Below are 72,089 nucleotides of genomic sequence, written 5' to 3' on the forward strand. Positions count from 1 at the left end.
CTTTTTGCGGATAGAGACTAACACAGCTGCTACTCTGAAACCTATCACTAGAATGTACTGGTACTCGGTCATCTTCTGCAGTGGTCTGACCAGATCCATAACAATTCTTTCAAAGGAGGTCCCGACCATCGGGAGGGGAAGAAGCATTTCGTCTTGAGGTGACATGTACTTCACATTTACTTCAGACCATTTCTCTATTTTGTCCAGATAATTTTGAATTTTAATCCTGTACTTCAAAGCATTTGCAACCCCTCCCATCTTGGTATCATCCACAAACTTCATAAGTGTACTCTCAATGCCATTATCTAAATCATTGATGAAGATACTGAACAGAACTGGATCCAGAACTGATCCCTGTGGAACCCAACTCATTATGTCCTTCCAGCATGACTGTGAACCACTGATAACTACTCTCTAGGAACTGTTTTCCAACCAGTTTTGCACCCATCTATCTAGGTTGCATTTCCCTAGTTTGTTTATGAGAAGGTCACGTGAGACAGTATCAAAAGCTTTACTGAAGTCAAGATATAGCACTTCTACCACTTCCCCCCATCCAAAAGGCTTGTTACCCTGTCAAAGAAAGCTATCAGGTTAGTTTGACACAATTTGTTCTTGACAAATCCATGCTGTTACTTATCACCTTATTATTTTCTAGATGTTTGCAAACTGATTGCTTAATTATTTGCTCCATTATCTTTCCGGGTACAGAAGTTAAGCTGACTGGTCTGTAATTCCCCATGTTGTCCCTATTTCCCTTTTTATAGATGGGCACTATCTTTGCCCTTTTCCAGTCTTCTGGAATCTCTCCTATCTTCCATGACTTTTCAAAGATAATCGCTAATGGCTCTGATATCTCCTCAGTCAGGTCCTTGAGTATTCTAGGATGCATTTCATCAGGCCCTGGTGTCTTGAAGACATCTCATTTTTTAAGTAATTTTTAACTTGTTCTTTTCCTATTTTAGCCTCTTCTGATCCTACCTCATTTTCACTGGCATTCACAATGTTGGACATCCAATCACCACCAACCTTCTTGATGAAAACTGAGACAAAGAAGTCATTAAGCACCTCTGCCATTTCCACATTTTCTATTATTGTTTCCACCCTCACTGAGTAACGGGCCTACCCTGTCCTTGGTCTTCCTTTTGCTTTTAATGTATTTGTAGGATATTTTCTTGTTACCCTTTATGTCTCTATCTAGTTTGATCTCGTTTTGTGCCTTGGCCTTTCTAATTTTGTCCCTACATATTTGTGTTATTTGTTTATATGCATCCTTTGTAATTTGACCTAGTTTCCATTTTTGGTAGGACTCCTTTTTGAGTTTTAGATCATTGAAAGATCTCCTGGTTAAGCCAGGGTGGTCTCTGGCCAGACTTCCTGTCTTTCCTACGCAGTGGGATAGTTTGCTCTTGTGCCCTTAATAATGTCTGTTTGAAAAACTGCCAGCTGTCTTCAATTGTTTTTCCCCTTAGATTTGCTTCCCATGGGACCTTATCTACCAACTCCCTGAGTTTGCTAAAGTCTGCCTTCTTGAAATCCATTATCTTTATTTTGCTGTTCTCCCTTCTACCATTCCTTCGAATCAGGAACTCTGTCATTTCATGATCACTTTCAACGAAGCTGCCTTCCACTTTCAAATTCTCAGCCAGTTCCTCCCTACTTGTCAAAATCAAATCTAGAACAGCCTCTCCTCTAGTAGCTTTCACCATGTTCTGAAATAAAAAAATTGTCTCCACTACATTCCAAGAACTTGTTGGATAATCTGTGCCCTGCAGTGTTATTTTCCGAACAGATGTCTGAGTAGTTGAAGTCCCCCATCACCACCAAGTCCTGATTTTGTTAGTTGTTTAAAAAAAGCCTCATCCACCTCTTCTTCCCGTTTAGGTGGTCTGTAGTAGACCCCTACCATGACATCACCCTTGTTTTTTACCCCTTTTATCCTTACTCAGAGACTTTCAACAAGTCTGTCTCCTATTTCCATCTCAGCCTCAGTCCAAGTGCGTACATTTAAAATATATAAGACAACACCTCCTCCCTTTCCCCTCTGTGTGTCCTTCCTGAGCAAGCTGTACCCTTCTATACCAATATTCCAGTCATGTGTATTATCCCACCAGGGCTCTGTGATGCCAACTATGTCATAGTTGTGTTATTTACTAACATTTCAAGTTCTTCCTGCTTATTCCCCATATTTCTTGAATTAGTATACAGACATCGAAGATACTGATTTGATTTCCTGTCCCCACCCCCCAGCTCCGTCTTATCTCTCCTTTATCCCTGCTATAACAGCCTGTGCTCCCCCCAAATTCCGAACCTTCTTCCAGGTCTCCATGTTGTTGACATACCTGTGGGCTTTGGTCACCTGCCCCCTTCAAACCTAGATTAAAGTCCTCCTCACTAGGTTAGCCAGTTTGTATCTAAATATGCTCTTCTCTTTTCTCAATAGATGGACCCCATCTCTGCTTAGCAGTCCTTCTTCCTGGAACAGCATCCCATGGTGAAGGAAGCCGAAGCCCTCCTGGTGACACCATCTTCGCAGCCAGGAATTCATCTCCACGATGCATCTGTCTCTGCCTGGGCCCCTATCCTTGACCAGAAGGATCAAAGAGAACACCACCTGTGCTCCCAACTCCTTCACCCTTACTCCCAGAGCCCTGTAGTCACTTCTGATCTGCTGAGGGTCATACCTCACAGTATCATTAATGCCCACATGGATGAGTAGCATGGGGTAGTAGTCAGAGGGCCAGATGATCCTTGAAGATCGCTCCGTAATGTCTCAGATACGGGCCTCTGGCAGGCAGCATATCTCCTGGGATGCCATGTCAGGGTGACAGATGGGTGCCTCCGTTCCCCTCATAAGAGAGTCACGAACCACCACTACCCTATGTTTCCCCCTGGGAGTGGTGGCTGTGATCCTCCCAGATTTGGGGGTACATGGCTTCTCCTCCTTCGCCTTTGTGGGTGATTCCTCATCGCTCGTTGCCAGGGCAGCATATCGGTTTTCCATGATCACGGTGGGTGGATTGGGAGTAGGGTTGGAGCACTGCCTGTTGCCAGAAGTAACCAGAGGCCAGTGTCCTTCCTGTGACAGAGCCATATCCTCCTTCCTGGGTAGTGTGACAACAATCCTCTGAGGCTGGATAACGTCCTCAGCCTTGGAAGTCTCCATATGAATGCTGTCAATGAATTCCTCATGGGCACGGATGCTCCTCAGCCTAGCCACCTGCGCCTGTAGCTTTCCCACCTGCTTCCTGAGAGATTCCACCAGCAGGCGCCTTTCACACTGGATGGTCTCCCAAGCCTGGCTTTCTGTGAGTGGGTCTAGGGCCCTGTGATTGTGATGTGGTTCTTGTGATGCTGTTTGCAGTCAGGAAGTTTTCCACCAGCCTAATTGTGCTGGCCAAGGTCCCTGGTCAGTGTTATTCCCAGCTGCCGGTGGGGAGAATTTGTGTAAATTGCTCCAGCACTATCTGTTTGGCGACCGGTTCCCCTGTCTGCTTTTAGGGTTGAAGCCACCTCCAGCAGTGTTCCTTAAGATATTGGGCCACCACTCACGGCCGGGCACCCTGAGGAAATCTTTCCTGGCAGAAGTGTTGCTGGTGGGTCTCAGTGGTGATATCAAAAACATCTAGGATGGTAGCCTTGACCCTATGTAGTTTTGGGCCTCTGCCACATCAAGGCTGTGGTAGGTGACTTGGGCTGACTCTGTAAGATATGGAGCTAGCAGGATAGCCCAGTGTTCTGGAGGCTATTGAAAATGACCAGGAATGCTTCCAGGTCATCCTCAGGGCCCATCTTCATGAGCTTCACCAGGGGGCTGGCGGTTGCCATGGGATTCAGGGTCCCTGCCCCTTGGTTCATGGTGGTTCCTTGGGGTGGCACCCTGCTGGACCAGGCACTGTTGCTGCTCTTGGTGTTGGGCTGCCACTTCCTGCATGAGCTATTGTTGCTGCTGTTTTTCTTGCGTCATTTGTTGGTGGTGGTGGGTGGTCATCTGCTGGAACAGCTGGGTCTGCTGCAGCTGCCGCTGGTTGTCTGCCAGCCATGTCAACAGTTTGATCTCCATTTTTCTTTTTCCTCTCTCTCTTTTGCTCTCTCCTTTGGCCACACCCAGACCTTGGTCATGATGCCCACGTTCTCCACCAGCTGGGAATGGGTCCCAGGTCTGCTGCCTAGTGGCTGCAGCATCTGGGGGTAGCTCTGCCTGGCAGTCACAGTCTCTGGAGTCTGGGATCACTTCCTATCTCCCCATTTCCTGCAGCCTGCTGCCGTTTGTCCCAGAAAGCACTACCTTGTGGATTGCATACCCATCTCTGCCCCATAAGAGCTGCTGCCCGCTGATGCTCCTCCTTCCAGTATGGGTCTGGCTGTGTCCCCTTGCTGAGCTCCCAGAATCAGTCCTTTTCCCTGCCCTGTCCTCACCCAACTGAGCTGACCTGCTCCCTTTTAAGCCCCACCTCTAAGTGGAGCACGCCCATTGGGATGGAGGGGCAGGGCCTCCTGAGCCCAGAGCTGCTCTTCAACCCTTTGCTGTCCAGTGATGGGTTTATACACCCTGTCACACTGCATAAGAGGGTTCTGTCCAGCCATATGTACAAGGCTGTATTTCTTCTAGGACTGATTGTTCAGTGCTGGATGGAACACCCACAATGCTGATGAATTCAACTGACTGAAAATCAGACTGTACAGATGTAACCAAACTCATGGCCCAGCCCTGCTCCCATTGAAATCAGGAGGACTTTTGCTGTTGACTTCAAGTGGGCCATGATCTGCCCCTCCATGGGCACATGTTAAAGCAATTTGTTTTCTTTGCTTTGCAGTGAAGTACAGTAACTATCTTTTAAGTATTACAGCCAGGGCCTCCCAAGCAAATACCTTTGAATTAACCTGGTAGAAAAAAAACAGTGTTCTGTCCATTACAGGTATAAAACAGACACTTAACGGGAAACTACCAAGTAACAGGAAATACACTCAAATCACTGGGCCTAGTTCTCTTCAAGAGCAACTCAGCAGACATGTCAGAGTTGAGCTGGTGGAAGTGAAAGGAAAATCAGGCCAATTTTCCCTAATTACAAAGAAAGGTAAGGCCAAGATTTTATAAGGTGACGAGTGATTTTTGGGTGCCTTCATTTTTGGGTGTCCAGTTTGAGTTGCCTTAATGGAGCCTGATTTTTAGAAAATGCTGAGCACCTATCCCTTCAAGTGTCCCAGAAATGAAGACCCCTGAAATGCACACAGGAATGGCATCTACCACTTCCAATCAGAGGATGTGGCATGCACTCCCTTCACTGTTCAGCTCTTAATGGTTAGTAGAGAGCAGAAGTTGGGGTCATAGTCCTGTCCTTGCCCTTTCAGTCTTGGGATTTTTAGCACTACTGTCCTCCCAGTCCTTTGCAGATGGCCCGCCAAGGCCAATGCACCATGAAAGTGCCACTTACACACTGGCCCTCTGCACGGAAGTAAATTTCAGCCTGTGAGCATAAGCCCCAAATTGTGTCTGGCTTCAGTCCTTGGTGAAAGGAAAGGACACTATCCCCAAATCCTATGCAGAGCTAAGCACAGTCAAGCCTACCATTTTCTCCTTTACTGTCATGTCAAATCTGTTGTGTTCTGGCCAGAACATAAAGCATTTATACATAACATAAAGCATAAATGATGACACTTGAGATGAAATAATTGCATGGTTAAATGCTGTAATATTTAGGTTAAAATGTATGTATCCAAAACTTCAAACTTCATGAAAAGCACCTAAAATAAACATCATATAGTATTTGCACATCAGTTTATATGCTCATAGCGATCACTCATCTTTATTTGCAGAGTTACACAAGTTTTTATTGGTAATGATTCTCATTAATAGCTTACTTCAGTTTTATTGTATATCTTATTTGTCATAAAATCGATTGAGAGGTTGCAATTATGTTTTTGGGTAAATGATGCTGTTTATATTGCGGTGATCTTTATATCTGGGACCTGGAAATCTAAGTGGGATCTCAGTGCACAGCACAAACCAGATGATATCAAAGGACAACTGTAAGTAGTTTACAGCCATCAGCAGAATAAGTGGTGCTGGCTCAGAATGTTAAAGAAGATCTGGAGGGCAAGCCCTCCCCATCCCCAGGTATACTGTGGAACTCCAGAGATGGGATCTTCCATCCTATTGCAGTCTATGACCTGTGACCCCATGTGGAAGGGAGTTTGACTGGACTATATAGTTGGGAATCCAACTGCCCTTTTCCTTCCCTGAGGACACTTGAATCCTCCTACACGGTACTATGGTTAGAACCCATGTAGATCACAGTTCCATGGGAAGCAGAAGATATGGAATGCTCTATGTGCTGGCTTTCTAACTTGTCTCCACTTTCCTCCTGAGCATATGGGTGGCACTGGTCCTGTTGCTCTTGGGGCCCCACATGCTCACAAAGAGATGGACAGAAGCCCATGGGATAAGGATGTTGGCCTCACTCTGCCTATGGGGTAGAGCCTGCCTTACTGCAAAGTTATTCTAGCATTCTCAAATGCGTTTTTGAGCCCTCATACGGGCACACTTTGTGCATTGTTAGGCAACATGCCTCATGAATCACATTGCAGAGGGTGAAAAAATGTGTCAACATACGGATCAGAGTGTGGGGAAAAATCTGAAAACAAACCTCAGAACTTGAGCTGTTGCTGCCTCTGGCAGCATTTAGCATGCGCCATTGACTCTTTTAATTTGGTCCTCTCAGCTCACTGGGATGATACCTGACCATTCAGTGTTTCGTGCACTAGCTCTCCTAAATTCGCTGATCCCCTTCATTTAAAGGTATTTTGGAGGGTGAGTGGGAGATCTAGCTGACCTGAAGAAGATGTGGTTGGCTGCTTCCCCCTTTTGCCAAGAAGAGCCCCCTTCCCCTTACTGCATGACAAGTATCCCCACCACTCATGATCCATGTTACTTCTAAACCTCATGCATTGTGCAGCCTGATAGACACTGCATGTAGCTCACTTTGTGCTGCCCAGCAGAGGATCGTACAACTGAGCCTTCAGGCAGCTGCTCAGAAGTGGCCCTGGAGAGAGTGTTCGTGCTCAGGACTATATTAGTTAAAGCCCTGGACTAAGACTCCGGAGATCTGGCTCTGTCACAGACTTCCTGTGTGATGCTGGGCAAGTCACTTAATCTCTGTGCCTCAATTCCCTACCTGTAAAATGGAGATAAGAGCACTTCCTGTGTCCTGCCTCTTGTCTGTTTGGATTGTAAATTCTTTTATGATGTGTCTGTACATTGCCCATACAATCTCCGGCAGGGCATCTAGGCGCGACTGCAATAGAACTAGCAAATGGGTTACATTTTAAATAAAGATTATTTGAAAGAAAGCCCCATGTATGAGAAAATAGAGAGAAATGTAAAAATACCCCAACCATTACAAGAGAATAAATTTACCTGAAAGCAGGAGCTCAGCAAGAGTCCAGTTTGTTAGAAATAAAATCTTATGGTTACAAATATTAATGATACCGACCAGTCTGGAATATCTGGAAATTGCTGTCCTGGCATGCTACTTGGTCAGCATTCCACCTCAGCATTGGAGTACCTCTTGCTCTCTCCTCTCCCGCCCTGTGGTTTTGTGACACTGTCCTGTGTTAACCAAAGGTATTGACCTCCCTGATCAGCTGGTTTTCATGTCTGATCTCAGATTAACTTTTGTGTGGGGCATCACACGCCTCTCCACCCAACCAGTCTGGGTGGCTCAGATTCATCTCTTTAAATACCCTCTAACCTCAGGGATGAAGTGTCCTGGAAGCTGACATATTTAGCCATGAGTTTAATGACTTACCACCCTCAGAATGTTCTTTATCTTCTCTCCTCCAGGGGAAGTTATTTATACAGGGCCAGCTACGCACCTCTCAGGATTTGGACATGAAAATACAGAACCATCACACTCAGTGAAATTGGTTATCGTTGATTTGTCAGGTGTGATTCTGGGCTCACTGTGACTGTCAGAGGGCCAAAGGAGTGTATGAGGGGGAAGAACACTCCAGTGATTGCTCTAAGTCCAAATGTTTGATGGGACAATAGCACTCCCTGTAGCTGCATATTTCCTCAGCAGCGAAGCACCCCTTTGAAAGTGTCTCTTCTCTGCTGGGGCTGCTGAGCTGTTCTAGGAATTGGAGGTGCCTCCCTAAAGTCCGCCAGCTGCTGCTGTTTTGGAGCCCCCTTGTGGAATATTCACTTTACAACCTGAGAGCTGCTGCCCATCATGGATCTTGCATCATCTGGATAAGTGACTGACAGCTGGGAATAGTTCATGGAATTGGGGCGTGGTGCGGTTGTTTTATTCTGATTATATTTTCTCATATTTCAGAATGGGGCATGTCCCACCTGCCCCAGTGGCTGAACCATCACCTGACACCATCTTTCCAGGCCCACCCTTGTGGAGGCTATAAACCATCCTGGACTTCTTTCTGCAAAGTTGATGGGTGTGTTATCCTAAACTGTGAAATGAACCTCTGCTCTCTGAAATGTGCACAGCACACATTGCTTGCTTCATCTACATATCTGAGGGCAACATTTGGTCTATGGATTTTTAAATTGACTGAGTTGAACATATGACTCAGGGTATACAAGGTTGATTTGGTTGGATATTGCTATATACCTGACTACTATTAATCACTAGGAACTCATCCTGCAAGGTGCTGAGCACTCCGGCCAATATTCAACAAAGCACTTAAGCACATGCTTAACTTGAAGACACTGGAATTAATCATGTACTTAAAGTTAAGCAAATGCTTAATAGCTCTGTTGGCTCAGGGCTATGGAGTACATAACATTTTCCAAGATTGAGCTCCAGCAAGTTGCTGAAAGATTAACATGAGACAGCTGAGATAATACTTGGCTAAATTCTACCCTGGCTAATGTAACCCTATTTTGATCTCCCATAGACCTGCACATTTCACTGTGGATGCATGAGCAGAATATGGCTAATCATGTTCTGTCCTTAGTGTAAGTTCTTGACTAAAAATGTGTGTACGCAGATCACTGCCCTCTTTAATACTGATAAAGCTGCACATTCTGCTGTATGAATTTACCTGTGCATAAAATGTACAGACAGTTATTGCACGAACAGATACTGAATTTGCAAATGCAAATGTGAGGTTAACGTACTTAATGTGTGTGTGCATTTCATGAAGTCACAGCTTAAGTGCTATCCTTTTAAAATGTGTCCCTTTATGTTCTAGTCATGTTCCCATGCTCTTCACCTCGCTTTCATTTACTTTCTTGTACAAGTGGGCAACATGAAAAATGGACTACTTACTGTTCCTTAGGAATTGTGCTACGGTGAACTCTTCTGAACCAAGCCTCGGAAGAAAACTGTCAACCAACAAGTTCAGCCACAAATTATTGGTCTTGATGCAGGAATTACTGGGTAAAATTCTATGGCCTGTGTTATGCAGGAGGTCAGATCTCAATGGGCCCCGCAGCCCTTAAAATCTTTGTGTCTACAAAAATACCAGGAGGGATAGTGCTGAGTTTTTAACGACACCCACTGTATATGTCACTTTGCACTTACTCTTAATCTCAAACCCAGGTTGTAAATGCAAACAGAACATACTAGCAAAGAACGGTCTGAGTTGCAAAGCAAGTGGTTTTAAACTCAGCAGAGGATTGCCTCTTGTTTTCAGAAACAGGGGAACCCGTCACTTACCTCTGAAATGAGTCTTACTGCAGACAGGACTGCAATTACATGAGAAGGCTGTGCTTTAATATGTAACTGGAGGTCCCTCACTTAGGGAGAAGGAAAAAGGAGGAAGTACAATTCTCTGAGCGCTCTTAAAACAGTGAAATGGGCAAAAGCATCATTTAATTCTTCTTTTCCTGAGCCAATAGGCTTGTGTCACATGTTTAAATGTAAAAACTCTTCCCACCTAAAGATATCACTCCAAATCATCACTAGGTCCAAATTCAGGGAAAAGCTGGGTTCCTGACAAATTTCAAGCTTGTAGGATTTTTATAATTGATGCCAGAACAGCTGTTTTGTCAGGTGCCAAAACCAAAAAAGTGTTTTAAAATCATATTACCCTGCTCCAAAGGGGCAGGATGACTAACGTATGCTAGCTTTGCTTTTATTTTTTCCACAATAATTTACATAGGGAATAGATATATAGCAAATTGTTCTTTCCAGTATAATGGAAAAATATCAGTCATGCCTGCAGCCAAAGTGCTTTGAACTTTAATTTGAAACCGAGAGAAAACCCCATTCTCCATGGCAGGAGAAACTAGTAATAAGCATTTCCGCTCTGCTTAGTCCTTGTTTCAACAAGTAATATTCTTGGTTCTCCTAACTCTACTTTTTTAATATATAATGTGTCATGTAATGATAATTCACCCCTGTTGGCACAAATCCACCCCTTGTGTGACTTCAGTGAAAACAGTGGATTAAACTCTGGCTTGCTTATTTCTTACAATTTTTCTTTTGGACATTACAGTTTCTCCTAACATACCCTACTAATTCCCCAGGTTCTCCTGCCATTGGATCCTTCTGCGGCACCCCTTTGATGTTTCTCCTCCTTTGGCTAAAGCAGTGGCTCTCACCCTTTCCAGACTACTGTACCCCTTATAGGAGTCTGATTTGTCTTGCGTACCCCCAAGTTTCACCTCACTTAAAAACTACTTGCTTACAGAATCAGACATAAAAATACAAAAGTGTCAGAGCCCATTATTACGGAACAGTTTCTTACTTTCTCATTTTGACCATAGAATAATAAAATAGATCAATTGGAATATAAATATTGTACCTACATTTTAGTGTATAGTACATAGCACAGTATAAACAAGTCATTGTCTGTATGAAATTATAGTTTGTACTGACTTCACTAGTGCTTTTTATGTAGCCTCTTGTAAAACCAGGGAAATATCTAGATGAGTTGATGTACCCCCTGGAAGACCTCTGCGTACTCCCAGGGGTATACATAACCTTGGGTCAGAACCACTGGTCTAAAGCACTTGGGCACAAGGGCTGGAATCACGGGCATAAATCCTGCCCCGTTGGGGGGCATGGAGGAAGGTTCATGCAATAGAGGCAGAGAGTTTAAGTGACTTGTCCATGGTCACTTGCAGAGCTGAGAATAGAATCCAGGTCTCCTGACTCACAGTCCATTTTCTTACACAATGGATCACATTGTATCTTACTAGCTATGGCTGCTGGAGTTAGAAAGTAGTCTTGTAGTCTTTTGTCTAAGAGAAAGCATGTAGCTTACTCCAGTTTCAATCTCCCTATTCTCTTCTTGGCTTTGGGCTAAAAGGATGAAGCATTCAAGAAGAGTGGGTTTCTAGAATATGAGGTTCCCATTCAGCAGTTTTGAGCCATGGTGCATTTTCTGGGGCTTGATCATAAATGTATTATTCTAATTCCTGATGTTCTAATAGCAGGTTGAGCTATATTTTAGATGCTGCTGCAGGGCTCATTAATGGAGGTAGAATAGAAAACTACCTCTGCTGGTTGCTTTAAAGACATCCTATCTGATACTGGTGGAGGTTTTGATTCCATTGTGATGAAAGTAGGTTTGGACCAGTAAATTGTTAATACATGCTGTTTTTGCATTGTTTTGATTAGATTATTTAGCCTATGGACAGTCCATATATGTATGGTTCATTGACTTGCCATACAGTGGTGTTTACTCATTACACAGCGAGTGATAAAGAGGTAGATTCATCGCCTTTAATGTGTTTTGGATCTTGCTATTGTAAGCAGAGTCAGGATGAGCTCCACCCTGACATCTGGTGGTGAGGTGTGGCAAGTTGTGGAAAAGAACTTCAGGGGCCAATCTCATTTGCATAGGCCCACCCACCCCACTTAGAATGAGGCCATAGCTGCCCAAATGGTCACTTTGGCTGCTGTGGGATCCCCAGTGTCTCTGTTATTGGGGCAGGAAGAATAAATTGTTATTACCCTGATTATGGGAATCAAGGACAGTGGAACTGTACTTGGCCTTTTGTTATGATGGAGGGACTCGCTAGGCAAGGGACATGGGTTCCAAAACTCTGTGAATTGAGAGAAGCTGGGGACAGGTATTAATACTTGGTGGCCCCCTGGTGAGGATCTTATGTGCTAATTGCACTTCCTCTTCTCTCCCCTGTGTACTATCAGAGCTAATTTTGATTCTATTAGGAGTCTAGTTACAGGCTGCTTAGCTGAATTCACTTTAGGCTAATGGTGCACCAGTACTGAGGCTCTCCTACTACAAGCTGAAGTCACAAAAGAGCTAAAAATCATTGAGTGTTGTGTTAAGTAGCGGGGGAGCCTGAAGATATATGGTGTAGCAGTTTGTGGGGCGGCAAGCTTGTGGAGCAGAGCATTGCAGTTTGTGGAGCAAAGCAGTTTGTCAGATGCCTAGAGGAGCTCATGGGGTGGCTGGCAGAGCGGAGCCCCATGGAGAGGTGGGGCCATCAGCTTTGGACCACGTAAGGTGCCCCTTAACCTCCCTCCCCCCCCCGAATCTTCACCCAGGTTGGGAGGTAAAACTCTGCGGATAAACTTTTGAACTCTGGGGCTGCCCTGACCAGGAACAGAGACTTTTGGGTCGTGGGACTTTGGGTGATTTTGGGTTGCTGGACTCAAGAACCAAAGGGAAAGGACACGCCCCAATTTGCTTTGGGTAGGGGTTTTTTGCTCATGGTTTGTGTTATGAATCCTGTTGGTGGTGTTCCCCCAACATAATGCCACATTGTTTTTCTCTGTTATTAAAAGGTTTTTTGCTACACTCAGACTATATGTGCTTGCGAGAGGAGAAGTATTGCCTCTTGGAGGCGCCGAGCGGGGATGGTATATATTTGTCCCAGGTCACTAGGTGTGGGCTCGAGCCGGTTTTGCATTGTGTTATTGGAATGGAACCCTTAGATACTGAACCCGGCCCTTGTTGCTGTCAACTCTGACAGGGTTACACTATGGGTTACACTATGTTTAGCATCTTATATTCTGTTTGGCAAACTTGTATCATGACATGAATAATTCTAGCTATCCACAGTTTAGATACATGTGAATTGAAATGTTTCAGACTTCCTGGAGATGAAGCAGAGCAGAATAAATCCCCCCCCCCCCAGTAAACAAAATTAACAAACAATTACCCTGGAGACTATGAGCTCACTCTGTTGCTAATGATGTGGTTTTGGGGCACTCTAACCAGGTTAATAATAATAAATAAGTTCAATTTTTCTCTGGGAGTATTAGAGAAGTGAGTAAGAATGTAATAGCCTTTCCATTATAAAGAGGAATTTTGCTACCCATGTAGACATCACAATGGAAATACATTTGTGGACTACTAACTGGCATGCAAGGTGGGATCAAAAGGGTTATTTGGTTCCAAGTTGGAGTGAATTGACCACTATTGCTTTAATTGGGAGGTCTGAGTGTATCTGCATTTTCCTTGATTGGAAAATTATTACTGTTTTTTTTTGTCCTGTCAAAACTCTACAAATTGGCATTTTTCATGATATTCAAGCAACTACAATTTCATCCCTCTCCTCTTTTGATTATATTTCGAGCTCCCAGAAATACATCTAAATAAAATAGCTAGTGCTGCAGTTATGGAAGTAACCAAGAGGAGTACAACAATAGTTACACACTATATTTTTGTGACAGTTTTTATTACTGAAGAATCCCTCTGCTTGAAATCCTTCCCCATGTTAATAAATAGATCAAGGGTTGAATTTTCCTAAACTCTCAAGGGAATTAGGCACGCTTGAAAATTCTATCCCTGGAATATTAGGTTTGATCAAATATCTTAAAACTGTTTATTTATAGATTTCAGTTCAAGAGTAACACTCCCATCTTGCTGAATTAGTGATGAGATGTTATTACTGGCTTGTTCCACTATCAAGCATATATTCAATTTGATTGGATAGATATTCAGTGTATTTATATTGGCATTGGCACAGAGTGCATAACAGAGTGTTATTCTCTAGGTATTCTTTATGTTCATTCTCTATTTGTTTGGTTAAGGAATCTAATAATCCCAGACTCTTTCCTTCCCCCCAGCCCCCGAGAAGAATATTTTATACACTTGTCCTTACTGTAACCTTAAATATTTCATAAAATATACTGTCTGAATTTACAGAATTAATGTTTTCGTTCCTGAAATTGGCCATTGAAGTCTCTATTGATAAGTAGAATTTCTGCTCTATCAAAAGAGAGACAGTTAGAATCTACCATTTAAGATTAGAAATACTGGAATGTGGTCCACACATGCAGGAATCACCAGTGAAGAGATGAGTGAGGAAACACATCCTGCAACAAGAACTATGAACTGTAGAAAAGTATGAACAATTATGTTCCTTATTAAAGATGTTTGTCTACTACTGTGTTCTACTCACCACCCAGCATTATTGAAATATTCTTTCTAGAAGACATATGACTGCAATATCCTGGAAGAATTCTGAATTTGCACTGTTAAGATTGTATATGCTTTCTAAAATTAACTTTTTGGAGTTAAAACAACATCTGTCTTCCCTCAGGAACTTTCCTAGGACCTCATCCTGCAAAGATTTACTTGTGCTTAGCTTTACATATTTTAAATAGTCTCACTGAAGTAAACCAATTGAAGGCAATGGAACTACTCACAGGGTGAAATCCTGGCTCCTTTGAAGCCAACAGAAAACTCCTATTGACTTCAATGGAGCTAGCACACAAATTATAAAGTTAAGCATAGGAATAAGTCTTTTCAGGATGAGGACCCTTGTTTGGATACAACAGAATACAGCACTTCTATGAACTAGGATGTAAGTGCCTCTTCCTTTGGAGGTCAAAGAGGAGTGATATGATATTTTGAGCCTACCTACATCTCTTTAATTCTAGCTGTAAGCGGGGTCTGAATGAGGTCTCCCTGGACATCTAGTGATGAGCTGGGGGAAAGACTTTAGGAGCAGATCGTGTCTGCATAGACATGCCTGCTCTGCCTAGGTGCACAGCAGATGGAGTTGCTTTGCTAAAATGATCAATTTTGTCTGGTTTTGGGTTACAAATCATTCTGGTAGTCAAATGCAGGGGTAATGAAATGTTGTTATCCTTGTTGTATGAGTAAAGGGCAGCAGAACTGTGCCTAGCATGCCCTGATGGAGGGGGCCACCCAAACTGAACTTCACCTGCTAAGCTGGAGGCAGGGATGCCAAATCCCAGAGACGATGAGAAGGGGTGGGATTAGGTGTCCCTACCTGGTGGTTTCAGAGCAGCAGCTGTGTTAGTTTGTATCTGCAAAAAGAAAAGGAGGACTTGTGGCACCTTCGAGACTAACAAATTTATTACAGCATAAGCTTTCGTGAGCTACAGCTCACTTGGTGGTGTGGATGCTGTCCATAGAGTCCTAGATACCAGTGGACCTGCCTGTCTCCAGTGTTTAATAGCAGAACTGATTAGACTCACTTGACAGTCCTTGTTTCTGGTTGGTGATTCTTAGAACTGACATAACTGCTGAACAGATCTGGACGCTATACCTTAGATATTGTGTGGAGACAGTGACAGACAATTCAGAGACTGCACTGGCTGTGAGGTTCCCCACTACCTGCTGAGATCACTGAGAGCTGGGACAAGTGGTGGAACCTCAGATTGTGATGTCCCAGGAGCAGCAAGCAGTGCTGGCTAGGGGCAGCAGCCGAGATCAGTGGCAGAAAAGCGGCGTCAGCCGTGGCCGGCAGCCGAGAAGCAACAGCAACAGAGAGAGGCTGTAATGACAGAGAAACAGCAGCAGCTGTGAGCCAGTTGCAGTGGCGGCAGCAGAGACATTGCTGGACTCCTCCCCCAGGGGTCGGAGATGAATCTCCATGTACGCACCTTTGAACTCCAGGTCTTCGTTAACCATGGACAGCCAACTGTGAGTTGGATGTAGGGGAGTGATGTGTTAAACGGACATTCATTTGTCAGACTCACACCACAAAGTGAGAATCTGAGGCAAAAGACACTACCCAACACATTGTTGGGTGGGTGTTTGCCTGTAATCATGTGCTTTTGTATTGTGGTTGTGGTGTTTTCCCAAATTAATAAAAGTTCTCTTCTGTTATACCCAAACTCAGTGCTTATGAGTGGAGAAGTATTGATTACTGAGTGGGGGCTTGAGCCAGTTCTGTTTTGTGCTGTCAAGAGGAACGCCTAGACATTGAACCCAGCTCTTGTTGCTGCTGACTCCACCTGGCAGAAGGGTTATAGACACAGATATATATTTCTACTATGTATGTTTCTCATTATGAAGTTATTTGCTATTTTTTAGCTCTGAGGTATTTTAATATTTTGATATTAATATGTTCATATTAAATTTTGTGCTTCAGGTCTTAAACTAATCTCTAACATCTCTAATTATTAGAGATCAGGAGGAGACCTGATATGGAAGGCAGATTATCCACATCTGCCTACTGTGGGGTTCTTACTTCTTCCTCTGAAGCATCTGGTATGGGCCATGGTCAGAGATAAGATCCTGGACTAGACAGACCATGGGTCTCATCCAATCTAGCAATTCTTTGATTTTTTTGGATGGCTGAGTCCCCCTACATCACATGAATGTATTTTAAGTTTATTCATAACAAACAATTGGTAAGGTGGCTTTGATGTTTTACAAAATATATTCTGTTTGGTTGCCTGACACAATCAAGATTATAATGACCAACAAACCATCTTGATTTAATTCACAACAACTAGCAATGGAACCTAATGCTTGCCTCAGTGAACCCTTCTGGGTATCCCCTGACACAGATCACCCTTATGGATGATGGGCCAGATCCTCAGCTGGTGTAAATTGATCGAGGTCCATTGAAGTAACAACACCAATACCATGAGACTCGCAATGAAAGCACAAGAGTTGGCAACAATGGAATGCATATATAAACTGTGATTAATGCACAGTCATGTGGATTAACCTTCTAAATTAAGTGCTACTGACATTAATTTTAAGATAACTAAATGTTACTTCAATAAAAGGTATCAAATAGAAACCACTGTAATCAATATATTTAGTAAATTTCATCTGATCAATTTGTTCTGAGACCTTTGATAACATAAGTAAAAACATCAATGTTTAAAGGAATCCTAGCATTACATTAATGCTGGATGATGCAAAGGCTGTGGAGTGAAGAGCATTTGGATGTCTCTTTGGGGCGTGGACTGTCATTACTATATGTTGGTACCAGCACCTAGCACAATTATAATATCTAGTTCATATAAGTACTTTTCATCAGTAGTTCTCAAAGCATTTTACAAAAGATGTCAGGATCTTTATTCCCATTTTACAGATGGGGAAACCAATGTGATCGGCTTCTAGGTGCTACTATATTATAAATGTTTAATAATAATTGACTTTAACTCCGCATTTCCATTAATTCCACTACTGGATTTTTTAAAAAAATATTTACAGTAGCGTAATATTTCCTGGGGTGGCAGTATTGGCTTAATTTTACTCTTCAGAGTTCTTTGAATCTACTTTCCCCTTAAATTAAATATTAGTAATCTTAACTCAATCTTGATAACGTTTTTGGTTTGGGAATTTAGACCCCAATCCTGAAAACTTATACAGGTGCTTATTAACCATAAGAATGTGAGTAGGCCTATTGATTTCAGTGGAACTACTTCCATGCTTAAAGGTAAGTATGCGCATAAGTGTTGGCAAGGATTGAGACCTTGACCTGTAAAGGCCTCAATCGTACAATCTAATTTGTATAAGCAGGCCCCTGGGCTGTGTGGAACCCCCCGGATTCTAATGGGACATGCCTGGATCGGATAACAGGCTCGAGGCCTAAAATACCAAGGCTAAAAGAAATCAGAACCAATATTAGCTTCTATATTAAAGTATAATTACCCAACTAAAAATATTTCCCCTCCAGGTATTTGCCATTTATAAACCCCCTTTCTGGGTTACAGACACAATGGACACTTAGATACGTGGTTCCCAGTATACGTTTCAAATCTTATTTAGGTGATATAATAAAATGTAATAATACAGGGAGCATTTTGGGAGTTGCAGAAAATGCCTTCCAACAAATTTAATTTAAGCAGTGGATCATAATTCTCAGATTTACTGTAGCTGTTTATAGTTGCTTGTGTGTTTCTGCAGTGGGAGACAGGTTGTTCTCTGCTTTGCTGACACGCTACAAAATTTAACGCTTCCTCAGGGGGTTTTGTAAAAATTCCACTTTCCCCTTTAATTCAGTCCTGAGTGATGCTGGATGTAACATGGAATGTTTTGTTGTATTTTATTGTTTCTCTGGACTTTCAAGTAGTTCTGATTGATGTTTCTTAGATTTCCAGGGCTGAAATCAAGGACAGAACAAAGGTGTACAGAGCTGAAGGGGATCAGGATTTTCCCCTGACTAATGTTAAGAATATTTTTGTTGTCCTAAAAGCTTAAGTTGATAAAAAAAATTAAGTGTTCTTGTGAATCCTCCTGAGAGAACTGAAGTCAATAGAGCAATGCTGATTTACACCAGCTGAAGATCTGGCCCTGAGGATTTTCTGAAAAACAAAACAATACACAAACCCTACTGATATCCATCACTCAGGACCAGGTCAGGGAGAAGAGCCCAATAGTGGGGGAGTTTGCCACCACTCAGCACGAGAAAACTCTTGGCTTCCCAAGAACACTTTGTTTATCAGCAAACTTTTGGGGCAAGGAAAACATGCTTATAGTTAGCTCAAGGGAAATCCACAATCCCCTTGACCTCTGTACTGAAATCACTGACCTCAGTGGAGCTATCGTGAGGGGATGGATCCTGCTAGCATTCAAATGAATGGAAAAACTTCCATTGACTAATAGTCCAATATCATGGCATAACTGAGGAACTGACCCTCATTCTGGGTAAACTCTGCCCACAACTCTGACATTAGTTCTTCTCAATCTCTTTTTCCAGATCCTCTTTCTTTTCTCCTTCAGGATTAAAACATCTTTGATTATTCCCCTCCTCACTGTGTCCAGAGTGATGGTTCTCTCCTCAGTGCCTTCTATTTACCTCTCAGCTTCTAGGGCCTGGAGTTAGAGAGAATGAGCCAGCTGGGTTCAATACTTTCCATCCTTTGTTTCCCTCTCTTCCACAGCTTGTTCTGGTTGTCCTCTTTGATGGCACTAGTGATTCCCTTGGCTACCAGGAAAAAGTGAAAAGAAAAGGAGTACTTGTGGCACCTTAGAGACTAACCAATTTATTTGAGCATAAGCTTTCGCTGTAGCTCACGAAAGCTTATGCTCAAATAAATTGGTTAGTCTCTAAGGTGCCACAAGTACTCCTTTTCTTTTTGCAAATACAGACTAACATGGCTGTTACTCTGAAACAGGAAAAAGTAAGAGAATCCTTATTTGGTGTGGTAGTACTCTTGGCAGACATCTTGGATTCAGTAGGACGTCTATAATGGGAGTGAACAGCCTGTCAAAGAGATCAGTCTTTTGGTTCTGGAGGGTCCCCCTCTTAGCCCCATACATATGATGCTGCTGTGAAGAGTGATATCCATTCCTAGCTGCCAGTTTGGGACATCACAGAGCTAGATGCTTATGAATTCAAGATAATCCCACCAATTGCAGCTTTCCTTGATCAAGGTACAGAATAGCCCAAGTTTTATTTTTAATATTTCCTTTTAAAAGTATTTTTCAATTTCACTTTTTTTATTTGGATCAAATCACATAAAACTGCCTGGGTTTTATTTAATTCCCAGTGCTTGTCCAAGCCAGTCTGGTTGAGATTTCTTTAAATAGATTGAAATGCAGTTAAAATAATTTACTATTGGTGATATTTGGTGTGTGTGAAATTTCATATTAACATATTTGTCATCTCATTTAGAGCCACTTTGCCTCCTAGAGATTTTAGTTTTCCTAATAATTTTGCAAAATGGCCAGTTTCACATCACAACACATAATGCTGTTTGGAACGCCCTCTCAGAGCTCACCTGTAAAGCCATTGCTTTCAAATCACAGATTAATTCTTCTTAACTCAACCCCTTTTACTTTTACAGGGCTCAGACATTCGAGCCCTTGTTTTACCAAGCTTCTTTAAACTGAAAGTGACTCCCTCCTTTGGGACGGGTTAAGCACAGTCCTTCTTTTCTGTCTTCCCGCAATAATTACAAACATTGGTAACCATATTTCACTACCCCTGCATTCAGTGCTAACATAATTTGTGACCCAACACCAGCCAAGTTGATTACAATGAGCAAAATACCACTCCATGAGCTGCATATCTAGCAAATCTAAGCAAAGCAGGAGCAAACTGTGTTTACATACACACACCCAGGGTCTCTTCCCCCATCCCAGCTAGCTGTCAGGGAAACATTCATTCAGACCCTGCTTACAATTGGAAGACAGATTCATGTGGAAAATCTGTTGACTGCATTGCACTGAGAAATGCTCCATCTACTGGGAATGCCAAGGAGAAGCTAGTTCAATCATTTTTCACTAAGGCTTTGCATAGTTTGATATCTGTGTATTTATCACATGATTTTGGCTTGGTCTGATCTGTTTGCTAAAATATTTTAGTAACATAATCCACATTAAGGATATTAGAATGAATAGAAGTAGCTTTTCCTTTCCCCCTTTCTTTCTTTCTTTCTTTTTAAACTGTCACTTATTGAATTATGGTGATTATTATTACAGTAGGCTCAAAAAGCCCTAATCAGGATAGAAGCCACATTTTGCCACTGGAACAATTTACCAAGAGTCATAGTGGATTCTCCATTGCTGATAATTTTAATATCAGGATTGGATGTTTGTCTAAAAGATTTGCTCAAGGAATTATTTTGGGGGAAGTTCTATGGCCTGTGTTATTCAGGCAGTCAGATTAGATGATCACAGTAGTCCCTTCTGGCCTTGGAATATATGAATTGTGACAGGTAATGTACAAAGATATGGTTCCTTCCCCAGGGAGCCTACAAGCTAAGGTCCCGATCCTGCAAACATTTAACACTGTGCCCGTGAGAAGTCCCATTGAGTTCAGCCTGCCAAGGAATTTTTTGTAAACCCAGTATTGGGCCCATGATAGTCACAAAATATGGCAAAATGTCCTGAAATATTATTGACATAACCAAACTAATAAACTAGAACCTATTGGCAAATGCAGCTTGAACTAGTTCCCTGGCTACTTGTCTGTTTCTGGCATAACACCTGCAGAAGATTTTGAAAGACAGCACTTTCGTGTTTGAATGGCAATATACTCAGTATTACTATATTTGGATGGTCCAAACTAACGCACTTCTTTAGGAATGATTTGGTTGCTCCAGCATAAATCTGAAATAATCAACAGTTCTTGCTAAGTCACTGGACGATCTTTTTTCTGCTGTCTTTGTTTCCTTGAAGCTCTCCAATCTCCAGAGAAACTTGGGATTTGCTTCAGAAAAATGTAACATTCTTTAAACATTCCTCCTCTGTCCGTTTTTTTTGTCTCCGGCTGATAAATGCCCTATAATTTTCCATTCATACTGATGTACTTACTAATACATTAATTTTCTTCTAGCGGGTAATTTCCTTCTTCATTATTATCTCTACAAGCTACAGATAGAAAAGACCTAATATGTCATCTAATAGGGCCATCTCCCTACCAATGCAGGATTGTTTCCTACCATACATATTTTTGGCCTGGGCTTGATCCAAAGCCTGTTAAGTCAGTGATTTCACTGATTTCATTGGGCTATAAAGCCTTTGTCCTTTTTTGTTTTAAAAGTCTCTGTATATAACATGTCTCTACTACTTTAGACATTTTGCAGATTCTGATGAATCTGCTTTTTGCATGAATGCTGCCTGTTCATTGTCTAAGATCCGGGAAAGTTCTGGCTCCAGTATCTTCCATGAGATTCTTCCTCTTAGTTGTTGTTCAAACCTTCAGTATAGCCTTCTCTTGAGATTCACTGATGTCACTCTCTTTGTAGGAGGTGATTTTAATTTCCCGTCTGTTAAATTTCTTGATATATGATTCTTTGCTATCTGTGTGTTTCATTCTGAGCCTTCTGGTTAACTTTGGATCTCCTTATTGAAATAAGATTCTGAGGAGGATCTTTCATTTGGGTTCATGTTTATCTTAAACATATATCAGTATAAAACATGTCTCTAGCAGAAAGACTCCACTGTGGGATTTCACTTTGAGTCTATCCACATGACTAGCACCATTTCAGCTGTAAACATATAGTAGTCACTATTATAGTTGTGCCACAGTTTTGAGAATCTTTAGTTTGAGAATCTTTTCCTAATGCTCATAATAAGCTCTAGATTAGATTGTAAACTCTCTTTTGGACTATATATTCCTCTAGACTGCTAGGGTGGGATTTTCAAATGCACTCGTTGCTGGCCCAGCTCTGCTCCCACTGAAATCAAAGGGAGTTTTATCATTGACTCAGTAGAAGCAGAGTTAGGTCTGTGCTGAACACTTCTGAAAATCCCACCATTATATTTTAAAAGGGAGATTTTTAATCCTCCCTTTGTGCCGTTAGGCACCCAACTCCCCTTGACTTTCCATTGAAGCTGGGCATTGTTGTGTCTTTGAAAATCTCACCCCAAATCTCCTTTTGTAAACTTGTTTGACCTAATTATTGTAGCAAGGTCCTTGGGTTCCAATTTATTCTGCTGCAATGGACTGAGAATTTTGTGGCAACTTCATTTATATTGAGAAAAGGAGATTTTTACATGAGTTAATTATGAAAACGACTAGTGTAGTCTGTAATATAACATCCCACGTGGTGCTCATTTTGATATTACATATGATTTATTTCACACTATCAGCGTACTTTCAGTTTTCAATGTGACACTCATTTTTGTATTGGCAATGCCTAGCTGCATCAAAGAAGCAAGGATGAGGCTGTGGGGGAAGGGAAGTCAGAGGCTCAGGAAGCTGGATGAGGTCAGGCGGTGAGCTTGGCAGCTGAGGAGGTGTGAGAGACGGTTTGGGATTGTGGAATAAGCATGCTGGCTGTGGATGTGTCTTCTAAAATTCATCATCATCTCCTTTTTTCAAGTGCCAAGGTTGGATAGGGCTGAGGTTACGAACAGATAGTCTTGCTCATTTTGTCAGTTTCTTGGCTTAAGTTGGTAACCAGACTGCCAGCCACCTCAAATCTAGGGAACCCCCTCCTATTCACTACCCATTAAGGGTACCTGGGTTGTACCAAGAAGAGACTGGAGTGGGACTTTGGGCAGGGGCTGCTCTAGCTTTAGGCAAATTAAGCAACTGCCTAGAGCAGTAGATTTTGTCTAAGGCAGCAGGGGTGGCTGAGTGGTGCAATGCCATTCACTCAGATTTGGCCCAGCTGCCCCTGTCATGACAGAAAGGTGACCAGGCCAAACTTGAGTGAGTTGTGCTGCGACTTGGTGCTTAGCACCCCCGCCCCACACTTCTACCATAACTACCAAACAATCAAAAGGCTTTCTGCACCCCTATAGTCTGACGTGCTCCTCCACCCCAACTGAGAACCTCCATTCTATGAGGCAGGAGGTGTACTGGACATTGAACTTATGTCTAGGGCAGTAGGTTGTCTTGAGCAGTCCCTGACTTATGGACTGTGGCCTTGTTGGATCACTGCTCCCACATAATATACCACGGTGTTGGCCTTGCAGGTGTTTGACCCATCAGCAAGATCAGCTAGCAGGAAATCCACTCACGCATTGCAACCCTCTTCTAAAATTATCAGCAGTGGAATAGTTATCAAAGTTGACATTTCTCCATCACTATAATCTTGAGAGAACATTTACAGTACCAAAACCATGAGCCCTTAATAAAGATGCTCAATTCTGTATCCTAGAGCCGGATTTTCATAAATTGCATGTGGTGTGTGTGTAAGTATGTGTAATTTGGATGTGGAATTACAGCTACTGCATGCACAAATCTTGCTAACTGTGTACAGTTCTGAAAATTATTATTAATATTATTTATTGGATGGCACCCACAAATGAGCTTGCAACTCAATATTGGAAAGGAAGGAAGGAAAGTGTAGGTCCTCTGCCTAGTGGGGAAGGAGAGCTGATGACGTCAAGAAGGCAGAGGTGTTTAGTGCCTATTTTGCTTCAGTCTTCACTACAAATGTTAATAGTGACCAGATATTCAACACAATCAATGTTAACAAGGGGGAAGGAATGCAAGCCAAAATAGGGAAATAACAGGTTAAAGAATATTTAGGTAAGTTAAATGTATTCAAATGGACAGGGCCTGATGAAATTCATCCTAGGGTAACTTAAGGAGCTAGCTGAAGAAATCTTGGAACCATTAGCAATTATCTTTGAGCATTCTGGGAGGATGGGTGAGGTCCCAGAGGACTGGAGAAGGGTAAACATAGTACCTATCTTTAAAAAGGGGAACAAAGAGGACCCAGGGAAATATAGACCAGTCAGCCTAACTTCCATACCTGGAAAGATATAATGATTGCATATAATGATTGTGTAACCCTTCTGCCAGTCAGAGTTGGCAGCAACAAGGGCCGGGTTCAGTATCTAGGGGATCTATTCCAATAACACAATGCAAAACTGGCTTGAGCCCCCACCCAGTGATCTGGGACAAATATATACCACCCCCGCTGGGCGCCTCCAAGAGGCAATACTTCTCCTCTCGCAAGCACAGAGTCTGAGTGTAGCAAAAGCCTTTAATAACAGAGAGAAACAATGTGGCATTATGTTGGGGAAACACCACCAACAGGATTCATAACACAACCCATGAGCAAAAACCCACCCCAAGCAAATTAGGGCGCATTCTTTCCCTTTGGTTCTTGAGTCCAGCAACCCAAAAGTCACCCAAAGTCCCAAAAATCCAACAACCCCAAAGTCCGGCAACCCAAAAGTCTCTGTCTCTGTCCTTGGTAAGTCCAGAGTTCAAAAAGTTCAGCTGCAGAGTTTTAACCCCCCCAGCCTGTATGGAAATGGGGGCGGGGGAAGAAGAGAAGGAGTAAAGGGGCACCTTACATGCTCCGACAGCCAACTGCCTTGCCTCTCTGTGGGTTTCTGCTGCGGCCTTCACCACCAGCCACTCCTCTCTAGTAGCCATCCTGCAAGCTGCTCACCAATAGATCTTCAGGCTCCTACTTAACACAGTACTCAGTGATTTCAGCTCATAGTAGAGAAGCTGCAGTGCTTTTGGCACCATTGGCCTAAAGTGAATTCAGTTCTGCAATCTGTAATCAGACTCTTAATAGAATCAAAATTAGCTCTACTATTATGCAACAGTAGTGGTGGACCTGCAGCTAGTATTTAGGGCCCCCAGAAGGGGGGACTCTACCACAAGGTACAAACACCTGCCCCAACCTCTTTCAAATCCCTGAGTTTTGGAACCCATGTCCCTTGCCTAGCTAGTGCTACTTAGTTCATGGCGAGTCCCTCCATCATAACAAAAAAAAACAAGTACAGTTCCGCTGTCCTTGATTCACATAATCAGGATAATAACACTTTATTCTTCCTGCCCCAATAACAGAGAAACTGGTGATCCCACAGCAGCCAAAGTGACCATCTAGGCAGGGTGGGTGTGCCTATGCAAATGAGATCAGCCCCTGAAGTTCTTTTCCACAACCCACCATAACTCACCACCAGATGTCAGGGTAGAGCTCATCCTGACTGCTTACAACTGGATCTAAGATATTTGATATAATGACTGGAATAAATGATCAATTTTTAAGCACCTGGAGGATAATAGAGTTATAAAGAATAGTTAGCATGGATCTGTCAAGAACAAGTCATGCCAAATCAACCTAATTTCCTTTTTTTGACAGGTTACAGGCCTAGTGGATAGGTTAGAAGCAAGATATATCTTTATTTTAGTAAGGTTCTTGATACATTACATTTTCATAAGCAAACTAGGGAAATGTGGTCTAGATAAAACTACTATAAGGTGGGTTCACAACTGGTTGAAAGACCATCCTCAAAGAGTATTTATCAATGGCTCACAAATGGTTTATCAATGACAAACTGGGAGGACATATCTAGTGGGATCTCACAAGGGTCAGTCCTTGGTCCAGTACTATTTAATATTTTCATTAATGACTTGGGTACTGGACTGGAGAGTATGCTTATCTAATTATGATAATAACCAAACTACTAGTAGTTGCAAGCACTTTGGAAGACAGGATTAGAATTTAAAATGACCTTGACAAATTGGAGAATTGGTCTGAAATCGCCAAGATGAATTTCAATAAAGACAAGTGCAAAGTACTGCATTTAGGACGGAAAAATCAAATGCACAAATACAAAATGGCAAATAACTGGCTCAGTGGTAGTACTGCTGAAAAGGATCTGGGGGTTAGAGTGGATCACAAATCTCCAGCTTCTTCTACAGACCAATTACACAAAAAAGCAAGCAACCTTTCAAAACCTGTGGATACCAGAAAGGGCATAGCAAGTTCAGTCTCCAGAAAATATCTGATAAAAACCACAACATTCTTTCCCAAGAATGGTTTCATATAATGACAGGATGACCATAAAAGGTAGATCAGAGCCACCCTGGACTGACATTTACATTACAAACATCTAGAGCAGGCTAGAGACCTCTATGTGCTATTATGTAAAAAAAGAAAAGGAGTACTTGTGGCACCTTAGAGACTAACCAATTTATTTGAGCATAAGCTTTCGTGAGCTACAGCTCACTTCATCGGATGCATACTGTGGAAAGTGTAGAAGATCTTTTTATACACACAAAGCATGAAAAAATATCTCCCCCCACAAACCCACTCTCCTGCTGGTAATAGCTTATCTAAAGTGACCACTCGCCTTACAATGTGTATGATAATCAAGGTGGGCCATTTCCAGAACAAATCCAGGGTTTAACAAGAACGTTGGGGGGAGGGGGTTGGAAAAAACAAGGGGAAATAGGTTACCTTGCATAATGACTTAGCCACCCCCAGTCTCTATTCAAGCCTAAGTTAATTGTATCGTTTTGCAAATGAATTCCAATTCAGCAGTCTCTCGCTGGAGTCTGGATTTGAAGTTTTTTTGTTGTAATATCGCAACTTTCATGTCTGTAATCGCGTGACCAGAGAGATTGAAGTGTTCTCCGACTGGTTTATGAATGTTATAATTCTTGACATCTGATTTGTGTCCATTTATTCTTTTACGTGGAGACTGTCCAGTTTGACCAATGTACATGGCAGAGGGGCATTGCTGGCACATGATGGCATATATCACATTGGTAGATGTGCAGGTGAACGAGCCTCTGATAGTGTGGCTGATGTTATTAGGCCCTGTGATGGTGTCCCCTGAATGGATATGTGGGCACAGTTGGCAACGGGCTTTGTTGCAAGGATAGGTTCCTGGGTTAGTGGTTCTGTTGTGTGGTGTGTGGTTGCTGGTGAGTATTTGCTTCAGGTTGGGGGGCTGTCTGTAGGCAAGGACTGGCCTGTCTCCCAAGATTTGTGAGGCTTGAATAGAGACTGGGAGTGGCTGAGTCATTATGCAAGGTAACCTATTTCCCCTTGTTTTTTCCTACCCCCCCCCGCCCCGCCCCCCTCCTCAGACGTTCTTGTTAAACCCTGGATTTGTGCTGGAAATGGCCCACCTTGATTATCATACACATTGTAAGGAGAGTGGTCACTTTAGATAAGCTATTACCAACAGGAGAGTGGGGTGGGGGGAAGTATTTTTTCATGCTTTGTGTGTATAAAAAGATCTTCTACACTTTCCACAGTATGCATCCGATGAAGTGAGCTGTAGCTCACGAAAGCTTATGCTCAAATAAATTGGTTAGTCTCTAAGGTGCCACAAGTCCTCCTTTTCTTTTTGCGAATACAGACTAGCATGGCTGTTACTCTGAAACCTACGTAAAAAAGGATAGCTTTATATGTGGAGCATATCTCTTCACTGTAGCTCAGATTGGAACAGGTCAGATAATATTAATCAGATGTGAAGAGACTGAGATTCTCTGCCCATTTAGGGATCATCCATCATTTTCATCATTAAGAGTACAACTGCTCTCATATGAAAGTTGGAGTATGTAAGGAGGGTCAGTGTAATAGTCTTTGATTCTGAGGTAAGGCAGTGACAGAGCAGCTTATTATTGAATTACAAGAGGTCTGCCAGTTTGGTAGACCAAGCCCTCCAACTTACAGTGTTCCGAGACAGACTGCCTACTGCAGAAAATGCAATGCGTACAGCCTAAGCCCTACAACAGCGATATTTGAGGACACACAAGGCATGAAATCTATCAAGAGTTCCAGGAGGCCTGCTGCCCTCAGACAGATACATACTCCTAGAAAAGCAGAAGAGACCTGGGGCCTGATCCAATCCCCATTAGTTAGTGGAAATACTCCCATTGATTAAGTAATGTAATAATGATGCAGTTTGCTGGATTGTCTTGTGTTTTTCTTTAAAAGCAACAAATCCAAAGACAATACGTATATAACTGAAGTGGCTGAATAAGCCAGAACAGCAATTTAATATATTTGTCTGGGTTAGGAAGATATTATCAGGCATCGCCTGCATTTGCATATCTTCTCATTTCAGCATCAGATAGCTGCTGGCCCCTGCATGCAAACAGCTCTCTTCTCATATCCCACCTCTCCCTATGCAGTCATAATTTCAGGGCTGCCTCACTTGTGCTCCTGTGGTTGTTATTCACCAATTAATGGAAATAACTGTAGATGTTTTGCATGCTTGGGAGCAATGGGAGGCACAGGGCTAGATTCACAAGGGGGTCTTAGCTGCCTAATTACCACTTTAGGGCGCCTAAGTCCAACATTTCGGTGCCCCTGGCATTCACAAAGCCACTACTCAGCTGCTGCCTAAGGTCTCTAGGCACCTAAGTTTCTACAGTTAAACTCCTGGAGGTGCCTAAATTTCAGTGGCTGGGCATGCATACGGCTACCCAAGGGTACATCTACACTTTGAAATGGAGGTATAAATTCCAGTTTGAGGAGACATACCCATGCTAGCTCTGACTGAGCTAGTGCCCTCAAAATAGGAGTGTAGCCGCAAGTGGCTAGCTGCTCAACTATGTGCCTGGCATCTCAGGTGTTACCCACACACTCTAGGGCACCCCACCTTTACCATTCCATGGGCTCAAGGTGTAATCCGGTTAATTTTGGCACCCTCACCCTTTCCCAGTTCCTAGGGCTCAGGGCGTAATCTTCTGTGAGTTTGCAGGGTCTTTTACCAATGAAAGAGCCTTACACAGTAATATCCTTAAGTTTCATTTATTAACAGTTACCAAAATAGAATACACACGCTAAGCAGACAACGCTCACCATTCCCAATAAGGCAGTTGAACTTTTCTTGATGACCAGTCAAGATTAGATCATTTGGAGCTCCAGTTTCTGCATGGTATGGTTGGCAGGGTGTTGAGGTCTGACAGCCCTGATCTTGGACTGTGTCCTGGAGTTAGGTTCCAAAGAGCTTCCTTTTGGACACCAGTTTATATAGTTAAAACTTGGGTCCTACTTCGCTATACCTTAACCAATAATTTAAAACTACAGTACTACAATACAATATTTGTTACCAATCCTAATCTATTACAAAACAATTCTTTAACCAATCATACCCCACCACCTTAGTTGATTTAAATCTTGCAAAATTAGTTATGCAACAGACAGAAACAATCAAAGAATCAGACAGAAACCACACAGATAAACAACAGAGAAGTAGGGTCCATAAAGGCAAAACAATAAAGATCTTAAAATCTGTTTCTTTATCTGGTGATGGCGGGTACTATTAGGTCAGGAGCATCTTCTTAACAGCGCGATATTACATTGTTTTGATGCAATTTAGATAGAATGTGAGGATGTGACTCTGGTTCTTAGCTCATGGCTGCTGCTATCCTACTGTAGCTCCTGCTGCTTACGGCAGAAAAAGGCCTCAGATCTTACACACACAGGACTATCGCCCCTCCCGTGGCTAGGCTGCTATTTTTAGGACACTAGTTCATGTATATCTCCTCATGTTGGAATTTACAGCTCCGAGTCAAAATGTAGACGTATGCTCAGTCGTCACACCGAGCAGCAGGGACTTGAAGCGAGGTGTCCTACCTTCCAGGTAAGCACCCTAACCACTGGCTCTCTCGGTTTCTTCTGTTGAAGCTGTTCTGCCATGTAATGAAATATTCATTAGTGCATGGGGACTAGAACATGGGTCTTCTGCCGCCAATGTGAATGCCCAAACCATTGAGCTACTCTCACCCTATGACTATTTAAATAGTTATATGTAGGGGGACAACTTCAATGGGGTGCCTGTGAGATGTGCACTTCTGAATACCCCAGAGCCCAGGGCATGGGGGATTCAGAAGTCCCTTTGAAGGGCAGGGCTTAGATCACACCCCTTTCCTCAACATTTTCTATTGGCTAATTTAGGGCAGCTCCCAGCTCAGCATGCTGGTATTTGTGAATCCCTTTTTAGGCACCTAGCTGTGAGCCTGGGGGTCATGAATGCCATTAGGCAAATTCTAGCCCTAGTCTTGTGAATTTAACCCATTTCACCTTTCTGAGCCATATTGCCTTCCAGAGCTCCTGCTGGGGCAATGTAGTTCTGCCCTGTCCGCCAAGTCCTTGATTGTTAGATAGATTATATTAATTATTATTATTTACATTATTTTATTATTTATTATATAAATGAGGGGTGGGGGTTCAGATGCTCAATGGCAGAAACACAATGGTGGTTTGTTTTGAGTGTTTAGAAAAGGATATCAAGATGCTGAGATGGGACAAAGTATAATGTAGCCCTGCTCTTCATGGGGGGCAGTGGAACTGGAGATAAGGGGGCTAGCGCCCTCTCAGTGGAAATACTGTGGGGGGCTCTGCTCCCACATAAATTTGTGCACACCCAGGGGATGAGCAGAGGCAAGAGTGGGACCCAGAGGGGCTAGAGTGGTGGCTGCACCGCCCGGGATGGGACGGGGAACAGGAAGTGAGAACCAAAGGGCCTGGAATGGGCCTGGGGCCAGGTAGGAACCCCCAGGACAATCCTTCCCAGCCCCTGCCAAGTCTCAGTACCCCCTCTCGCCACCCTCAGCCCTCCCCCTTCCTCCCTCCACCATTAGCAGGGGACTTCCAAGCCTCCCCCAGCACGGTTCCCTCTAAGCTGTGCGCATGTGCGCGCCCACAGATCCTAAACCCCACGCACACGGCGAAACCCCGCATGCATAAAAGCACAAAAATTTGCACAGAAGAAATTTTTTGCGTACACGGCCTGTCAAAAATTAGAGGGAACATTGTCCCAGTTCATATTATGGAACTTTTCCTTCATAAGTAGCCTGAGTGTGCTATACAGACGTTTTGCTGAGCCTGATTTAGCTGATATTGTAAAACTCCGTTTGCCTGAGTTAGCAAAATGCAGTTCGTTTAACACAGTACTGCAGCAGTAGGTAATCTGGTGTAAATCTCTCAGGCTCTTTCTAATGCAGATCTGAGGTTGGAAGCACGCTCTGCAGGGAGCTTGAAGTGCGGTTGCCTGCTTTTTAATCTCCACTGTGACTCTATTTTGCTTACAGGGAAAAATTCTGAATTCAGGAACAAAGACTTTCTTCTTCTATAGCATCTTTTCATCAAAGACCTCAAGCATTAGTTACTGAAGCCTCCCAACAACCCCAAAGTGGTATTACTCCCATTTTGCAGGTAGGTAAACTGAGGCGCAGAGGTTGATTATTATTAAGTAATTATAAGCGATGATCAAGAGTGAGGCCCCATTTTGCTAGGCCCTGTACAAACAAACATATAGTAAAAGACAGTCCTTGCCCTGAAGAGATTACAGTCTGGATAGACAAGGCAGACAAAGGATGGGAGGAGAAACAGGCAAAAAAGATGTAAAGTGACATGCCTAAGTCTCCACAGCAGGTCAGAGGCAGAGTTGGGAACAACAGCCACGTCTCTTGACTTGCAGTCCAGTGATCTCATAGGCTGTGCCTCACTCGGGTTGGGGGCGTGATTCCCAGCTCACACGGACATACGCTAGTGCTGATCGAGCGAACTGGCTAAAAACAGTAGCACAGCTGTGGTAGCCTGGGCAGCAACAAGTGGCGGCATGGGCTTGCCACCCTGCGTAGGTACTCATGGGGTCCAGGAGTGTTTGTACTCAGGGCGGCCAGCTCATGCCACTGCTGGTACTGCTGCGGCTGCGTTGGTATTTTTAGCATGCTAGTTCCATGAGATCTGGCATGAATATGTCTACGCGAGCTGGGAATCACCTGGGTCCAAGTTATTCAGTCCTCAAGTATACACTGGTCCCCTAGACACGTTCCCAGTTCAGTATCTCTCTCTCCTTAGGGAGGGCTTCCCAGCCCTCTCTTCCAAAGCTGGGGTGCCGTTTAAATCCTGTGCAAAAGCCCATCTTGCTCCCTGCTGCTGCTTCTTGCAGTCAGCTACAGCTTCTCAGGATTTTGTTTCCGGAGCATTCCCCACGCACTGCAGCCACTGCTGCTCTTTACAGGGAATCAGTTTCCCTCACACAGGTATACCTTCTTTAATAGCCATGGCTAGCTAGACCCAGCCCCCGCCAGCCATTAAGGGGTAAGCCACCCTGTTACAATATCAATGGACATCAGTGTGACCAGACATAATGGCCTAACTTCTCTTCTGTATCAGATGGTATGTTGTTACTTTGACAGTTGACTTTTTTGCCTGAAGTTACACCTATTCAATTCACTGGGGTTCCATGGGTGTTAACGCGGGAGGAATTTAGCTTTTGCATCCTGTTTTATGTTTAACATTGGGGTATTAAAATCTGTATTATTGCAGTGTGCCTGAGAAAAAGCGGGCTAGCAAGGAGCAAACACGAGTCAGGAATTGCTAGAGTGAACAGCCTAATGCCTGAGGTACTAGGGACTTACAAAGAGCATTAAAGGGATTGTAGGTGGAACTGGATGTGGTAAATTAAATAGGTTTCAAAAAAATGTGCAGTTTGCACGTCAGCTCAAGAGAAAGTATCATGTGAAATGTTGCCTATATTGTACATAATGGGCCAAATTTTGCCCTCAAACTGCTATAAATCCAGAGCCACACCACTGCCTTCAGAGAGCTTTTACATTGGTCTAAATGAGAGCAGAATTTACCCTTATGTGGATGCTGCATTTATTGTTTGTAAATGTTAAACTGAATTCTCCCTGTAGCTCTTTCAGTACGAAGTGGATTTGTTTTTCAGTTCACCTTGATTCCTACTCCCTGGGTTTTACTTTGGGGTTCAAAGGAAATTGCTAAGATTTGCCCAGTTTTCACTGCTGAATTTTTCACAGAGTTCATTCAAACCCCATAAAATTCTCCCCAGCAAATGAAACTCATCCTAGCTTCAAACAAAATAAAGAGAACACTAATAGCAAGACAGTCACATAGCTGTTCTTACTTCAAACAATAGAGTAGAGCAGAGTTGCAGAACAGCCCAGCCCAGGAGGCAAGAGAGGCCTTTGATGACACTAACTAGCACAATGACACAAAAGATTGTTCCTTTTAGGGCAGCATCAGCTTGCTTTGAAGGCAACTAGGCCCAGATCCATAAACGGATGTATGTGTCTAACTCCCTTTGCTTTAAAAGGGAATTAGGAGCTTAAATGCCCCAGAAGATGAGCCCTAATGGCTTCTCTTCTGTATCAGATGATCTAATGTATCATCTTTGCCATGTAAATTATCTGCTCTTTTGAGCACCATCAACTAAGATGCAGAGCCAATTTGCAAGCTCTTTGTATCCAAAACAAAAACTCTTTCTATAGCTTAAAAAAAGTATCACAAAGACAGCTCCTGAAATGGGCAAGGCTGAGAGAGTGATGTTGTAGTGTATTACGACTGGCCACTTGCCATCACATGCTATTTCCATTTTCATCCTGAAATGAATTTCATTTTGAAATGAAACACATTTTCTGATTACTTCGGTGCCTTGTTTTGTTCATGAATGAAAGTCAGTTTGTACAAATGTTCACACAGAAAATAAGCAATGGATTCATGAACACGGCAAAAAAAAAAAAAAAGCGAGCGAGCAATCTCATATTTTTCACACCTCTTACAAGGGGTTCCCTCAGGATTTGAGCTGAAGACCTCTCGTGCCACAAGCAAATCCATTCTCCAACGCCACCAGGCAAACTGATATTTGATACCTAATTTGTCAATTTGTGGAAAAAGGCTACCTCCGTCCACTTCCTGACTGTCTTGGCCCTACCAATTTACAGGAGGATTTTACATATAGTGTAATTATGGTGCAGTTTAACCTCTTCTACAGTGGAACTCACCATAATCTCTCTCCAGTGTAGCTGGGACCCTCTCCTTTCCCTTTTAGCAACAAAAGTGTTTGTGACATTCAGTCATTAACCTCTTGGAGGTCACAGCCCTTAGGCTGAGACCTCCTTCTGAAGGGCTTTTCCTCTCTCTGCCCCCTTCAAATTTAAATAATTAAAGTAAAAGGACGTTCACCTCTTTTCTTAGGAGTTTGTAAGGCGCTGGGTGTCAGGTTAGTCACACAGAGGCAGAGGCAAAATGGACACTAGCCACAACAGCAACTTTCATTATGAAAAAAAAAAACTTAGATTGTCTCCAGTGCTGGGCAAGGATGTGCTGCAGTATTCTTCACACAGTGCCACCTAGTGACCAAATGTTATCATTCAGTTTAAGCTTTGCACCACATCTCCCCCTTTGAAGCTTTATTCTTCTGCATTTTAACAATTTTAAAATAATATATATATTTTCAAAGTAGCTTTAAATCTCAACATGTGCCCATCTGTTACTCATCCCTAAAGCATACTGTTTTTTTAACTACACAGCCAGAACGAGTAACAAATTGGTGACTAGCCTGTCTTTTATTTGCAACGGCTGTCTCTGGGAGTTTTGGAATAGATGAACCTTCTTCTTCTGGTTCTGCAGCTGCAATTTGTAGAGTTTGCTCCATTGTTCATTCTTTGGAATGAACTGAACATGCTGACAGTTTCTTTTCAACTCCACTGTCTCGATAGCGTGTGATCTGGGTGAGGCATTCTTTTTCTTTACAACAGCTGGAGCTCCATATTTTTTCTCCATCCAGTTTGACGCAAACATGGTCACCAGATTCCAGATCAGGCAATTCTCTAACTGAGTGATGTCTGTTATAAAAGTGTTTGTAAGTTCTATTTGCCTTTTTATCTGATTTGGCTACTCTCTTTATGTCCAGGCACTCTGGAGACACGAAAAGAAGCCAAGTCAGAATAGTAGTTCTGAGTTGTCTTCTCATCAGGAGTTGTGCTAGACTATATCCAGTTGCTGTTATCAGTGTTGATAAGAAGCTCAGAAAAGCAAGGAATGAATCTTTCTACTTGCCTCTCCATTTGCTTGTGAGTAACATGGACTGCGACTGATGTGCTCAAAATCATATATTTGTTTGGAATTACTTAAATTCAACTGCGCTGAATTGTGGCCCATTGTCTGTCAATAGTTATTCTGGAACACCAGTATGGGTAAATGAGTTCTTTAATTTCTTGATAACACTGATACATTTTATATAATTCAAATATACTATTTCAATATATCTAGAAAAATAATCCACTGTCACTGGGTAATGATGTCCTCTGAATTCTCATAAGTCAGCTGCTAGCTTCTTCTAGGGTCTGTCTGGTAGAGGTGGTTAGTAGAGGCTGTTTGTATTGTGCTGGTCTGTTAGTTCTGCAATGTTTACATGAGGATACTTTATTCTTCATGTCTTTGCTGATTCCAGGTCACCATACCTAGACAAATTGGAGGATTGGGCCAAAAGAAATCTGATGAGGTTCAACAAGGACAAGTGCAGAGTCCTGGCTGGGATGATTTAATTGGGGATTGGTCCTGCTTTGAGCAGGGGGTTGGACTAGATGACCTCCTGAGGTCCCTTCCAACCCTGATATTCTATGATTCTATGATACCAACTGATTGGCCCATTCTCGGTATTTAGTTAGTCCTTGATGTCCTCCCTAGATAAAATTTCTCTTATCAAAGTACTTGGGAAGTTGGGATGACAATATGATCACCATTAATCGCTGGTCCACTTGACTCACTTAAATATCTATGTATATCAAAGTGGTCACTTGCCACGGCCATAGTGATCTTTAGATACTTGAGCCATCAGGGCCGAATATAACTAACAAGTTCTTGAAGTTGCTTATCTGCCAAGTTTGCTTTATGTAGAAGGTATTGTCTCCTACCTGACACTGGTCTGTAAGCTTCCACGGCATCCTTGTAACCTTTCGTCTTCTTCTGGCCCACAGGTGTTTCAGTGCAATGCTGGGCTCTGTGACAGTGTGTCTGCTATTACCTGATTTTTACCAGGAACATATTCAGATATTGGATTACATAGCATTAACCTAGTGAAAGGCACTGGCATTTTGGTAGCGCTTGATCCAGGTCTTTTCACTTGATAAGGGTTACAAGATGTTTGTGGTCAATTATCAGTTTAAAAAAACCCAACCCACACAAATATCCATAGAAGTTCTCACATGTCCATACACTTGCCAGGCACTCCTTTTCAATCTGCACATGCCATTTTCTGCTTCTATAAGTGTATAAGAACAGAATGCAATTGGCTTCCACTCAGGTAGCTGCAACAGTACACCACCAAGGCCATAGCTATGGGCGTTAACTTGACCATTTTGAGTTTGTTCACATCCTAAAACTTTGAATCTGGAGCAGCTGAGATATTTCTTTTATCCTTTTGAAGGCAATCTCCTGATCTGGCCCCCATAGCTGGGATATATTGAACTTAATAGTTCATTCAGTGGTTTTGTCATAGTAGAAAGGTCTTGCAAATATTGGCCAAGACAATTTACCATCCCCAGTATGAGTCTCAGTGCCGGTACATTTGTTGGTGCATTCACTTCTCTAATTGTTTCTATTTTCTCAGGGCTTTGACTAATTCCATCTTTTCTTATTATCTGTCCCAAAAATTCCATTTGGTACAGGCAAAAAATACACTTTTTTTTATTTAGCTTGAGTCCAGACTCACAGATTCAGCTAAGAACTCCATTGAGGGTTTTGTCATGAGCCACCGTGCCTCAGTGGGTCACAGCTGAGGATGCCAAATTCAGGACAGACTACTGAGAAATAGGGCAGACTCACTCAGACTGGTTATTCTGTCATTAGATTAAACCAAGCCAGTAACAAAGGTCAACTTCTGTCTCACCACACTGGTTAACAAGAAGTCAAAAATGCAGGTTCCTTAGGCATCCCAGCCCTTGGCTCACCACCCAGACACCAGCCTTTATGATGAGTGGTTACTGAAAACCAGTTTAGTCAGTTATAGGGACCAGCCACCTAGCCAGGTCAATATATAACTCAGATCTCACCCAATAATCATGCTGATGCCAATCCTTTAGTAACTAAAAACTAAAGGTTTATTCATAAAAGACAAGAAAAAAAGAGTTGTAAATGATTAATAGATCAAATACATACAAGTGATTGCAAAGTTCTTCTATAAGGTTTGAAACCGAACTTTTAATGGGTGTTCTGGTCAAAAAATGGATGTCTGGCAACCTTATTTAGTTGCAATATGAAAATGTGCAAACCACTCTTTCCAGTCAGTGCAGTTTGCTGGTTTGTTGAAGTGGAAGCTCTCTGAGGCATGAAACTTTGGCATTTTGATGAAATTGTGCAGTTTCTATGGCTTTTCTTCTGATACCATATCAGGTCAGTCACACAGAGACAGAGGCAAAAGGGATGCTAGGCACAACAACAACTTTATCATAAGAACGAATGTAGATGGTCTCCGGCACTTAGCAAGGATGTGCGTCCGTGTTCTTCACACAGTGCCAACTAGTGGCTAAACATTACAATGTAGTTTAAGCTTTCTGTTACGCAGGGCATGTCTTGAATTTGTCACGTTCTTTAAAAGGCCAGAGCCAACCCTGGCTTATGTAAATTGAAAAAGGGCTGTAAATGTTAAGTCTTCATTTAATTATAGAATTAAAATGATAACTCTCCAATGTTAATAACTTATAGCTGGTCTGTAAAAAATTATAAAACCTAATAAATACCATAAAATATTGTAGTAGCCCTTTGCTACGACCGCTGTTAATGTGTACTGCTAAACAACTGCTGCATGTCGTCACTGAGGTGGCAGCATTTTTGTGGTGGGTGAAATGAATACTTACAAATATGAGGTACAATTCTGCAGCTGTTCTCTCTGCATAATTCCTATTGACTTTGTTTGGTTCTCAATCAACTTCAGGACACTTGTGCCTAAGGAGGCTACAGAATGAATCTGTGGTTTGTCCTCTGGAATGTAAGGTGATTATTATTGTCAATGTATAAATAACCTTTTTATGGTTTGATTCACTGAAAAGTACTTACAGTTTCTGCACAGCTAGGTGATCATGCTTTTTGCCCAGTCATATCTGTGATTTGTTACCATAAAGATAGTGCAATTTTTTTTTAGAAATATATTTCGCTACTTAGGTTAATCTGTGGAAAAACTCTAGCACATTTCCTAAAGTGTAGACTTCAGAAAAACCTCTCAGACTAATAACAGTAGTGAACATTTTGTTCTGTCCTGATTCTTATACTATTTCTATCACCATGATATCTGACCTCCTATCAGCCCTTTTCCTCTTCAAATAATTGTGATGCAGGCAGGTGAGTATTATCATCCCTATTTTATGGAAGTAGTAAATGAGATAGACAGGTTAAGTGATTTGCATGAGGCAGGCCATACAGTGAGTCGTTGGCCAAGACAGGATTAGAATTCAGGATTTCCTGACTCCGAAGGCTGGGGTTTATCCCTTTAGATCAGTACTACTCAAAGTGGTGGTCCGCGGACCGGTGCCGGTCCGCAAGCCATCGGCTGCCGGTCTGCGCGCACACTGGAAAAAAAATTGCCCGTCCCCCACATCAGATAGCTTGAGAAACACTGCTTTAGATCACACTTAACCCACTAGCCAGTCTTTGTTTAAAAAGAAAATTTCTAAACAGAAACATGTCTCACAAGTAGGTCAAAGTGAATCTTGTCTGTGGGCTGGAACTGAAGCTGTATTTATTTAATGTGAATGTAGCATTATGACTGTTCTGGGACTAAAGTTATGAGCATTTAACATGACCAGTTGCTAGTACTGGGGGCTAAGTAACTGTCTGATTTGTTTTTACTGACAGATATTCTAAACTCACTCTGTTTAATTCAGATCTGAGTCATGCCAATTCCCAACTCTGTAATCCAGTCAAGGATATTATAGTATCACTGCAACTAATGCAGCTTTTCTCTGGCACTTAGCAGTGAAGCACATGCCAGAGATTCATGTGAATCATAAGGAAACTGTTCCCACTCCCGAGTACATTAAGTTAAAGGAGAGAGCTATTTCCATAGTAACCACATATGGTAGGTTAGATGGTGACTTTCCAGATTTCCCACCAGTGGTTTCGATACTGAATTATTTATACAGTGAATTTAGATTCTCAGGTCTAGTTACCCAAGAATCTCCATTTTAACAAGTGGGAGGAAAGGAAAGTTTTATGTGTAATGTCAGAATTGCTTGGGCTTGATGGTTTTTATTTTTAGATGACTAATCACAATTTTCATGGCGAACATCAATGCAAACAACAGTGAAAACTCTTAGGATCTCTGCTAAGTGCTCTGTGCACTGTAAACTAAGCTGGACATATTATAGGTGGAGCTGGTAGCAGTGTCTGTTGCAGGGATCGGCAACCTTTGGCACGCGGCCTGTCAGGGAAATCCTCTGGCAGGCCGGGACCTGCAGCATCCTCAGGTTTGTTTTACCTGCAGCGTCCTCAGGTTCGGCCGATAGAAGCTCCCACTGGCTGCGGTTCACAGTTCCAGGCCAATGGGGGCGCGGGAAGCGGCGTAGGCCGCAGGATGTGTTGGCTGCCGCTTCCTGCAGCCCCCATTGGCCTGGAACGGCGAACCGCAGTCAGTGGGAGCTGCGATCGGCCAAACCTGCGGATGCTGCAGGTAAACAAACTTGCCTGGCCTGCCAGTGGATTTCCCTGACGGGCTGCGTGCCAAAGGTTGCCAATCCCTGCTCTAACCTAAATGTCCCTTGCTGCAATTTAAGCCCATTACTTTTTGTCCTGTCCTCAGTGGTTAAGGAGAACAATTTATCACCCTCCTCTTTATGACAAACTTTTATATACTTGAAGACTGTTATCATGTCCCCCCTCAATCTTCTCTTTTCCAGACTAAACAAACCCAGTTTTCTCAATCTTTCCTCATAGGTCATGTTTCTAGACCTTTAATCATTGTTGTTGCTCTCCTCTAGAGTTTTTCTAATTTGTCCACATCTTTCTTTGCCCAGAATTGGAAACCGTGCTCCAGCTGAGCTTTATCAGTGCTGAGTAGAGTGGAAAAATTACTTCACATGTCTTGCTTACAACACTCCTTCTAATACATCCCAAAATGATATTCACTTTTTTGCAACAGTGTTACACTGTTGACTCATATTTAATTTGTGATCCGCTATAACCCTTTTCTGCAGTACTCCTTCCTAGGCAGTCATTTTTCATTTCATTTAAGTACTACACTTGGGAAGGAACAAGTGTAGTACTTCCTAAGTGTAGTACTTTGCATTTGTCTTGATTGAATTTCATCCTATTTATTTCAGGCCATTTCTTCAGTTTGTCCAATTTTGAATTCTAATCCTATCCCCCAAAGTGCTTGCAACCCCTCCCAGCTTGGTATTGTTTGCAAACTTGGTAAGCGTACTCTCTCTGCCAATATCCAAATCATTTACGAAGATATTGAATAGAACTGGACTCAGGACAGATCCCTGTGGGACCTCACTTGATTTGCCCTTTTAACTTGACAGTGACCATTAATAACTGTTCTTTGAAATATGATTTTGTAAGCAGTTGTGCACCAATAAGTTTGTCAAGGCTATATTTCCCTAATTTTCTTATGAGACAGTCATGTGAAACCGTATCAGAAGGCTTACTAAAATTGAGATATATCACATCTGCTGCTTCCCCCCTATCCACAAAGCTTGTTACACCGTCAAAGAAGGATATTAGGTTGGTGCCACATGATTAATTCTTGACAAATCCATGTTGTTTTACCTGCAGCGTTACTTATCACCTTATTATTTTCTGGGTGCTCTAACTCTAAGAAGGACTAGGAGCCCTTTGGGTAAATGCTGCATATACAGTGAGCACAAAGGATTCTAAGTCTCTCTTCTCCTATAGTATCTCTGCTTTTCTTTTCTCATCTGTCAAGCACCACACTAGGTTGTGTTGCTTGGCATACTGCTTGGTATAAGACACAGCTAAGAGCGTCAATCTCAGGTCAGACTGCCAGAATACGTGGCATATACCCCAGACTGGTGGTATACACTAGCATCAGATTTCACCAAGCCAGTAACAATTATGTGCTTCCAAAATACTGTGCTGGTTATTATTGAGCCACAGACTGTCTCCTTCAGGAACCTCTAGCCCCTCATGCACCACCCAGGCAAACTAGACTTCTGTGATAAATCATTGTTAAAACCAGAAATCACATATATTAGGTTCTTCCAGTTCCAAAGAACCAGACACCTACCGCAGATCAATATATCCTTCAGGATCTTACCAAATACCATGCTGCAGCCAATCTTTACTAATTAAAGATTTATTAATAAAAAAAAGAAGAGAGTTATTAAAAGGTTAAAATGAATTATATACATTGGAGTTGATTTCAGAGTTTGTAGATCAGGATAATAGCAGTGATGTTAAATCTGCTAGCTTGCAATAAGTCTCTCTGGATCACCCAAAAGATTGAGGGTCCTCAGTCCATTGTTCAAAGTTTCCCTTTGTTAGAAATCATAGTCCAGAGATGTGGAGCAGGAAAGTGGCAAAGGGATGATGTCACAGTCTCCATTTATATCCTCAGCCCATGTTCATGGAAAGTTATTGTCTCAAACATGGAGTCAGGGAGCACATGTTCCACCTGCCCTGCTGAATCACTGGGCCGCCATTGTCCATATATTGTTTGAGGCGTCCTCAGGAGGCGCCCTCTGGAAGAGTTGATTCTCCTTAATGGCCCATCAGCTGGCTGGTCTGGATGCAAATGTGTCTTGTGGGTGTTAACCAGGAACACAACATGTTTGAGATACAAACACATGGCAAAGATTCATAACTTCATGTACAATGATAATACACACATAGAGGATAACATTGTTTAACAGATTACAACTTTTCCAATGATACCTTCCAAGGCATACTTTATATAAGATTTATCACAATTGTGCAACAGAGGTGATACATCAGTGGTGATACCTTAGAGTAAACATGGTCATCTTTCTTTTTCAGCAGTGTCATAAGGCTGTTCATAGATTTATTCAGAGCTTTCACTACATCTAGGTTCATTATAAATCTGATCATTTCAAACACTATTCACTAAATCATGCTGCCTCCTATGTAAGAAAGATGAGAGCCCATGTGAGGTTCTTATGATCAGTGTCTAGAATGTTTTACTCAGGATGAAGACTTCCTCCTGGCAGAGTCTGGAAGCACAGCAGATGGTAAGGAAGCCAGTGTGCAATCAGTCTTCTAGGCTCATAGGCTGCAGGCCCTCAAGTTAATAGAGGAGGAGAGACTGAGGGAAATCAGGCAGAGAATTACTTCCTCCCCTTGCTCCCACTGCCAGGAGAGACCAGGCTGGCCTGCAGGGTCTATATGGGCTGTTCCATAGAGGCAGCCCACCAGCTTCTCCTGAGGGCACAGGGTATTTATTTTATTTGTTAGATCTGTGGCCTGAAGCCTACAAGGGAAGGGAGGCAATTGAGTGAGCTGTCTGATGCCATCTGCTGGAGGGCAAGGTGACTTGACTGAGTAAGACAGTACTTTATTTGCATAAAAATGGTAGTTTGGGGGAAATTTGGGTATAATTGGACTAAGTTTTGTACTTGGGGCCCATATTTTTGAGATTACCATGTTGTGAGCCCTGCTGGGCAAAGCCTGGACAATGAATGGGTATGGGGTCACCCTGTTGAAAACCAATATTTGCCAAGGTGGGGGTAAGTGGTCATGGACAGAGTTAGAGAGAGAGTGAGAGCGAGCAAGGGGAGAGAAGTTACATGTTGCTGGGATTGTTTCTCTGAGTGATCAGAAGCGTGATGGGTTCCTAAAGCTGCTGATCTACTTGAGTCTGAAAGAATTGAGGGAAGAGCTATTATTCTCTTAGGTCTAGTTGTCTAGTGAGTGACAAGCAGAAGTCTGGGCAAAGCAGCTATTCTAGTCACTTGAGCAGGAGGCAGACCAACGCAGCAGTTAGGGACAGGCAGAGCAAAGTGGCAGTTGGATTCATCCACAGGCCACAGCTTCCAACAGTGGAGCAGCAAGCCGAGAGCAGTTGCATGCACTATGGTGGAGCAGAGGAATTCGTAGCAATTTTCTACATCAATCGAGCAAGTCTGATGAGGCCTCCCTATCCTGGCTGCTGAAATCATTATAGCAGGACAGGAGGTAGAGCCTCAGAGCAGTTTACGAAACAGACATTGATTTTCCTGGACCCTTGGAACTACAAACAGCGAGTGAGGAAGTTGGGGGTCCATGAACTGAGAGTGGGGGGCTGAGAGGCAGAACAAACGGCACCAGCCAGTCATGGTCCCATTTGTTTAGGTTGGTGACTTATGCACCGGTGTTAAATTGTCAATATTTGTCCCTGTTCAACCTGGCATTCCTTTTGTATCTTCCAGCCAATAAAGTTTGTTTGTTTAAGCCTTTGTGCTTGTGCGTAGGGTACAGATTTGCCTAGCAAAGGTGCGCAGAGTGGTTATAGGTTCCCAGATTACTGCAAGGGAGCTGGAGCCAAAAAGAGTTAAGAAATTGTTAAGAAATCCCCTAAAGTAAGGACCTGCCCTTGTTGCTGCTGACACCATTGGCAGAAGGGTTACATATTTATTTTTGCAGATTTTCTCTACTCTGCAATGGAAGCTGCCGCTCTAATGCCCTGGCAATCCTTTAAAGACACAGGTATAAATAAACAACCCCAGCAGTTATCCCGAGATCCAATCCAATAACCCCAGAAATTAATTCACTTCCAAGCACAATCCCCCCAGAAGCCTCTCCTGCCGCTACCCAGCCCCAACCAACACCCATCTCCTCACAGGCATGGAGGAAGAGATGGGCCAGGGCACACTCCCCGAAGGCTAACCTACTCCTGCTGGGGAAGTGAATTCCCAAGGTCCTGATGGAGAACACCCTGCCAGCTACTCCCTTTCTCTTCTACCAATGGGGCTCCACTGTTGACCTCAACTATGGGGAGAGAGTCAATTTTGTAGGTGAGTAGGTCCCAGGCTACTTAAGACTTCATAGGTTAAAGAGTTGCTCTGGGTTCTGCACCTGGGTAGGAAGTAGTGTGGAGCCTACACTGGGTCCCCGAGAAGAACCAATGGGAAGCCAGATTCTTCCTTAAAAATACAGCTTCAGCCTTGCAAGCAAACAAACCAAGCTGGCTGTGCCCCTAGACCCTGCTCTGCAGGGCACAGTGAGGTGGCTGAATGAGTGGGACTTTCTGTTCTCAAAATGATAGCTCATCCCTGGGAGATTCTGCATGGGAGAGAAGAACCACTTCCCCTCCTGAGACAGAGGGCTGGTAGAAGGGAGAAAGCCCAATCTTGTTGTCAATTGTGGGGTGTGTGTCAGGAGTCTCAGAGTGGTCCAGACAGGAATGAGCCATTCTTAAAGGATCACTCACCCCAGAGAGAGTGGATAGAAGACGAGCACTGCTTGGTGGTCATTCCCCGAATTCTTGGTGGTCTCTGGTCCATGGCTGTGAATACCCAACCCTCCTGGCTCACAGTGGTGAGTTCCCCAGACTCAACACCACCATTCTGCAGTGGTGGGATCCCCGCTCTCCCAGTGGCCTACTGCCCCTCAGCTGCATGCATTTCACTATTCTGGTGGCCTCACCGAGTCCTCATCGCTCCACCGACTCATGGTGGGGAGCGCCACACCCAAGCTGGTGTGGGTGCCACCAACCCAGTGGCCTGGACAGCCCTTACGGGCATGCTTCCCACACAGCTGTTAGCTCTATAGCCCAGGGCTGCAGGCACCTCCCCCTCTGAGCCTTCCTAACCCACTGGTATGAGGGTCCCCTTCTGCCAACCGGCCACTGCATCCCACAGTAGGGGGTGCCTCACCCCTCCCACATTCCCATCCTGCACTGGCAGGAAACTCCCCACCCCAGAGCCTCCCTGTCCAGCAGTTGTGGGTTCCCTCCCACATCCTCTGTAGCCCATGCCCTCCAGTGTCCTTGCTGATTCCTGGTGGTCACCTTCATGGCCTGCCACAGGGCTTCACCAAGGATGGTGAGTGCACTGCAGCAGCTCAGGGTCTCTCCCTGATCCAGAGTAGCTGCTACTATACAGCTGAGAGTCTAGGGAATGGGTGCTACTCCTGAAGTATGGAGAGATTGAAGAAGTAGAAGACTAGTGACCCCACTGATCCCGACATTCTCATGAGACCTGGATTCTCCCTCCTTCTGAACTCTCTGTGATCCGTCAGCTGGTGAAGAAGTGGATGTTTCTTCCCCAGAGGGCCAGCAATTAACTGGTGTACATCTCGCACAGGCAGGGCAGTGCCAACATCCCTCAAATGGGTGATCCACGCAACATTGCCGTGATCACTCACACCTTCCACCTTCTGACGTGCCTGGACACGTGCCTGAAATTCCCTGGACTGTGAGGAAACACAAGGAGGAGTGTGCAACAGGGAGGCCTCCTGATTCATACTGAGAAAGCAGGGCAATCGGCTAGTTACCTTAAATGCCTGTACATGAATGCAAGAAGCCTGGGAAACAAGCAGGAAAAATTGCAAGTCCCAGCACAGTCAAGGAACTATGATGTGACTGGAATAACAGAGACTTGGTGGGGTAATGCACTTGACTGGAGCACTGTCATGGATGGGTATAAACTATTCAGGAAGGACAGGCGGGGGAGAAAAGGTGGACGAGTTGCACTGTACATAAGAGAGCAGTATGATTGCTCAAAGCTCCAGTATGAAACTGGAGAAAATCCTGTTGAGATTCTTTGCATTAAGTTTAGAGACAAAAGCAATGAGGGTGATGGCTGAGTTTTCTCTGAGTTTGGTAAAGTCTGTTTTTTGAAGTCCATTGTTCTTATTCTCCTGTTCTACACCTTCCATTTCCTAGAATCAGAAAGTCTACCATTTCAGGATCACTTTCACCTAAATTGCCTTCCACCTTCATATTTGCAACCAATTCCTCCCTGTTAGTCAGAATCAAATCTAAAATGTCTGGTCCACTGGTTACTTCTTCCACTTTCTGAAACAAAAATTGTCCTTAATACATTCCAAGAACTTGCTGGAAATTTTGTGGTTTCCGGTATTACTTTTCCAACCAATGTCTGGGTTGTTTACTACCAGGTCTAGTGTTTTGGATATTTCTCTTATTAGTTCTAGAAATGCCTCCTCCACCTCCACCTCCTGATGTGGTGGCCAATATAGACTCCTACAATGATGTCACAGCTGTTTTCCCCTGTTATCGTCACCAAAAAACTTTCAACTACTTTGCCTCTCACCCCCTTCTGGACATCACACGTGTATATATTCTTAAGATATGAGGCAACACCTCATCCCTTTTTAGCCCTGCCTTCCCTTCCTGAACAACCTATCCCCCTGTACCAATATTCCAGACATGAGATTTATCCCACCTAGGCTCTGTGATGCCAATTAAGTCATAATTTAGCTTACATACTTTGAACTTAGTTTAACACCCTCCTCACTAGGTTGGTGAGTTGGTGCTCAAAGCTGCTCTTTCCCTTCCTGAAAATCAATATGAGTAATTTGTGCAGTTCCATAATTCAGCTTTATTTTGTGTATGTTTTGCAGTGCTTTCAAGTTCTCTCTTGCTCCACTAGAGGGACCCAAATGCAAATAAAAGCTGCTGTTTCTCAGTGGCTAAAAAGGGAATCAGATGTGTTAGCCCAACTGAGTAATGGGTGAAGTTTGCTGAACGAAAACACGCTGCTTTGTGTCCCCCTTTAAATTTATATTATTACTTCATTAAGGCCCTGATTAGGCATTCACTGAAGTCAGTGGCCCTAGTACTACGCTTCAAGTTAAGCACATGCTTAAGTGCTTTGCTGAACAAGGGGCCTACAGCTTCATAATCGGGGCTTTCACAGTTTCACCTGGATTTGTGCTGGAAATGGCCCACCTTGATTATCATGCACATTGTAGGGAGAGTGGTCACTTTGGATGAGCTATTATCAGCAGGATAGTGAGTTTGTGTGTGTGTTTTTTGGGAGGAGGGTGAGGGGGTGAGAGAACCTGGATTTGTGCAGGAAATGGCCGAACTTGATTATCATGCACATTGTGTAGAGAGTTGTCACTTTGGATGGGCTATCACCAGCAGGAGAGTGAATTTGTGTGGGGGGGTGGAGGGTGAGAAAACCTGGATTTGTGCTGGAAATGGCCCAACTTGATGATCACTTTAGATAAGCTATTACCAGCAGGACAATGGGGTGGGAGGAGGTATTGTTTCATATTCTCTGTGTGTATATAAAGTCTGCTGCAGTTTCCACGGTATGCATCCGATGAAGTGAGCTGTAGCTCACGAAAGCTCATGCTCAAATAAATTGGTTAGTCTCTAAGGTGCCACAAGTACTCCTTTTCTTTTTGCGACTACAGACTAACACGGCTGTTACTCTGAAACAGTTTAACTTGACTCAGATCTTAACAGCTGGGAAGGCTGTTAGCCCTGTGTAAGCCTCAACCATGACCTGAAGCGTGCACATCTGAGGGCAGCAGGGTAGTTCTGCCTGTGACATCTCTGCTAGGACTGCAGAAAGGATGCCAGTCATTTCCTGCCAGCTGAAGGTAGAGTGCCATTCCTGTCTTTGAGATGCCACGTATCTAGTGCCATTTGTACAGATGAAAAATTACCACAGCCTCTCGTATCTGAATGTCAGATAAGTTATCAGAAATGAGAGCTTAAAAGGACAGAGGCCCATCTCTTTTGCCACACCCCTTTTTCCATTTTGCCACTAAGAGCGAGAGGGAGGGAGGGAAAAAGGGAGAAAATCAATAACAGAACATTTTTTTTTTTCCATTTTGAAAATTTGCTAATTATTTGGTTTGTCCGAATGGTTGGGTTGTTTTTTTTTCTGGTGAGAATTGTTGTTTTTTTTTAAAAAGTGAACAATTTCTGCAAAAGTTTTAGCTTTAAAATAGGCCCTTTTAAAATACAAAACATTTTTGAACAAAAAATGTGATGAGTGCTCACTGAACTCAATAGGAGCTCTGCACAACGAGATTAGCAACGAAAGAGGATCAGACAAAAGTAGGACTGGGAACTAAAAAGCAGAGAGGAGTTTAGCTTTTTCAATACAGAGAGCTTAGCACTAGCCACTGCCCATCACAAACTGCAGGGAGAAAAATATTTTAAAAGTAAATTGTGTCCAGTCCGAAGCACTTAAGCATATGCAGGGCTTCACCATTTACACTGCCCAAGCAGTTCATGTCCAAAGAAGAAGAATTCTGTTGCTGCATCTGAATGACTCCAGTGTGTATATACACACCATGAGCTCGATCCTGTGAGGTGCAGAGCACTTTGGCCCCAATCCGAAGCACGTAAGCACATGCTTAACTGTAAGTGTCCTATTAACCTCAATAGGACCTTGACAAAAGGAAGGAAATTCAAAGGAAAGCAATCCATGTAGTCCCTAAACACAAGGGAGCAACCTCTGAGGGCACGTCTACATTTCACACTCCTTCACAGTGGGGTGTAGAGTACATACACTGTGCTCCCCCTGCCCAGCACAGGTAGAAATAGCAGTGTAAATGGTGAAGCCCTGCTTAGCCAAGTAAAGACATGCCAGAACCTTAGGGAATGTACACTACATGGCTCTCTGCCATCTACCCTGCTATTTTTAGCAGTGTGGTGTCCCCCTGCTGGAGCCTTCCCCCATCAAAGGTAAAGACTCCAGCAGGGGGCAGGCAGTGTGAAAAGGCTCCCTGCCAGAGCCTTTCACCGCTGCAGGTAGCTACACATTGTAATGCGGCTGCAGCCTGCTTTTCACTGCGTCAGGTAGCTACACATACTCTACATGCCCCCAGCAGTGTAGACAAGACCTTAGGGTGTGTCTACACTGCACACTGAGCCTAGATTCTGGCTCAGGTTTGAGCCCAAGCCCCCCTTCAATCCACACACATCAGTCTGACTCAGGTCAGCTAGCACGCAGGGTCCTGAGACTCCACTTGGGAGGGCTGGAGTAGAGTCCAAGTGCCCCCGTGACTTGGGTCCAAGCCCTGTCATTTCGTGGCGTGACTGCGGCTCAAGCTGCAGGCCCAAGTCAGAAAGTATGCGTAGTGCAGCATGGAGCCATTAGCATGGCCATGAGACCCAGGTCCAGCACTTGTAAGCCCAGGTTTACAATGCAGTGTGGCCACTCAAACACGGGCTTGAAAAGCACAATCCTGGGGCCACAGACCCAGGTTTACAATGCAGTGTGGCCACTCAAACACGGGCTTGAAAAGCACAATCCTGGGGCCACAGGCCCAGGTTTACAATGCAGTGTGGCCACTCAAACACGGGCTTGAAAAGCACAATCCTGGGGCCACAGGCCCAGGTTTACAATGCAGTGTGGCCACTCAAACACGGGCTTGAAAAGCACAATCCTGGGGCCACAGACCCAGGTTTACAATGCAGTGTGGCCACTCAAACACGGGCTAGAAAAGCACAATCCTGGGGCCACAGACCCAGGTTTACAATGCAGTGTGGCCACTCAAACACGGGCTTGAAAAGCACAATCCTGGGGCCACAGACCCAGGTTTACAATGCAGTGTGGCCACTCAAACACGGGCTTGAAAAGCACAATCCTGGGGCCACAGACCCAGGTTTACAATGCAGTGTGGCCACTCAAACACGGGCTTGAAAAGCACAATCCTGGGGCCACAGACCCAGGTTTACAATGCAGTGTGGCCACTCAAACACGGGCTTGAAAAGCACAATCCTGGGGCCACAGACCCAGGTTTACAATATGGGGTAGACATACCCTCTGAGCTAGGGTTATGGTCTGAAAAGTGATTCTAAAGATTTCACCTGGTCACAGCACATATTGACTCCCTGCGTGCCTTCTGAGTTAAAGCACTTCTATTTACTAACAAGAGGGAGGTTTTACTAATGTCAGGGATGCAGAGCCAGTTTGGCTGCAGAATGTCAAGCTTATCTATCTTGACTCATGCATCATCTCATTGACAGCCCATTCAGCAGAAAATACCCAGGGCTTTCCTTCAGCCCACTGTCCTGCTACAAAAGGATGCTGAGGCTGGAACTCTGCTGGGGTACCATGTGGTGGCTGGGCTTGATAGCAGCCATCCAAACTAGCTGGAGTGGAGGGTAGCAGCTGGGGAGGGGAGGGATTTCTGAGTAGTGCGTACTGGCACTGGTGGATCATCAAGACCAGCTGTCTTTGCTTTTACGAAATCTTTGATCCATGTGTAGCCCCTTTCTTGCTCTTCCTTGGCGGGCACACTTCCTTCTGAGGTCAGCCAGGAAGAGCTGTTTAATCTAGCCACTTACCTCTACCCTTCCACTCACCCCCTTATCAGTGCTAAAAAAGGGAGAAGCGAATGGCTCCCATAAATAACTCTTCCTGGCTGACCTTACAGACTTGTCAGCCAGAGAAAAGCACGTCACTAACATTCAGAAGTCATGCCACCTTGAAATTCCCTTTGGAGCCAACCGATGTCCAGTCAGGGCTACACTAAAAAAACTTGTTGGTAGAACCATACCAGCAAACCTGCCTACTGCAGTTGCAGTTTGGAGCAGCAAAAAAGTCCTTTTGCCTATATATATAACAGTTTTCCCCAGGCAAAATAAGCTATCTTGATAAAAGCACTTGTATGCTGGTATAACTGCATCTATACTAGAGCTTTTTGCCTGTATAGAAATGTCCTAAAAATTAGCCCTTTACCTGTCCTTACTATAGTAGGAAAAGTTTCTAGTTTAGAACTGGCCTTTGTTTCCTACCCTGTGCTTTCCCTACCTTCCTGCAAACCTACAGCACCAGCATTACCTGTCTTGTATATTTCTCTTATCATCTTTTGCTAACAGTTTCCTATTAGGCACAATTTCCTGACTATCTTGCATATAATATAGGCACCCTGTAAATGCTGAGATTTATATGGCATTGCATGACCCGTGCTCTGGAGACACTTAAAAGAGACACTTGAAATGAACTATTTTGGCAAGATAATGAGCAATCAGAGAAGTCTGTCATTCCATAAGAGGTAATTAAAGTCAACACAGGTTGATTAAGGTGAAACTGCCCTGGGCTTTGTATCTACTTGGGATTCAACCATCAGTAGCCAGCGACCAGCATAGCTGCACTGATGCAAACCACAAGTGTAGAGAAGGAATACCACAGTTTGCACCCGTTGAACATACCCCCTCTTTGAAACTACTCTTGTCGACAGTCCAAGTATGCTTGGAGCAAAACAAAAAGTCCCTGCCTCTGCGCTCCACTTAATCTTTGCAACAGAAAATAAAAAAGGTGAAACTCTCGTGCTTTCAGGCAATAGGAGCTGATTCTGGTTTTGAGGCAGACAACCTTAAATATTACTACTGTGTTTTCACTTTTTTATTAGTCATTCTTGAAAGTGCCACATTTTGAAGAAATTAAAATTAACATTAGTTCCAGTGCTGAAAGCCTGATCCCGCAGTCCTTATCAATAAAGCAAAGCAAGTAAATTATGGTTTCAGGCTCATGGTCATAATCCTGAATTTCCTCTGTCTGTATAGGCCATTGATAATGATGACAACATTCTCTTTAAGAATCAAGGTGGTAACACTGGGCTCTAGTTGTGAATGTTGTCTATCTACAAAACCCTTCACTTAAGAATGGAATGTCTAACTCACAGTCCAAAGGAGGCCTCTTCTACCAGTGTTGCTAATCCAGGCAGCATGAAGAGCAGTGGAACAGAAAGTCCTGGCACCCTCCTTTGTCTACACAACTTCTTAAGCTATTGTGAAAGTGAGAGGAGCTTCAGGGAGGGGAGAGGCAAAAATCACTTTTAAAGAGGGGAAAAAAACCTGTTTCTTCTGTACTATAGAGTTGGATACACAGGAGCCTTCATCCCAGGTATTGAACCAGCTATCTGCTTTCCCACTGCACCAGCACACATGGGGACGGGTGTAAGACAATAGAGATGTCATGTCAAATTCTGAGCCCAATTGTCACTGATCATACCAGAAAGTGCAGAAACACATGAAAAAAGAAACGTCAACAAGTTGTTTTGAGCTGTGGGTCAATCCTTTTAATATATAGAAAAACATAATGCCCCATAGAGATCCTCTCTGGAGTCTAGTGCAGGAATTTAGACCCAAAGATCAGAGTGCATCCTACGAATCCACCCCAGGTTTTCCACTGAGATCAGTGCATACTAAGTCAGGGTTTATGGCCAAGTTATTCCTTGCATGACTTAAAAGTCTGGAGAGACAATGTTGGTGAGATAATATCTTTTATTGGACCAACTTCTGTTGGTGATAGAGTTTTCGAACTACACGGAGCTCTTCTTCAGGTCTCTGTGTAGCTTGAGAGCTTGTCTCTCTCACCAACTGAAGTTGGTCCACTAAAAGATATTACTTCACTCACTTGGTCTCTCTAATATTGTTGAACTGACACAGCTACAACTGCACTGCATACAACATTAAACTTCAGAGTAATTTTAATACTTCCAGTTAAATAGTTGACATTTAAATTGCAATCACTGGACTTCAGAGGGAACTCCTCTCCTGAGAGTCAATGGATAATTAACAGATTTCCGGAGATGCTGGGTCATGCTGTATATTAGAAGATTCAGGAAGACACCACCACTTTGGGTTATAGGGTTTCCCATTTAGCAGATTTTCTTTGCAACCATAATGGACCAAAATGTTCTGTTTTAATAAAAGCTCAGGATTCTGAAGGACAATTATTAGGCTTGGAAGGATTAGATATTTATTGGTATATGTCAATAAATGTTGATTTTACCGAACACACACAAACCGAGGAAAAATATAGTCATCATTAATATTTGAAATTTACAGATAGGCACAGTCAGAGAAATGCTGCTTGAAAACTTTGAGTTAAGGATATTTACTTTGTGCATTTTGACATGTGATATTGACCATTTGTGTTTTAAGGGTTATAAAGCTTTATCTTTTTGAGTCTCAACATCTACTGTCATGAAATAATCATCGTCTGCTCCACCATGATCTTCCCATGCCATGATTTCTCACAACTGTGAATATTTAAATGGATAAAAATAAAAATACGCTTAAAAATAAACATTGGCGTTACCCATCAAAATGATAAAATAATAAAAATTGAACTCTGCCAAGCCTAACAATTATACAGCAGGGGGATTCAAAGCCACAGAATCATGGAAAGTACAGGCACTTGACACTGAAAAAGCTGGGAAATTCACGGGAAAGTAATCCATCTGCTCCTTAAATGCAAGTTCCATTTTCTGAGCATGGTTGTTAAGCCTTTGAAAGTTGGCTATTAATCACTGTTAAAGAGTTCTATGTATCCTTAATGGCCTGCCTCTTAGGGAATGCATCACCCATGATACACTGTGGTTATGCAACTGCCATGATGCACCACCTCCCTGCACCAATAGTGTGTCATAATTTTCAATCCCCCAGGCACAGCAACTCTGGCCCTATAGATGAGGGCCGTACCATTAGGCCATCCAGCCGCATATAATTTTCAATCTTGTAGGCCCAGCACCTAAGGGATTTGAACTCTGGCCCTGGAGGCAAAAGTGATACTACTGGGCTATCCAGCCACTTAAGAGACTCAAGCTATAACACCCATGAGGCACGATGGTGGCATGTCAAAATTGAAATATTTCAGTTTTTGATTTTTCACCAACAAATTGAAATGCGCTGACCAGCTATAATCAAGACTACTGTGACAGGGTCAGGCCAGATGGCTATAGGAGAGTAATAGAAGGCAGATATATTAGCCCCAGGCTAAGTAGGTCCCTTTTCACTGGGTAAGGTAACAGGGGCGGTTCCAGAACAATCAGGAACCTTCTGGAGACAATTAAGACAGGCTGATTAGAACACCTGCAGCCAATCAAGAAGCTGCTAGAATCAATTAAGGCAGGCTAATCATGGCACCTGGGTTTTAAAAAGGAGCTCACTTCAGTTTGTGGTGTGCATGTGAGGAGCTGGGAGCAAGAGGCACTGGGAGCTGAGAGTGAGAACGCGGACTGTTGGAGGACTGAGGAGTACGAGCATTATCAGACACCAGGAGGAAGGTCCTGTGGTGAGGATAAAGAAGGTGTTGGGAGGAGGCCATGGGGAAGTAGCCCAGGGAGTTGTAGCTGTCACACAGCTGTTCCAGGAGGCACTCTAGACAGCTGCAATCCACAGGGCCCTGGGCTGGAACCCGGAGTAGAGGGCGGGCCCGGGTTCCCCCCAAATCCTCCCAGCTCCTGGTCAGACACAAGAGGAGTCGACCTGGACTGTGGGTTCGGAAAAATGGCCAAGCTGAGGGCTGCCGTGAAGCTCCAAGGTGAACAAATCCACCAATAAGCGCAAGACCCACCAAGGTAGAGCAGAAACTTTGTCACAACTGGTGTTGGAAGTGGGATCTGGTGTCCACAGCGCGGTGGAAGAAGGAGGGTGTTTGGAAGGAAGAAAAAAAACAAACAAAAGGGAAGAGAGTCTATTTTTATCTTTTTTCACCACAGTGGAGGAGGTAGTGTGGGCACTGACACAAGCCACGGCTGCCCAGCAGGAGGCTACTCGTGTCCAGGCAGCTGCCCAACAGGAGGCAGTGCGGCTACAGCAAGAGACTAATCGCCTGCTGATGGACCAGGCTGCTCAAGACCGGACAATGTTGCGGGAACTGGTAAACCAGGTAAAGGCCCTTACAGAGCTGAACCGCGGCCATGATGGGACACAGATCATGCGGGCCAGCAATTGGCAGCAGAAAATGACGCGGGAGGATGATGTAGAAGCATACCTCCTGGCCTTTGAGAGGACAGCCCTGTGGGATGCTTGGCCCCAAGAACAGTGGTCTGGCATCTTCGCTCCATTTCTGTGTGGAGAGGCCCAGAAGGCCTACTATGATTTGCCTGAAGAGGCTGTGGCAGACTACCTCCAGCTGAAAGTACAGATCCTGGCCAGATCTGGGGTAACGACCGCAGTGCGGGCCCAGCGATATCATGAGTGGAGGTACCAGGAAAAACAAAACCCCAAGGTCCTAATTATATGACCTCATCCATCTCGCACGAAAGTGGTTATGAACTAAGTCCCAGAGTCCGGAGGAGATACTAGAGATTCTGGTCATGAGACTGGTCTGGTCTGTACATGAGAGGACTACCGCCAGACCTTTGCACCTGGGTAAGCCAGAACGAACCCTGCACCTACGACGAGGTTGTCGCGCTGGTAGAAAGGCGAAGTGGACCACCTTCTGTGGGGTGCTCGCCTGGGAAGGCAATTAGGGGGAGGGAGTATGGGGAAAGGGGGGCTGGGGTGAGGTAACCCAGATCGAGGCCAGCCGGCAGTAGATCATCCTCTCCCTAGGTGACCGGGGTCAGATCTAGGGCCTCTATCTCCGCATACACGGAGGAGAGGCCAACTCCTGCTACCCCGGGGGCCTCTCCTCTAGGCCCCGCCTCAACGGTCGCCTTGGGGTTCGCGGGGGGTTCAGGTGGTATCCGGGCAGAAGGAGCTTCCTCAGGGGTCTCAGAGGGGAGGGTCTCTCGTGGAGGGGGGATTCTGCCCTCCAATGCCAGTCTGTCTTCCCCTCCCGACACCAGCGGATGGATCTCACTCGTGGCCGTAGCGGAAGGCTCAATATCAGTGCCTCCCTTCCTGGTCTTCCGGGGGGCTTCCGCATCGGATGGGTGCAGCGGAGCTCGAGCCTTCTGCTTGCCTCGCTTCCCCTGGACTAGGGTCTAGCCCTCCATAGCGTCGTCTGGGGTTTGGTTAGCAGGGGTCATGTTGGGGGGCGGAGGCGATGGTTCAGGGGTTCGAGGGGGGGACGGTGAGGCAGCATGAGGGGTGGGGGGTTCTCCTTGGGGCGGGCCCTCTCCTATACCCGGTAATATCTTTGCCACACCCTCCTCCATAGGCTCTGCCGGGTTGGTAATAGCAAGGGTGGGACTCCCTTGCTCGCCTGGGCATTGTAGGGAAGGTGTGTCTTGGGCCCGGACGGGAGCAGCAGTGGGTCGAGTAGGAGGAGGGTTGGTTTCAGGTGCCGGGCGGCCAGGGGCGTCGGCAATGATGGGGCCAATGTCCTGCCGGGTCTTGGGTGCCCCTCCCCCCTGGGCCAAAGGGCAGTCTCTGCGGACATGCCCCGCTGAGCGGCAGAGGTAGCACCGGGCCTCTCCGGTGGAATAAAAGACCCGATAGCGGGCTCCTTGGTAGGGGACTAGGAAGGACCCCTCGAGTGCCTCTCCGTCATGCACCGCTGCCGGCGGTAGAAGCTGCACTTGCCGGTGGAACAAAAGGACGTGACGGAGGGTGGGGTCCTTGCAGCCCAACGGGAGAGGGCTGATGACAGACAAGTTTCCCTAGGGTGGAGAGAGCGGGTAACAGGGCAGCATTGGGTAAAAAGGGAGGAACGGAGGTGAGGACGAGGCAAACGCCCAGGTCTTCTAGCGGCTCTAGGGGGACAAACACCCCCCCCACCACCAGGCCCTTCTCCACCGCCTCCTGGGCGGCAGCCTCCGAAGCTAAGAAAAAAACGACCTTCCCATGCATTTTGGAGGCCGCCACAATAGCCGTGGGTCCTACCACCTTCGTCAACGCCTGCACGTATGTCTCCACGTGGGGCGAGGCGGGCACCAGGAGGCAACGGACGCCGTGCCCCCTGGTCAAGGTGGGGAAGGGACCCCGGCCGCTGGTGATGGTAGTGGAGGCAGTGGGTGGGCAAGATGACGAGGCGGCAGGCAGGGGGGAGCCTGCCATCGCCCGGGCATATGTCCTGGGGGCTGGGGGAGGGACATTCGCAGAGCTGGTGGAGGGACCAGCAGGGGGGGACGCCATGGTCGATAACGAGGCCACAGCGGTGGGGGCAGCCCCTGCCATGGAGGGCCTAGTGGTTTTAGCGGGGCCCTTTCCTTTCTTCCCGCCCTGGCCTTTTCGGCCAGCTGTGGGGGGGTTCCTAGAATCTGGGGGGGCGGTGGACGTAGCAGTGGCAGTAATCGCCCCGGTGCCTCCTGCTGCCGGTGCCCCAGCGGGGGCGGTGGCAGGTGTTTTGACAGTGGTGGTGGTGGGGAGGGCTCGGGGGTTGGGTAGGGGGGAGGTGGGGGAGAAACAACTGATATTGGTAGAGGGGCCTCGCCCCTCTCATTCCCCGCCATTGTGAACAGGGAGAGACGGGGAGACACCGGAAGGAGGAGGGGGGAGGGGGAAGCAGATTAACTGCTCCTCCCTGCTGGGCTGCAGGCGGTGGTGGTGGGGTACCAAATGGGTTGGACTGGAAGGGGGGAAAAACAGGAATCGGGGTCCAGTGATAGGGGCAAGCTGTGGGATAAACAGTCCGGGGGAAGGGGGGGGTTGTGGACCCACGCATGTTTGTCCAAAGAGTCTCGTTTGGTGGGCTGTTATGTCCGGTCTGAAAAGTAAAGTTCAAAGCAAACAGCTGGATCCGAGGCAGATGGCAGGTTGCCAGCAGGGACGGACGGCGGGGGGGCCGTGACAGTTGTAATAATGTTGGGGGGGGCACCGATGGATCGGGGGGCAGCTCCGTGCCACATCCCCTGTGCCGCCACAAATGCAATTAAGCCACATTTAGACTCCCCCCCACGAGAGTATAATTCAAAAAGTTACTTAGTCTTACGGCCCCCTCCACGATGATTTGTAGCTTCCCTGGGTGATTTGTCTGTCTTCTGTTTTCTTCTCCAGCTGTGTTGGCTGTGTTCCAAGGCTTCTGGCAGGCCGAGAATATTGCCAAGATAGGCTGACAGCAAAACAGCTGGGTCTGGGGGCTTCCACTCCCCCCTCCGGATAGCGGGTCGGCAAACTTCCCCCCCTCCTCTGGGGGTTTCAGCTAAGGCAAATAGCTGCGCCCAGGAGCAGGCGTGGGGGGGGGGTGCTGGCGGCAAGTTGGCAGCTGACCAGCACTCAACGGCAGCAGAGAAAAACGGCAAAAAGTCAAACCAAAACAAAAAAGCGTCTGGCCCGGTCGGGGGGGACTAAGGCAGGCTCAAAAAGTAAGAAAAATCCAGGCCAGGGGGCTTTAGGAAAGAATAGAAAGCAGATAGCTGAGGAGCAAGCGAGGGAGGTCCCGTTTCTCAACAGGGGCGGTTCCAGAACAATCAGGAACCTTCTGGAGACAATTAAGACAGGCTGATTAGAATACCTGCAGCCAATCAAGAAGCTGCTAGGATCAATTAAGGCAGGCTAATCAGGGCATCTGGGTTTTAAAAAGGAGCTCACTTCAGTTTGTGATGTGCATGTGAGGAGCTGGGAGCAAGAGGCACTAGGAGTTGAGAGTGAGAACGTGGACTGTTGGAGGACTGAGGAGTACAAGCATTATCAGACACCAGGAGGAAGGTCCTATGGTGAGGATAAAGAAGGTGTTGGGAGGAGGCCATGGGGAAGTAGCCCAGGGAGTTGTAGCTATCACACAGCTGTTCCGGGAGGCACTCTAGACAGCTGCATTCCACAGGGCCCTGGGCTGGAACCCGGAGCAGAGGGCGGGCTCGGGTTCCCCCCAAACCTCCCAACTCCTGGTCAGACACAGGAGTAGTTGACCTGGACTGTGGGTTCAGAAAACTGGCCAAGCTGAGGGCTGCCGTGAAGCTCCAAGGTGAGCAAATCTGCCAATAAGCGTAAGACCCATCAAGGTAGAGCAGGAATTTTGTCATACTACTTAAAAACTGTTTGTTTGCTAGATACTAATGTACATGTTTATATTGCTCAGTGCTGCTACTAACATTCTCTAATTCTTCAAAAATCAGCAAATTCAAATCAGATCAAAGTCTTGCTGCTTCTCTTGGTGAAGTCAATTGGGAGCTGTGCTCTTGGATTTCATTGGGAACAGGATGGAGCTCATTAATTCCATGTGATAAAGAAAATAATCAGAGCAATACAACTTGTTTTTAAAACTGACTTTGTAGTGTAGCTTTGGCAGAGAATGGTATTTGCCTATTGATGCATGGAAGTTAGAAAGACACAGGATTGTTATGTACTGTTCCATTCTCTATTGCCAGCTGAAAGCAGAATGCCATTCCTGGTTTTGAGATGCCAGGTATATGGTACTATTTTTTTGGGGGGGGGAGAAGAACCAGCACAGCCTCTCATAACTGAATTTCAGAAAAGATATCAGAGATAAGAGCTTAATTTTCATTTTGTTGCTGCTTTAAATTACAGCATAAATTAGTTGCATATGTAATAAGGCTACTGATGCCATAAGAAAATGATTTGCAACTATGAGAAAGCTTCTTAGCCAAAAATATATGAAGCTAATTAAGTAATGATTCTGCCCCCCTCTAAGTAGGAACGTCTGTCAGCCATGTATCCCTCACTACCTAATTGGCAGAACAACAAAGCTGTTCTGGTATGTTGGTTTGCGCTATGGTATGTTAGTTATTGTAAACCTTTGTGATCACCCAATCCCAAGATACAATAAGAAACAAACTGATCTAAACAATAATAATAAATCAGGGTTCCACTCTGCTTATAAGTGCGTCTAAGGCTCTAAGTTCCGATGAAGTGAGCTGTAGCTCACGAAAGCTTATGCTCAAATAAATTGGTTAGTCTCTAAGGTGCCACAAGTCCTCCTTTTCTTTTTGCGAATACAGACTAACACGGCTGTTACTCTGAAATAAGGCTCTCTGTGTCCAAGGTTCCACAGCCACAGAAGTTGCATTTCCTTTTAGCATGGAATTGCTGAAACCTAAAGTCTTGCTTTTGTGATCACCTGAACCACTGCCCTTTAACTGACCCCCACCCTGTCTGATTGCCAAATGGAAGGCTTCTTATACTCCAGCCCACAAAGGGGAAATTATTTCATTTCACTGGAGCTGCTGCGTCTTCAGCTGTATGCTCACCCCACTGAGCTCTTTGCTTTGGCCTCACTCTTTTTAAGGGACTTTCCCAGCATGCTTAGCTCTGGTAGCTGGCCTTTTCGATCTGGAAGATACAACCAATTGCAGCTCTAAAATGGTCAGTGTTATAGCTAGCTACTGCACAGAGTACCCCTCTTGTTTCCATCTAGTAAATATTCTGGTTCCTCCTGTAGCTTCTCCTGGCTTTGAAATGCTCTCATAGCTGAGATGATGGCATATCCTTGTAGCATGCAGATGCTATGATGATTAGCAGCATAGAAATGTGAGAAGTAAATGAGCTGTATATGGTGTATGTACTGCAGTGAATGCTCAGAACTTATGAGATTCTGGTCACTCAATTTTAATGACAGAAATACTAAAAACCTTTCTTTATGTCAACTATGCCTAGCTTGTGTGCCTTCACTCCCCCTCTAGTGGTGGCGAGGCAAACTAAAGATTGGTGAGCCTGGTACAGCCCTGGCTAAGAGAGAAGTCCTTTAAGCTCAAGCTACAGAGCTCATACATTAAGATCCTGAAATCCCAGGTTTGGTCCTTGCTGCTGACAACTCACCCTGGTGTGTTTGTGCTACAAGTAGTGGCCTGTGTGAGGAGAGGGACTCACAAGGCTAGCCACAGAAACTGTCTGTTGCCAATTGGACAGTTAGTCACGACTACTAAAACTACGGAACTGGCGTCTGTCCAAAGACATCCTGATTTCAGTTTTGAGCTGTTGAAGTTGGGAGCTGAGAGAAGCAGAACATCTCAGGGAGTCTTTGAGTAACGCCCACTCTCCACAAAGGGAGTCTTTGAAATGCAGTGGACGTGCTGCCTGGGTTCGGCAATTCCATCCCTGCAGAGTGCAGCATCCAGAGTGACAGAGTTCCAACCCGGTGCTCGCTACCGAGAGCCAGCCAAGACCTCCATAGGACTTCAGACAAAGGAGCCGGGTTTGATCCCCGCTGCTGATGACCAACCCATCCAGGGATGTCAGTGTTTCAAGTTGTGGCCTGTTTGGCAAATTGAACTGGGAAGCCTGATATGAAGTCTTGTGTAGGTCTTGGCTGGCTCATGGCAGCTGGTGCTGGGTGGGGTCTCGGTAGGGCTGGAACTGCCTGACCCATGCATTAGATCCCACAGCCGTTCAGACTCCCTTTGTGGGAGTTAATCAGAGATTCCCTGAGCGGTTCTGCTTCTCTCTCAGTTCCCAAAACTAAAACTAGTCTTTCTTTGTCTCTGTGTCAGGCTGTCTTTTCCCACTGAGGGGTGAGTAACCATGGATCATCACTGGCTCCGAAAACTGCCTGTTCATATGACTGCATGCAGAAGCATCCCATTGACCTCTGCAGGAGTTTCTAGTCCATTTTAAGGTCATCAGCAGGTGGGATCGAACCTGGGACTTCTGGAGCTTAAAGCATGAGCCTCTATCGCATGAGCTAAAAGCCTGTTCGCTAAGGCTGTAGAGCAGACTCATTTCTCTCTCTCTCTCTGTGGTCTTGGTGCCACTAGATGGGACAGAACACCACACCCAAAAGGTATGTGAGTTACACAAGCATGCTGGGAAATGGTGTCAGAGGGCTCTGGTAGCCACTATTGTTGTAGTCTATGGTGAAGGACCACCAAAAAGCTCAGTCCAGACTTCCAGGAGATGGGAAACTGGGGATCATATTTATAATTGTATTTAGACACACCTGGGTGACAATTTTGTCTAATTGCATTGACAGAACAAGCCTGAGGTCCTCATGATCGGCTATTACAAAATGCAAGCTCTTTCTTAGTTAAGATATGCCTAACTGTTAAAATTAAAAGAAATAAAACTATAACTTTTTGAATTGGCTTAAAAAGTGGCTATAACCAGTGAGTTATATAGGATCTTAGGATATTGTAATCCTTTTTTACATGAACCGCTAGCTGAAGTTCAGGGCTCTGGGAGTTCTTTCTGCTAGAAGGAGAAATTGATGATGAAGTTAGGTATTTCTTTGAGGTAATCCTCTTTATTAATAAAGAATGTATGAAATCCTGTTTCCCTGAACACACAGGCCTTAAAGTAGAACTAGTTTCTTTGTTCACAGCTCCAAGCTCCTTTCAGCCAGCACTCTGCCCAAAAGCTCTCTGGACATTCTCAGGGCCAGGATCAGGAGGTGTGGGGAACACTGCAGCCAGAACCTCAGTAAGAGGTTCTGAAGGAGCTGGAAGTGGGGCTGCAACCTGATGCATTCTACACAGATGTGTGCCAGAGTGCCCCTCTCGCCACACAAGGGACAGGTGTCGGGAGAGTTCATGAACCATGCCAGGCACACACCTCTGCTCACAGCTCTGTGAAGGAGCCACCAGCTGATACCCCTGGCGAGCCATGGAGCCAGAGTGGAGTAGAGGCTGGCCCATTCAGGTTCTTTATCTTCCTCAGGTGGCAGCAGGTCCTGCTGTGACACTGAGCCAGAAAGGGTTAAGCAACTTGCAGGCCAAATGACCCAAATTCTACCTTTAAAGACATATTGGGAAAGTATGTAAATGGTAATTAGGGCTATTCCTTCTAAACAGCTAGGAAAGCCACATGTGGCTCTTCAGAATTTAATATGTGGCTCTTTGTATAGGCACTGACTCCGGGGCTGGAGCTACAGGTGCCAACTTTCCAATGTGCCCGGGGGTGCTCACTGCTCAACCCCTGGCAATGCCACAGGCCCTGCCCCCACTCCACCCCTTCCCACCCCCTCCTCTGAACCTGCCATGACCTCGCTCCTCCCCCCCTCCCACCCAGAGCCTCCTGCACACCACGAAACAGCTGATCGGGAGGTATGGGGAGGGAGGGGGAGCACTGATCGGCGGGGCTGCTGGTGGGTGGGAGGTGCTGGGAGCTGGGGGAGGGAGCTGTTGGGGGGCTGCTGACGTATTTCTTTGGCAATGTACATTGGTAAATTCTGGCTCCTTCTCAGGCTCAGGTTGGCCACCCCGGACTACAGCTTTGAAATGTAGGCTTGTATTGTTAAAGAATTGGAAGAAGATAGTGATTGTCTATGTAGTCTGTTTGCCTGTGTCTTGTTAGAGGTTAACAATGTAACCAGACGGTTTCTGTCTGACAGTCTGTTCAATTAGTGGCCACATGACAATTTTGGCCTTAATCTTTGAGCTGTAGTTTCCCAGCTGTAAAATGGGGATATTAATAGTACTTTAACTCACATGAGTGTTGTAAAGATAAAACCATTAATGTTTGCGCAATGCTCATACTGCAACGATAAATGTAATAGAAAAGTCTGAGAAAATTGATAATTCTGTATTAAAAGTGTAGGGTTTGGATAGTGTGCAGTAAATAAGGCAACAGGTCACCCATTGAATGATGAGCATAATGAGAAATATTATTGAGTAGCTACCCATTCCTTGAGCACTGTCCATCCTGTGCACTGAAGGAGGCAGGGGTCCAGTGGGAAAAATAGTATGTAATTAAGACTGTACCATAATACATATGCACAACGAGACTGAATTAAGATAGCACAGACAACTTTAATTCTGGTATTTCCCAACATCTGAATGCTTAACTTTGCAACTTTATTAAAGTATTTTAATGCAATATGTAATGATGAACAAAATTATCAGCATTTTGATATCACAACTTCAGTCTGAGGATCTCAGATTCCTTTTGTGCACATTAATGAATGAAGATTAACTACTGCTGATGAGGTAATGCTTCTATATATGGGGAAACTGAGGTATAGAGACTTGATCCAGGTCATGAAGGAAGCATTGCAGAGCTGTGACTGGAAGTCACATCTCCCAATTCCTAGTCCTGGTCTTTAGCCACCAGATCGTCCTTCCTTTTCTAGACGATAACTAATCCTCTGTTGTATGTTGACATTCCCCTTTGCTCTAAATTGTGTGTGCTTCTTACATCAGAGACTTAATCTGAATAAATGCGAAGTGAGCTATTTCCACGAGCATCAATTGGGGCAAAGAAATGCAAACCAATTTGTAGGGTAATGGCTCTTCAGGGATGTGTTTTCCCTCCGGAGAGTTAATGAGAGACACTATTAATGACCGTGGCTGTATATCAAAAGGTCTTAAAGCATCCACTATGATTCATTTAGAAAAATGCTTTAACCTAGGTAGGATTGATGGAGAGAAAAACAGCAGCTTAACAACCTTCCATGAGCGTGTTCTGTCTGTTCTGGAGAGCATCTCCCTTTAGAATACCCTTGCCAAGAAATTCACATTGATACCTTGACTTCTCTAACACCTAGCTTTCTCTTCTACTCAACACCATCTCTTGCTGCCAGATGGTTGCTATTTTCCTTGACCTGATGGCAATGGGCTCTGTATTTTTACTTCTGCCCTCCCACTCCTTCACTTCCTTTGAGGCCTGCTCCATCTGGCTTGTGACTCTCCTCTTCTAGTTTTCTACTGTAAGCAGGGTCTGAATGAGCTCTCCCCTGACATCTGTGATGAGCTGGGGGAAAAGACTCCATTAACTGACCTGGTTTGCATAGATATGCCTACTCAGCCTAGGTGTGCTGCACCTTGGAGCTGCTTTACTCAAATGATCATTTTTGGCTGGTGTTGGATTGCAGGGGTAATACACTGTTACCCATGTGTGTGAGTAAAAGGCAGCAGGACTGTGCTTGGCATGCCCTGATTGCAGGTGGTCACCCTCAACTGAACTGCACTCACTAAGCAGGGATGCCAATGGCCAGTGAAGATGAGAGGGTGGGGGATAGATATTTGTGCTTGGTAGTGTATTATCTGCCTGAAGAATGTGAGCTGCCATTTGACTCTTCCCTTCTCTGCTATTTAATGACAGAGCTTATTAGACTCAATTGTTATGTGTAACCCTTCTGCCAGGTGGAGCTGGCAGCAACCAAGGCTGGGTTCAATACCTAGGGGTTCATCTTCAACAATACAACACAAAACTGGCTCAAACCCCCACCCAGTAGCCTGGGAAAATTACACACCACCCTTGGGTGCCTCTGAGAGGCAATACTTCCCCACTTACAAGCACAGAGTCTGAGTGTAGAAAAACTTTTAATAAAAGCAGGGAAGTTTCCCACCAATTAGGGAAAATGCTAGAAGCAGGATTCATAAACATAAGTGTGAGCAGGACACCCACCCCAGACTGCATGAGGCAGATTCTTCTGCCTCATGTTCCTGAGTTCTACAACCAAAAGTTCCTCTCTGCTCCCTCACCATACCACACTCACAGTGGTTGCCCTTAGTCAGTGGGGACCCAGGGTTCAGAGGTGCATCTGTGTGAGTTCACATCCCACCTGCGGAAGAAGACACCTGGCTTGCTCTGCCATCTGAGCACTTGCTCTGGCTGCCCGCCACTGTTCCTCACCACCTGGCTGCCCCACCAGGCATGGTTCCTCTCTGGCATCCATCCCACCAGGCATGGTTCCTCTCTGCCAGTCACCCTGCCAGCCACTCATTCTGTTTGCAGGCTGACTGTCACTCACCTGTCTCTCTTCTGTGACCTTTGCACATTAGTCTTTTAGTGCTCTTCAGTTCTTTGCAGGCTGAACAGAAACACCACCCCACCACAAGTAATTTCAGCTCTCATTTAAGCACTTTAACATAATAAAAAAGCTCCTAATAAATCCTCTTTAGCTCTATTCTTGAATGGTGGGGAGGAATAGGTTAAACCAGATGGGGGACCCTTAGGGAGAGGCCACACCTCCTGGCTAGGACACCTGTCCCCACCCCTCTTGCTTTCACAGGGGTCTGGCATTTGAGCCCCTGGCTTAGTGAGTTCCTTTCAGCTGGGGATGACCCCTCAATCAAGACTAGCTCAGCACAGTTCTGCTCCCCTTTAGTCATACAATGAAGATAACATTTCACTACCCCTGCATTGCATACTAAAGTGATTTGTAACCTGACACCAGCCAAAGCTGATCACTTGGAGCTACACAGCTCCTGTCTGCTGGATACCTATGCAGAGTAGGTGTGTTCATGTAAATACAGTTTGCTCCTACAGTCTCTCCCCAACCCGAACTAGCTGTCAGGGGAGAGTTCATTCAGACCCTGCTTACATATGCGTCCCCAGAGCTGAAATCACTGATAACCAGATTACCAGTGGGGCAGTATCTCCAGTGAGAGAGACTGACCAGCCTGCCCTAGTAGTGAGGCTCCCTCACTAACTGGTGAAATAACTGAGAGCTGTGTTAAGTGGTGGGACCTCAAAACATTGCAGAGGTTGTAGTAGAAGGACGCAGCAGCAGAGTGAACAGTGATGCAGTGGTGCAGCAGCAGAGCGGATGATGCAGCAGGTAGCAATGAAGAGTGAATTGCTCAATGCCCCTCCCCCCCCCCAAAAGATGGGAAGTGAACTCACAGAAATGCACCTCTGAACTCTGGTCTTTGCTGACCAAGGACAACACCTGTGAGAGGGGTGCAGTGGAGGGAGAAGGGAGTGGCAAGTTAAAGGAACGTTTGTTTGTTGGACTTTCACTGCCCAACGTACTCTGGGGCGGGTGTTTTACTCTTGGCCGTATGCTTGCAAATCATGCTTGTGGAATTTCCCCAGATTAATGCAGGATTCTTCCCCCCCCCCTTTAAAAAATGAAGTCTTCTTTTTTCATACTCAGACTCTGCTTGTAAGTGGGGAAGTATTGCCTCTTACAGGCACTCAGTTGGGGTGTGTCATTTTCCCAGGTTACTGTGTGGGGACTTGAGCCAGTTCTATGTTATATTGTTAAGAGGAACTCCTAGCTATTGAACCTGCCCCTTGTCACTGCTGACTCCACCAAGCAAAAGGGTGACATACTGTCCCCCCGGCTACCCAACTTACCATCTAGCAAACTATATTTACTCAGATCATGGGGAATTTGCTCAGGAGTACTAGGGCTAAAAACATGGCAGTACCCCCCTCATCCTGCAGCCTCCCCACTGACCTCCAGTATGGCCTCCACTACCAGGGCCCTGGCAGGCAAGCTTAAAAGCCTCACTTTGCCTGAGGCCCCAGTTAGAACAACATAGCAACAGTGGGGGAGGCAATTTTTTAGCCTGTGGAATATCCTCCTATGTCAGAGCCTAAATTACTTCACATCTGTCCCATTCATTCCCCAGCTGCAGCTCTGGACTCTTTCTGGCCTTTACTGATTTTTTTTTTTTTTTTTTTTTGCCTCGTGCTACCTTAGACTCTCATTCTACTGACTCTGCCCTTCACCAAACCCCATTCCTTCCTTCCTCAAACCTACTGTCTTCAGCATGTGTTCTCTTCCAATAGCCCCTCCTCATCTCCCTCCAGTGTGGGAGGCTTCCCCATAACAGAAAGGTTCCTTTGCCTCTCCCAGGTCAGGTCTTGCTGTGGATGACTGGCTGTATAAAAGCACAATGAATCTTTGCTAATCAGAGCTGCAGGAATGCTGTAAAAGCTTTTCCACACACCTATTCACATTTTTAAACACATGCCCTTTGGCTCTGTTCACACCCATCTCAGGTTCACTTTCCATCACTAGCTAGTGACTGAGTCTACAAACAGGAATGTTTGCTGACATAATGCATTGAGGGCTTGATCCAGCAAGGTGCTGAAGCCTGATGTGTAACAGGCCCTGCCTGAGCTGTCAGTGAAATGAGAACATGGGACCTTCAGTGCTAAAAGCATGTACGAACCTCTGCTGCTTGAGGTAAAGGCATCCATCTGTTAGCTGGAAACAGTAGTGGGGAAAAGCCAGTAGATGGAGACAAAGACTCACTCTTTTAACTTGAGTCATATCAGCATCTTGCAGGGTCAAGCTCAGAAATTTGGGGCCCTGTGCATGGAAAGTGCCCCAACCCCCATACACCTTCCTTAAACTACACAGAGCGTGTGATAAACCATCTGTGAATATGAGAACATCTCCATTAATTATTAGATTGGAGAAGACAAAATCTAAGAAATATATTAATAGATCTAAAATATTTAAATATACATGGCAACTGGATTTTTTAAAGCTGAATACCACCTCTCTCTCCTCTTTTGCTGTGGGAAACATCTGTTACGTAGGCTAATCACTTGTGTGTATTTATGAACTGTGACTTAGAAATGAACTCGACCATGCCGAGCTGGCTCCCCAGTTATAAGGGAAAGGGTTCCTGGTGAAAGTGGAATTTGCTGGAGACCATACAAATCAGAAAAGAGTAAGGACATTAGCGCATTGAATATTTGAGCCTCCTGACATTTTGCTGCCTTTTGAAAAACAGGCAGGGAAAGGGGGACTGAGTCCTACCTGGGTCTGGACACAAATTTGATCTGAATCAATACAAATAAGGGACCGACTCAGACACTGATTGTGGGATTGGGCTTCAGTAGTTGAGTGAGCAAGAAAGCTGGTGCTTTTCCTCCTAAAACAGTGGAGTTGGGTGCCATGATATCCAGCTACCCGGACCCCCAAGAGGACACCATGGCTCTGGTGGCTCATGACATCAGTGCCAGCAAGGAAGCAGAATGAGCCAAAGAAGAGCTGAGCCCTGGAAAGGGACCTGGGGAACCTGACCCTTCCGAGAAACCACCCCCCCCCCCCACCCGCCCCACTCTTTCATGGCTCTGATCACTATGGCCATCTGGGAGGGCGCTGAGAAGAGGCCTGGTAGCCTAGGGGCCAAACCTCCCTGTGCATCTGTCTAGGGCACGAAACCTGAACAGTGCTGCAACTCCAGGCACCAGGTTGCAATGACACTCATTGAAGTTTGGCATGCCCACTTTCTATCATGAGTCATGACCTGGGGTGGGGGTGTGTGCCTGGGCCAAACCGACTGGGGCCCAAATAGGATTGCCACATCTGAGAGTCAGAAAACCTACCCGAGACCCAACTCTCACCAGTATGCCCCTCCTCTTCTCCTTCCAGGTGCCCCACCACCACCAGCCTGACCATCCTTTTCCTCTCTGAGGCACCTCCCCATCAGCCTGACCCCCCCCACAGCACATAAGCCCCAATACTCACCTCCTTCCAGGAGCCTCAGTCCAGGGAGCCCCCTACTGTCCTCTCCCAAACTTCCAGGTGCCCCTGCCTTCCACACTCTGGTCCTCACTCCTTACCCTGTTCTGCTGGTGAGAATCAGGTCCGTCCTGCTTCCTGGCACTGAGGGGAGCAGGAGAAACCATGCTGGTATGTTGAGGGCCCAGCTTGTGAAGCGGGACCTGAGTGCCGTGCTGGTAGCACTTTCAGCAGCCACATTACTTGTATGCCGTAGTGGAAGGAACTGCTGGTGCCTCCACGTGTGTGCACAGCAACAATTGCTGTATGTAATGTGATGGCATTTTATCCCCACTTATAACTCACAAATAACTCGTAAATTACAAGGGACCTCCTGTCCCAAGCACACTGCAACCAGAAGCATGGGGGGAAAAAAAGCAGTTGGGTGACTAAAAAATGGGCCAGGTGGTTGGGGCCCCATACGAATACACAAATACATATTAGTTAATCTGGGCTTGATCAAATGCTTTCCACAAATATTTGTAGAAAGTAAGTTTCAAATTTCTAAATGCTAATTTTAAAAATTCCTACTTTGCACTGCAAATTTGATTCTAAGGGCTGGTCTACCCTGAAAACTTACATTGGGATTGCTATGTTGCTCAGGGGTGTAAAAAATCCACCCCCCGGAGAGACATACCGATACCAACCCAAGCCCCGGTGTAGACAGCATTAGGTTGATGGAAGTATTCTTCCATTGACCTAGCTATCGTCTCTCAGGAACGTGGATTAACTACAGCGACGGGAGAACCCTTCCTGCCGGTGTAGTGAGTGTCTACACTGCAAAGGGTGGAGCTGCAGCTGTGCTGCTTTAGTGTTTTAAGTGCAGACATACCTTAAGAGTTCTTATCCAGTCTGGGAACAGAAGCAAATACCATGTGACCTATATGTCCAATCAAAACTAAGAGCTTGACTTTCACACGTCCAGTTCTTGCAGTGAAATGTTATCAGATGAGCGACTCAGCGTATTTGCAGAAATGACTTGGCGAACACTTCTGAACAGAACTGAGTTCCCCATCTCTTATGTGACTTGTTTTTTTTGCGCCTAGAAGAAGGTCTGATCCAATGGCAGGGAATGAAATGTTTGCTAATGAGTTCTTGCAGTCACTGTAATTGATTGGTGTAAGGGGACCAGAGAAAACAGGTAGAAAATAAATATGAAAAAACCCAACATATTCAAGTTGTCATAAACAATGCAAATTACCATTATTTAACAGCTCCAAAAGCAGTCAAACTGTAGATAGCCTGAACAGCTTTTTTGTTTTTTCATTTTTAAATTAAGCCATTCAAAAATTGCAGCGGAGTATGTTATTTTTGAATGTTCTCCCTCAGTTTGTATGAAGTTATTTTTTTGGCCATGAACTATATTTTAAATATTTTCATTATACCGGGAAACAGGCTTGAGCCAACAACGAATGTTCCAACACTCCAGAATTCTAATGGTGTTTAAAATTTGGATCTGGATTTCTGTTTTCCCAGAAGATTCCATCTTTATAATGGGCAGAACCAAAATGCCAGATCTAAACACTTCTGTTCAAAATTTAGCTCCAGTTCTGAATTTGAATTTTTGCAGCTTAAACCCATCGCTCCATTTGTGTTTGGTCTTGTGATATAGAGTGAGGTTTTACAGCATGGGAAATACATAATTTATTGGAGACTGGTTCAAGATCAGAGGCTAAATTTGAATTCAGGTTGCTGTGTCTATTAAGCTAAACTGTAATTTGACTTTAGATTGAACAAAGAAATTGAATAATGTTCGGAGTAAATTGATAAAACATTGAATTGTCTGTTCCTGTGTCTTGAATGACTCATACTTAGCAAATAATTTTTTAAATAGGAAGCATACTCATACATTGCTCACAATTACTACAAATGTGAGGATTTAAGCCAAGCAAAATAAGTTTTAGGATTTTCTCAGCTTTCTAATTTTGTTATCACATTGTACCGTAGAAGTCAGTCTGCTTTAACTTTACTCCTCAGCAGTTTAATAATCTATCAGGAGGGGGAAGTATTTCAATAAAAATCAAGTGATTTGATTTTTCTTTAAAAGATATTCACAGAGAATTAGACAACTTAGCTTTTTACCTACTGACTCCTCTCCTGCATTTCTCATCATTTGACTTGGCTTTGGCACCAAGAGACTCTATGATTCAGGAAACATGAGAGAGAGTCTCTAATCTGTGCTAAATAGAAAAGGCTTCCTCCTTGTAGCTGCTGAGAAAAATTTTAATAGATGTGGGGAAAAACTGCACAGCATTGCCCCTAATATGCTTCTGTCTTTTTAAGCAAGAGAGAGATCAAACTGTCTAAATGCTCTCTGATATAAACCTATTATTCCTTTGTTCTGGGCCACAGTGAATATCATCATTAGAATTAAGCCTTCTTTATAATGTTTTGGCTTTTGCCAGTGGAATTATAAAGAGGGCACACTGTACTTTGTCATTGGATTAATTTGCTTAACTGTGAACCAGATTACTCAAAGCCTTGATCCTGCAATGAGCTCCAGGAGCACTCCTGCACCCGCTGAGCCAATGCTGAGCGGGTGCAAGCACAGAGGTCTGCTCATTTGGGGTAGGACTGGCGCTCCAATACAAGCATCCCTTTGCAGCATGTGCTGTTCTGTTCTGTGAATCTATATGACTTAAAGCAATTTATTTATTTTTGGCTATGCACAAAGTCCATATTCGCAGTTTTGCTTTAGCAAGTGGGGGGAATTATGCCGCCGAGTCATTTCCTCCTCACTTGCTATTTACAAAATCTAGTTGGAGTCTGTGCATGACTTGGTGCGAAGATCTGACCTTTCACAACTTGGAGAACCTTAGTCAATCTTGTTGGGAATGTTTCACACAGTTCCAGTGGTAGTACTCCCTTGTGGCCCAGTGGTTGAAGTAGACTGAAGCAGTAGAATCAGGTCTCATCTCACCAGCAAAGGAGGAAAGGTTCTGAGGGTGCATGGCTACCTTCTACTTTTAGCAGAGGAGGTGGAGCTGCACTTCCTTACACCCCCACTACTTATTACTCTAAGCCCTGGGCTGGCCTGCTAAGGGAAGACTGTATAAATCCTAATACTAATGATAATCAATGGAGATTCTTCTTGATGTGACATAGTAGAGGTTAGTAGTTTCGTGGAGAAGAACATGCGTTCCATTTCCCATGCTGCATGCATATAGATTAGCTATCTATTTATCCATATGACATCAGCACAGTAGTATCTGAGCACTTCAAAAGCAATAATGAATGTATCCTCAAATCATCCCTGTGAAGTATGCCAGTATTATCCCTATTTTATAGATGGAGAATTGAGGCAGAGAGAGAGAGAGGTTAAATGATTTGAAAGGTCACCTTGTCATAGTCTATGGCTACAGACTGCTGAAAGGTG

Source organism: Eretmochelys imbricata, chromosome 2 (genome assembly GCF_965152235.1).
Source record: "Eretmochelys imbricata isolate rEreImb1 chromosome 2, rEreImb1.hap1, whole genome shotgun sequence".
In the NCBI taxonomy this organism is placed as follows: Eukaryota; Metazoa; Chordata; order Testudines; family Cheloniidae; genus Eretmochelys; species Eretmochelys imbricata.